Below are 72,089 nucleotides of genomic sequence, written 5' to 3'. Positions count from 1 at the left end.
GCGATACAACTCACTCGAACTTGCCGAACTATAAGCATCTCGGCCCCTTTCTGCCAGGACGTTTCTCATAAAGCTTTTCATATTCTCATAAAATTGGCATGCCAATGCTGGAGAGTATAAATTTTTATATATACTTTAAATATATTTTATGAGAGTTTCCACTTTTTCAACACTTGAAAAATCTTATGGGTTTAATCATATAGAACCGAATTCAGTATGTAGCTAAGTTTAATTTTCTCGACCGTTCCCTGAAATGAGATGTCAATCACGGTGCGCTCAACCGACAACCTTAATATTGAGAACACATTTTATCTCATAGAAATAATGTAGATAAAATTGAAAATTAAGTGTTGGAATGTGAAACGTACTCAAAGGATCCCATCTCGCCTGGTCTTTTGGCGGTAAACGTATGCATGAGGTCGACCGTTTAAGCCCTTAGGTATGCAAATCGTCTGTTGTCGTTACATTTCACCGGCCGGGGTACGACAGGGGGTGATACTTTCACCACCTTTTGATCTCGCCTCGTGTGGCCACGGCCTTAGTATTCGTTTTACGGCGTAATAAATTACGACTAATTTAATTTTTCGCCGCAGAATTCATTACAACTTTGAGAATTATTCAACAAAATTAATCGAAGGCGTTTCGTAATCGTAGGGCGCCGACTGAGGGCGGATTTTACGTTTGGATTCCGAGCTTTATTGTTGTAGCCATGTTATTATAACTTCGTAATAGGAGGTACAGAGAGCGATGGTCTGAAAAGGACGGAGGGGGAGGGGGTAATACAAATTGAATTTAATTTTCCTTTAATAATTGAAAAGGAAAGTCTCTGAAACGTACGTGTTTGTGACAGTGTAATATAATGAACAATATATTTTCTCTTGCGTTTATAAAAGTTTTATTATAATGTATTCAAAGATGATTATTATACGTTTACCAATATCCGAAATTGCTTCATTATATTCATGTTGAGTATCCAGACCTTGTGTAGCCTTCGCGACAGCACGTAGTCTATATCTGTACCATATTATATTAGATGAGGGTTATTTCTTAAATTAATATTTATCATGACTGTAATAATATAATATATAATAATAAGTCTTAGATTATTACTGTAGTAGTGTAGTAGTAGTATGACTTGAATGAAATACAAAAGACCAATAATATAAATATTCTTTTATTACAACAAGTTACAGTATGAGTACATCTAGAGTACGTAAAGTACAAAGCACCATGAACCGCTACTTCCATGCGAGTAAGCGGTATAATCAATTATCAAACTGCTATCATTGGCAAATGGTAGCAGTAAAGTAACTATGCGTCGTAGACGCTACGCCGCCCTTCGTAGCGCTACGTAGGCGCCGCGCGTAGCACACCGCTACGTCCTGCTTCGGCGCGTAGCACTCGTAGCGATGCGTAGCGAAGCGCTACGTATAGCTACGCGTCGTAGCACATAGCTACGTCACAGTATAGCAATATGACTAATATTGCTATACTGTGGCTACGTACAGCATTTTTCAAGCTAAACATACAAAATACTGCACTTTAAAGGCGACCACAGTAAATATAATATCAAAAAATAGTTTTTCATTCGCTTTTCAAAAATTATAGTGTTTAGGCTTGATGATTTTATCAAACCTAAATTACTTATGTAATAATAGAAAATTTCTGCTAAGGATTGCCCAAGATCTTAGTGCAATGTGGTCACCAGCAAAATCCTACAGGGAACCTTGAACGTAAATCATAAGCACAAAGTTTCCGTTCAATTTACCGAACCTTATATTGTGAAAACATTGTTCAATAAAAAAACTACGTCAGCAACATATCCATGACGTCACTACTGTTCTCTGGGCAGCAGCTCACCGCGCGCGACGGCCTCTATGCGGTCGCGCGGCAGGCGCATGGCGGTGCGCTCCTCCACCACGCAAAGGTCCTTGGCCCCGAGCCGCCGGTAGAAGCCCAGCGCCAGCGAGTTGTTCACCAGCACGTGCCAGTCCACGCGGTGCACGTTCTGCTTCACCGCCAGCTGCCAACATAGTCATGTTTATTGACGTAGGGCCCAAATTGCTTAGGTATTCAAGTGTAATGCCTAATATTAATGATCTAGATTCTAGATGGTCTTATATAGAACAAATTGGAAATAACGGCTTAGAAGCAACAAGACCTTAGTTTAGGTTTATGGTGTAGGCAGCTTAAGATATAGGTAGATTCCAGATAGTCTGAAGTTCATGACGCGGATCCAGCTGGCAACGGCAGGTCCAGCTGGAGTAGGGGCGGTTGTCCCCGCCGCCCGCGCCGCCCCCCGCGCTCGCCCGCACAGTACCTGGCACAGCCGCTGCAGTATGAGGCGCGCGACGCCCGCCCCGCGCGCCGCCGGCCGCACGTACAGGTCCTCAATGTACAGCGCGCGGCAGGTCCAGCTAGAGTAGGCGCGGTTACACAGCGCGTACCCCACCACTTCCCCGTTGAGCTCGCCGATTAGGCCGAAGTACCACGGAGGGGATGTCTCAAAACCGTCCCGGATGAGATCTGTCGGTGAGATGAGATAATATGCCTTAAGGCCCTTGGACACGGCGACTTCTGGTAGCGATGCGATCGTGATATATTTGCGCGTTTGCATAGATACAGTCGCGCGTCGAACGTTTGTACATTGCATCGCTACAAAAAGCTATTACATTTAAGATTAAAGCCAATTAAAGCCATAAGAAAAGTACATAAAGTGCGTAACATAATGGAGACTCAAAAGGACAACATTTGCATGTCGTCATAGTATGAGGTCTTTAATTAAATTTACAGCCGCGAGTCCACTCACGGATATTTATTGGAAAATCTGACAGGTTTTCAATATATATGCAAGAATCGTGTTTGAGTGCGATTTCAAACAGTACAATTTTTGCTTGGTAACAGGAAATTAAAAACAGACATGACAAACGCATGACAACAAACTCTTAATTGATAAGAGATAAATGATAAACTACCCGGGTTTTCCTCAGTCGTCGTCGCACTTCGCAGTATCTGTTACGTATTATCTATTTTAGGTGGGATAAAGTATATTGTTTTTGTTGTTTGTTGGCAATGAAAATGTTTCGAAAGTACTAAACAATGTATATGAGATCTGGCACACGACATACCTGTGGGATGGGTGCATTTGCATCCCGCCGGAAGTTCGCGAGAATTTAGGGTAAAATGAATAAAATGAAAAAATATTTATTGTTTTCACCACAAAACACACAATATTGTTACAAATAAATTAAAATAAAGTACAATTAACTGTTTTGTGGGAGACCGGTGCCTCAACTAGGCATAGCACAGGATACCAGACCTCCATCTTAATGGGATCCAATGGGAACATAAAACATAATATTACTGGTCTTAAATTTCAAGGTTGTGTGGAAGAAACTGCTGCAAGAAGTAAAATCGCGTATTTGGACAAATTTTCCTTGTGTTGTGTTTAAAATAATGTTTTTAGATTTAAGTCAAATCTATTTTCTATTCAACGGTACTTCTTTAAAAATATTATCAACTAGATGACACAAAAATATTCTTCCGGGATAAAAAAGTGTCCTATGTCCTTTCTCGGGACTCAAAGATTCTCTCTACCAAATTTCAGCAAAATTAGTTTAGCAGTTTGAGTGTGAAGAGGTAACCGACAGATAGACCGACAGACATACTTTCACATTTATAATATTAAAAAGATAATATGGATATAGCACGACGATTGATCCTTAATTTTATCTCAATACAACTTACCCTCTTGTGACAGTCTCGGTCCGTCTGGAACTCCCTCGTACGCCGCCAGCTCCTGCACACACACACACCCATACATACATTTGTAAGCTTTATATATTATGTTTAGTTTTTATAACAATTTACGTTAAACTTAATTTCAACTATAATATTATCTCGGTGTAAATAAATATTTCGTGATTACAAAATGTAAAATGTAATGGTAAATGTTTTGATTTCCGGGAGATTGATTCTAGTGATACAATTGAATAGAATACATCCGGCCGGGAAAAAGAAAGCAGATGCCGTTGACGTGCTGAAAAGATGGCAAGCTAAAATTATTATTCAAGAACACACAAAAGTCTTAAATATGCATGATTATGAAATAATAACAGCGTACACATTACGTAATATAAAATAATAAAGAGTTTGAAACATAAGTATTGAATTCATTGCTTATACATTGTATATTTATATATGGAAACAAAGCTCAGGATGGATGACATACTGCTACTAACTTAAATATATTATCATGTATTGGTCACGCAATAATTAAAATCTATATTAATATTATAAAGAGGATCTTATATAAAATTCTCGTGTCACAATGTTAGGCCGCGTACTCCTCCGAAACGGCTTTACTGATTTTAAACAAATTTTGTATGCATCTTCAGTGGGTTTTTGAATCGGCTACCTCTTTATAATATTAGTATAGATAAGTCTATACTAATATTATAAAGAGGTAAACTTCGTTTGTTTGTTGGTTTGTTTAATTGTAATGAATAGGCTCAAAAACTACTGGACCGATTTTAAAAATTCTTTCACCATTCGAAAGCTACATTATTTACGAGTAACATAGGCTATATTTTGGAAAATATAGGGTTCCGTGAGATATTTCAGTTTTTCGGTAACAACCAGAAAATTTACTTATTTTGCGTACGCTGCCTAAACTATAAAAGATAGAACCATACAATGTTCTAAGTAAATGTAGATCTTATAATTATCTATAAAAATATCCGCAACACACTATACCTATCTATGTCAAGTGAGGCAGAACAACCATTGTTTAAATCTTAATTTTTTTTTGGACTACATTTAAACGCATTTATTTTACTCATGCGAATTAATCCTTATCAAAATAAATTATTTCATCACTAAGAACATTTTATGAAGATAATATTTGGTCTTATACCCCCTTATTAATAAACATTGTATAAGCTTAGAATAGTTATGCAGTGTTTTGTCTTCTACAATCCAATTAAAAATGTCACTTGTGTGACAGGAACAAAACACTGCATAACTATTCTAAGCTTATACAATGTTTATTAATAAGGGGGTAAATGATTAAAATTGGACGTTTGGTTTAGAAGTTATGGCGAAATTAAAATATTACGATAGTTGACGTCACCAAGGCGAGGGTGCGCGTGCGGGAGGAAGACTATATTATTATGTGCAGTGTGCAGCCTCACCTGCGTATAATGACTGCGTCGTCACAGTATAGCAATATGACATCTAATATTGCTATACTGTGGCGTCGTCGATGTTTAGTGTCGGAGTCTGTGAATTGACCTGGCAATCATTTTGCTGACCGAGTCTTTCCTGGGTATGCTTTTTGCAGCGGGCGGAGCCGCGGGCGACCGCTATAATGAATATAAAACTGCTGTATCGATTTTAATAATTTTTTCAGTGACTATTTATATTTTATACCCGTGCGAAGCCGGGGCGGGTCAGTTATATTGATAAATGCATTTGTTGAATAAATAATAGTAAATTAACAACTCGAGACTGACAGCGACCAATGTTTGTGCGACGGGATTAATTAAGTAATTAAAGTGAAAAAAAATTTAACACTTTAATTACTTTTTTTCCTGGCTAAGAACATTCCGCGAGTACATCTTATCACCATAGCGATGCCAGAATTCCTATAAAATGTAGGGCTTCTACAGTGCTTTCAGATTAATTCACCTCCCAACGGGACCTTAGTGCCGAAGACATAAGGGTGATCCTCGTAGAATCTAACTTTGTTCGCATTTAGGGACGTAAACCTCATAATATACTGAGTCGTCGTGCATAATATATGACGTCATGATGTGGGTATAATAAGCCATTTCGAATGGCATCATACATATTTGTATGAGGTTATAGCATTGACAACGAATTAAATAATTGTGTTCCTGAGCCTTTGGGAAAACCCAAAGGCTCAGGAACACAATTATTTAATTCGTTAAAGTGTCGTGCTCGGGGGTTATACTGAAATAATCCATACAATTATATTTTTGATACCGTAGTCAATACGGCCATTTTCGAAAGACGGAAGAAATAAAATTATTATTTATTAGTTCGACCTAGGACATAATATTATTATTATCTCCATCCGTTGGGGTTTCCTAAAATGTATGGAATATTATATTTACTTGAGGGTTTTTTGAGAGTTTGAGAATCTTTGATATAGAATTTAGGTGCCGTTCAGTTGAAAACAACTGGCTGAATGCCGGCGCGTGTCATGGTCGTAGGAAACTATTTCATAATAATAATTATTAATACGTGTCTTTCTTATACAATATCATTACTCACATCAGCTGTTGCTGACGAGAATAAATAATAATTATTAATTTGTTTTATTTTATATATTTATTATAATAGCTATACAATATATTTCAAAGAGTGTAAGAGAGAAGCTTGTTCTGTGCAAGAACGTAAAGCTGCAAAGTTCTTTAAGCAGGGTTGGTAATATTCATGACATGACGGTCGTAAAGCTAGTTTATATTCCGCAATATCGCAATATTACGAAACAAAAACCAGAGTCTATTATTCTCGATATCGGCAAATAATTTATTGAATGAACATCATCCCTCGTATCGCCGAGATCTGCCTCATATAAATTATGTGGAGTTTCATTCGAATTTGATGTGTGCTGAGATGAGGCGGCCTACCGGTCTATTGCGTACGATAGAGATTGTCTTATATCTGGAAAATAATTTTAAAAGCACCGTGATTATAGAAAGACCAAGGAGATATGAACAAAGATAATATAAAATGTTATCCATTGAATACATTTATATATTTTATAATCATTCTACTTTGATACCAAAATAAAATTTAATGTTGAAAATGTGTTACTTGAAATATATTGTATATTATTTTTACTGCATTTTTCCCGCAACTTCACCAGGGTTAATAGAGTACAAAAAGTGAATCGTACATGTTCTGAACCGAATATAAACTATAAAGCATTCTACATATTTTCCCGTGTTTTAGTCTGGTGCCAAATTTTATCAAAACTAAATTTATAGCGAGTGTTGCATTTTAATAGGCCATCTTTCCAGCTCAGGACAAACTTCAAAGCTCTATTAACACGAAATAACTTTTTAGATATGTCATATGACATAACATTTCGCGTAAGGTTGAGAATAGGCATGATGACAATTTTTTTTTCTTATCGGTAATTGAAAGACACTTAAAAAATAGAAACATCGTTGAAAGAATGACTTTGATAGCTTAAAAATTTAACCAAGATATGACAATTCAAATATCTCATAAAAAGACCTGCCCGAAACGCTCCATACAAAGTGCCACGAAAGTATGACGTCACTCTTTCGTAGTTTGTACGCATCGGGAGACAACTTTGTTCGACAGATATATTAAATATTGCGTTTATGAAAGTGGTTTCATAACAAAAGTTGCTTTTAATTGCATAAGTTATCGAATTGTATACAAATATTAAGGTATTTAATTTAAAAAAAAAACCGGCCAAGTGCGAGTCGGACTCGCGCACCGAGGGTTCCGTACAAAGATCTAAGTATTTGATATGAATTTCAACTTGATAGCTCTACGCGTTCATGAGGAAAAAAGTAATAAGTTTATATTTATTAAAAAATATATATTTTGTAATGTAACTAAAAATTTAAGGTTTTCGGAATTTTTCCTTTATGTGTGCTATAAAACGTTGCTTCATGCCAAATTTCAAGAATCTAGGTCGACTGGAAGTACCCTTTAGGTTTTGATTCCCTTGCGAGTACTTGCGAGTTTCAAAATATGCAGCTTAAATTGCTGTTTCTTTTGATTGCGTTGACATAGAAGTTTGATTTTGTTACAGCTTAAAGGTATTATAGACCTGAGTATTTGGTATGAATTTCAATTTAATACCTCTACGCGTTTATGAGGAAATGGGTAGTAAGTTTAAAATTATTAAAAAAATATATATTATGTGATGTAACTAAAAATTTATGGTTTTCGTAATTTTTCCTTTATCTATGCTATAAGACGTTGCTTCGTACCAAATTTCAAGATTCTGAGTTCACGGGAAGCACCCTGTAGGTTTTGATTCCCTTGCAAGTGTCGAAAATTTGCGGCATAAACGGCTGTATCTTTTGATTGCGTTGGCTTAGAAGTTTGATTTTTTCACAGCTTCAAGGGACTGTAGACCTGAGTAATTGATATAAATTTCAGCTTCATACCTCCACGCGTTCCTGAGAAAAAGGGTCTTGACAGACGGACGGACGGACAGACGGACAACAAAGTGATCCTATAAGGGTTCCGTTTTTTCCTTTTGAGGTACGGAACCCTAAAAACGACTTGAATATCCAACTTTGAAGGCGAATAACAAAAAAAATACAAATGCTATCAAGCTGAAATTTTGGGAATACTTATTTTTTAACGGTGATTTCTTTATTTTATTTAAAAAAATCGCTAATCTTTGAGCTTGTCATCATCCTATTTAGATGATAGAGTCCAGTCTCTATACTTCCACATGTATCGTGTACAGCTTAGTATGTATAGTAGTATAGTACGAGTATGTAGTGTAGGGCGCGAGGTCGTTTGAGTGATATTAATATTGATGAAGCCAATTCGCGTGATGTGGCGAGCGCAGCCTCTGCAGCCTCTATTTGTGTTCCCCGCATAACCTACTTCATTATGTTGTTGAGTAATATAATATTATGATATAAAATGTGTGATTTTTGCAACTACCTGTTTCTAGGTAGGTATTGAGATGTTAATATGTTCCAACTTCAATTATCATAATGTATTAAATTATCTCGTTGCTGCGATAGGCTCCGATCATATAAATGGTTTGTTTTCCAGTTTACTCTTCCGATTAAAGTAATTTCCGATTCGACTTATCAAGTACGCCCAAAATCTCCAAAAGTCTGATAATATAGTTACTATTAGCGAAGGTAATGTAATCAGTTATCATATTATTATTTTTCAGACTAAATAATGTTATCTGCTTGCGTATCTGTTATATTTTCGCTCGAGTCTCTCTCGGGTCAAACGTATTGTATTGTTTCATCATATTTCAGTTGTTTAATAATGAAACGGAGACAAGCAACGTAAAAGTTATAATTGCCAATTTAATCTCATTATTCGAGACGGAGTAATAATAAAAAGCCTTCGGAGAGTAGGGTCACCAGGCTAGAGGTGCAAAACCGGACTAGCCGCCGGAAGCGATTTATTTTTTACTTTTAAGACGTGTCCGTGTAACGCCTCCGTGGTCCAGTGGTTCAGAGCTCGGCTCTTGACTCGAAGGTCGTGGGTTCGATTCCCGCGTTGGAAACATGTTATTTCCAAGTTTGGTTAGAATAATGCAGGCGGATCACCTGATTGTCTGACAAGTAAGATGATCCATGCGTCGGATGGGCATGTAAAAAGTCGGTCCTGCGCCTGATCTCTCGCCAGTCGTGTCGGTCTGCCGTCCCACTGGGTTATGAGAGTAAAGGAATAGAGAGTGCTCTTGTGTACTGCGCACACACCTGGGCACTATAAAATGACTCCTGCGTAGCTGGCCTGGTTTCAATGAAACCGGCCACCGTCACCGAAACCGGTGTGGGAGCTATATATATGACGTGTCATTTTAATAAGTAGCATTAAGCCAAAGGATTTGATAGCATGTAGACTGGAATACATTATTTTTAATTCGCAGTTGCGCATTTCAATGTCACAGCTCATCAAATTTTACATCTGAGGTAAGTGGTAATTTTATATGACACTAAAATCTTAATTAACGCAGAAGTCCAGCGCCGAAAGATCTGGTGTGTTGGTAGAATTGAGTTTAAAATCCAAAATTTCTGCTGCGTGGTCACTCTATCTAAGATAAAAGTTCTCCCGACCGGACAATGTAATTAGGTCGAAAAGGAAAACTAATTAAGTATTATCTTTCGTATTTAGTCGATATACGGGCGCGCTAATGTTCCGTATCTTAGCGGAGATGACATCAACCTGTATGTAATTTCCGACTTACCCGATATACCAGTGTCCAGTGTCTAGTGCTCGTGTTCCGAAATTGAACTCAGTATACCAGCCAGTGCTCATCATGAGTCTAGACTCGGCGCCATTCTGTTGATTCGTCCCGAAATAAACGCCAGTGCATTCATTCATGTATTATGAATCTTCACATATTTGTCTCATTTAAAGTTTTAAAAATGATTAAGCATAAATCTCAGTTCTAAGCTTTCTTTTAATTTAAATTGGCAGTAATTTTTGGTGTAGCGCCTCAGTTTATTGCTAGACAGACTTGACGGCGGATAAAATGTTTGTGAACCGATTTTCCAAATTTTATTTTTGTTGTATAGGCTATGGCCTAAACACCAAAAAATTTTATCATTCCAATTTGGTACTATCAGAAAAGTTGATTCCTATGCAGATGAGGGGCCTACGCCTATACGCCAAACCCAGCCGACAGATCACATTTGACATGATCCGACCCACATCCGACCAAATGACGTTGGTCTGTCAACTGCCTAGGAATCAATTTCCTCGAAGGTACCATGCTCACAAAAATGGTGACCTGATGAAGGGATCCTTGATTAATCGAGGGAACTCCTCAAAATTTATATGGAAACATGACGTGGTGACTTATTTAGAGGTAAACTTCTGACTCTACCATCGAGGAAATTGATTCATAAGCAGTTGACAGTCCAACGTCATTTGTTCGGATCCCAGCCAGCCAGATTAGAATGACATACATTCTGATCTGGCTGGCTGGGTTTGACATAACGCGACCAAACTATCCGCGGTCCTCCATCTGCCTAGGAATCATCTTCTCTCATAGTACATTACCTAATCCAACAAGTCACAATTAATTTTTACTAATACGATTTAATAGCTTAAATCATAATATTAATACACGAATGAAAAACTTTGTAACCCTTTTTACGAAAAATGGGGAAACCTAGGTGCATGAAATTTTGCACAGTTATAGTTTATATGGTAAAGGAGTGCATCGAACTGATATTATTTTGAAATTATGTTTTTATCATACATTTTTTAACAAATAAAACATTACACAAACTACAACACACACATATGAGAAATGACAGATTTTTGAGTAACAAGCCTATACATACGAATTATACTCTTTTATTTATGGTTGAAGTCTGTTGACAACAAGGTGACAAATTGAAAATGCATTATAGTTTTTTTTATTGAATCTGATACTATTAGACAATATTTACACGGCCAGTCTGAGATCAGTGGCTCTACCATGAGTTTAAGGCTACAGTATTTATCGATACTCGATACCCACTAAGTAAATATTTAGTATGGCGATTTTAGTTCCGCAAGTAACCGTTAGAGGCGCTGTAAAATTTGCCATACTAAAAATTTACGGTAGTCGGTATCGAGTATCGAAAAATACTATAGCTTTAAACTCATGGTAGAGCTACAGCTGAGTCCCAGAGACAAGAGTTGAAAAAAAAAGATAAAGTCAATATTTTTTACAAAACGTTCCTAATGTCGTTGAAACTAAGGTCGAATTTCGACCATTGGGCGAGCTCTAGTACAATTAAAAATGTCAAATTGTTTGCTTCTTCGTCAATTCAGTTAACTCGTGATGTTTATCTTACACTTCACATGTTTTTAGCTTATTAATAGATCCTATTACAAGAAAATAGCCGACAGTGTTTTATTTTGAATCACCGCTTTATATATTGTAGAATGTAGAGTACACTGGAGTGAGTCAAACACACTACAGGTTGTTACTACTAATATAATATATATTCTGTGCTAGTGACAGGAGTAATGGGATGTGTACAATGTCAAACTTACTTTGATCATCTGATGTACGACAGGAACGTCCGCCCTCGTCATATCACGAATTACAACATTTCCCGCACTCATTTTGTATTATTGAACAATACTACACGTTTGATAACGCGTATATCTTCTCTGTAGTATCGGATTCTATCAGTAATCAGTAACACGCGATTGTTTTTATCTGAGAGAGCACGCGGTTTTGACGCGGTCTTATTTCGCATACCAATCCCGAAGCCGGATGGAATCAGTGCCAATGTCAAGTTGATAATAATAATATTTGACAGCACTATTTCACCTGTCTTATACTAGATGGCGCTTTTAACGTAAACCTTTGCTTAACACAACGCCATCTGTGAAAACGACATGGAACTAAGATATTATGCAGTTCGCAGCGCGAGACAGGTAGCCCGACGTTATTCTAGTATGATTTTGTTTTTTAACTGTTTGATTAGATGGCGCTAGGAGTCCTTATCAACGTGACGGATACAAAATATTTAACCGACTGCCAAAAAGGAGAAGGTTATAAAATGTTCGTCTGTATATTTTTCAGTAGTATGTACTTATTTTAAGGCTTGGAGGATCACAAATTATTACAAACTACAATTTTCTTTGTTGTAAGTACGTATCGAGAACAAATAATGCACAATAATAATTATATTATATATATATATATATATATATATATATATATATATATATATATATATATATATATATATATATATATATATATATATATATATATATATATATATATATATATATATATATATATATATATATATATATATATATATAAATATATATATATATAAATATGTCACCATGGCAAAGTCCATCGCTATCCCGTCGCACAAACAATGGTCGCCGTCAGTCTCGAGTTGTAATAATTTACTATTATTTATTCAATAAATGCTCTTATCAATATAAAAAGTACCCCGTAGCCGATTCTCAGACCCACTGAATATGCATATAAAATTTGGTTAAAATCAGTAAAGCCGTTTCGGAGGAGTACGCTATCTAACATTGTGTCAACACGAGAATTTTTATATGTTTGATGTAGAGTTCCAAACATAAATAAATGATAATTATATTTTTTAAGTTTAGTTTTTTTTTTTATTGTATCCGGGTTTTAACATTGTCCGTCCAAATTCACTGATAAATTATACACGTTTCTGTGGACAGACTAAATTAATATGGTTTTTGGAGAGTACCAAAACAAATGAGGACTCTGGACTTTTATATAAGGCCTTGTACAAAGAGTATCACGTACGTGATAGAGGCAAATATCTAATCTAAGGAGCTCTACAATAATAATTTACGATTTGTTTATTTTCCAATCCCCTACCCTTTTCCCTCCCCTACCCTCTCCTATTTCCTTCCCTAGCCCTACCTTCTCCTATTTCCTTCCCTACCCTCCCCTATTCCCTTCCCTACCCTCCCCTATTACCCTATTCCCTCTATTTAAGAGGGCCATTTTATTTTAAAACTATTATTAAATATTAAAGTACACATATAAAAAAAATAATTTGTGAAAAATTTAAGTGCCTACCTCTTACCATTATTGACATAGAGCGAAAAAGGCCTAAAAAATCACGTTTGTTGTATGGGAGCCCCCCTTAAATATAAATTTTATTTTGTTTTCAGTATTTGTCGTTATAGCGGCAACAGATATACACAATCTGTGAAAATTTCAGAAGTCTAGCTATAGCGTTTCGTGAGATACAGCCTGGAGACAGACAGACGGACAGACAGCACAATATGAGTCAAAATTTAAAGATAAGTAACTTTAACGGACGGATGATGTAAAGTTCGGATAGGCTAAATACTAGAATAAAAGCTGGGCTACTTAATCATGTTTCATGTCGTAAATCACAATAACAAATAATTTTTTTATGAAATAAGGGGGCAAACGAGCAAACGGGTCACCTGATGGAAAGCAACTTCCGTCGCCCATGGACACTCACAGCATCAGAAGAGCTGCAGGTGCGTTGCCGGCCTTTTAAGAGGGAATACGCTCTTTTCTTGAAGGTTTGCAGGTCGTATAGGTCCGGAAATACTGCTGGTGACAGTTCGTTCCAGAGTTTTACAGTGCACGGCAGAAAGTTACGCGAAAAACGCACTGTGGAAGACTGCCACTCATCAAGGTGATGAGGATGGTATGTTTTTTGCGTGGGACGATGGCGTATACTAAACTTAGACAACATACCAAATTTCAACTTTCTAGCACTTCAGGAAGTAGCCAAACATTTTGATGATCATCAGTGTGTCAGTGACGAAATCAGCGTATTTTAGATATCAATAAAATCTTAAGTATTACAGCTATTCAATTTAGACTTTGTAAGTTTAATAACTCTATTATTGTCATAGTATCCTGAGAACATGAACTATCTTGTACATCGGAAACCAATTATATGAAGGTTCAAAAAACCGACGAAACACTTTGAGAATTGAGAAAAGGTGGGGTGTCCCCATGCACTTCGCTTGGCTCGTCTTGCCGGAGGCACTACCGTGCCCCCAGATAGCGTGTTATAATGAGGGACTTAAAGTTCATGAGATAATAATTATTATGGCAGCTGTTCATGAAATTGTCACGAGAAACTACATTAGCGGTAGCATAGCACCTGATCGGAGGTGCCAGGAGAATGTCGGAAAAAATTTATTGACAGTTTTTGGAAACATGAGTCCTGCAGCCGCTTTGCTTGAGTCGGGTTTGCCTCTAACGGCAAATAAAATAATCTAATACCCTCATTGTCTATAAAGTGTCAAAAACTCTAAACTACAATTAGGCTGTCAGATAGTCGGTAGTTTAATGCAAATATGGCACCGAGACAAACCCTTGTCGGGTCTAATGCTGCCATTCGGTTTAAATATCATTGTGTATCCTATGCTTAATAAATAAATAAAACAAAAGAAAGTTTATATACTAACTGTACGTGATAATGTAGATCCTATAAACGTATATAATATATATATAAAATTTAAATTTTTTGATTACGATTTTATTCGGTGGTGATATATATATATATATATATATATATATATATATATATATATATATATATATATATATATATATATATATATATATATATATCACCACCGAATAAAATCGTAATCAAAAAATTTAAATTTTACAGGAAGAAATAAAAACGGTTTTTGGCTCATAACTTTTTAACAGGTTCACACAGGAAAATTATTTTTATACCAAAAGAAAGCTAATTTTTTTTGCGATATCTTAATGTTTTTAAAAAATATAATGATGTTTCTTACTGATATTATAAGTCAAAAAGTATAATACCGAAATTTAAATAAAATTTTTGTCCGTAACACATCAATACGATATTATTCGGGTAAGTTGTCGACAACGAACTACACAGTAATAGTTGGATGCGATCCTATTGGCTGTCTTACAGATATGTTTACTGGCTCTGTAATCGACTGTTACCATTATATTCGACGCTAACAGTAAGTCACATGTATTAACTTTATTATTCCATGGCAAGCGAAACATACTTTATATATGTAAAAATATAATACAGAATTTAAAAAACATAAAATATATTGTAATAATTAACTGGATTCTTAAATAAAACCATTTTTTATTTTTATTTTAAAGGTATTTTAATAATATTATAACAAAAGGTAAGTATATAAAATTTTACAGTAAAATAACAATCAGTTATACTTTTTTTATACCTCCGAAGCCTCATATAGGTCTAATTCATCGAGATCGTTTGACTGTGTCTGTTCCGAATTTCCACAACAGACAAATGAGTTGTAAAAAGCGTGATAATGTTTAGGAATGTGTTGATTAGCACATAGACCAAGTAAATCATCATACAGAGGCTTAGGCAGGGGCAAAGGCGATAAAGATGTGTCAAGTCTGTATCTAAGTTTGTAGGTGCCAAATTTTTTGGGCGCCGCCCACGTTTTGATTTGTTGCCGTCAGAATCAGTATCTAAGTCAATGTATTCCTCATTAAAATTATATTTCAATTGCAACACATGAGGTCTTTCTTGAGACACCTTTATTTCCTTTACTTTCGACGATGAAATCTTTTACCCTGTGTATCTTTAAGCCAGTTTTTATTGACAATGAGGCGTTTTAAATCAAAAAAGTTATTTTGCTCCATTTCTTTTACAATATATTTCTCGCCTTTACCTTTGCATTTTGTATTATGCTGTAGACTTGGTCTGGGGTGTACAAAACTTTATTTTTCATTGCACGTTCAACACACGAGTGCATACTGTCACCCTCACTCTGACTATGGCTGGTCTCAAAAAAACGATGGGTTATACATTCCAGTCCGTAAGTTTTTAAAGCATAAAGATACATCGCAAAAATAAATCAATTTTTATTCTGCCACTGCACAGCCGTCAAAATAGAAAGATATATTTTTATGCCTTTTTGTGATTCCTCTTGTATGAATTGTAGTAAACAGCTACCGATTTCATTTGATCCTCTTTTGGCAACAGAAAGATGCCAGACATAGCAATAAATTATAAAAAATATTAAGTGAGTTAAAAATGGCGCAAAGTTATAAATGGGGTACTTTCGCTTATAATGAAAAATACCCACCTCAGATTGAGGAACGCTGAGTTCTTTTTCCAAATCGAAAACGGCAACGGTGGTTCTAGTGGGATCAACCGAAGCTTTTTCTTCCCTTTTAATTTCGCGAACTTCGTCTTTACGTTCCCGATGTTTCCTATAACTGTCTTCTAAAGATACCTTTTCTGTATCTGTAGCTTGATCGTACTGGGAGCAATTTGAACACAAATCCTTTTTTGGTTTAAAAAAGGAATAATTGTATTCCATATTAAAAATAGACTCATGCTGCCGCTTAGAAACAAAATGTTCCTGTGCATAATTTTGATTTGAGAACCAAGATTGATATAACCTATACATTTTTGAAATATTAAGGTTCTCTGATAAATACAGACGTGATGACTCCTTCCTAACATAGTGTGATTCTACTACAGGAAATAGATTAATATGTTTCATAATAATTTCCTTTGTAGTGCTATCAATTTAATGGGGCCTATTCAAATGTTTTCCTCTATTATATATCATGCTTTCATCCTTTTTATTTTTTAGACAGTATTTTTTTATTCATTTTTTTAGACAGTATTCTATATAACCATTATTACTTTTAGAACATAAAATCGCAATATATAATTACTAAAAATATGAAATGTACTTTTTACCCGAATAATATGGTAATGTCCTGACTGACATCTGTTTTTAGCCGCCTTTTGTGTTCGTCGTACAGTTTGTTGCTTATGCGTAGGCGAATAATACTTGTATGTTTATTACAAAATATGTATCTCAAAAACTATCAGCCCGACCGCTATGAAAAAAATTCACGAGGTGGAATTGGCCTTCAAAAGCAATAATCCGTTATAAAAGCACTTCTATAGTAATAGTCGATTACGATACTATTCGGTGGGGGCGGCGATATATATATATATATATATATCGCCGGCCCCACCAAATAGTATCGTAATCGATATATATATAGCTAGCCAGCCGACCCTGCTAGTAGTGGGGTTCGTTAGTATCCTGCAATGAATTCTGAAGTAAAAGTCTACTTTGGCGATGGCACGATCGCAATAATATGTATCAGATTAAGCTGCACGTTATTAAGATATTAATACCGGCTGTTTATATTTTTTTCATTGTAGGTATGATGTGCTGGTACCCGCTGGCCTGTGGCCCGGTGGCCCAGCGCGGGGCGGGCGCGGGGCGGAGCAGGCGCGGCGGGGGCGGCGCGGGCGGCGGGACTCGCGCGCAGTCCGCCGCCGCGCGCGCCCGCCATGCTCCGCGCCGCGCACGACCACGACGGGCGCCCGCCCGACCACCATCGAGACCACGACCACGACGATATGACCACGAAGACCGAGTACCCCTACGGTGAGTCTCACGTCAGAACTGCATCACACGAATTGCGCCCGAAGCAGCACGCAGACCGCAGATAAAAATAAAAAAAAATATCGCATGACATTGATTTTCATCTGGGGAAATAGCACTGTTGTATCGCGAACGCCAGAAGGCTGCAGTCGCGGGTGCAGCGCAGGTGCGCGGGCGGAGTGTGTTATCATCCGCCGATTAGATAAAGCGAAATCGCTCAACCTCCCGCCGCAGTAGACGAGTGCGGGCCGCGCCGCGAGCGCGCTTCCGCAGCGTAGCACCACGCAGCACAGTGCAGCATCCGGCAGCACGCAGCAGCGGCGCTGCGCCCGCGACTGTGATGTGCTCCCCGACCGCGACGTAGGTAGCCGCGACTTCCGCCCGGTAGCGGGGACTCGTGAACGATCGTAGTGTTGTAGTGTTCGGCACTTGCGAAACGGCGAACATCCACACATAATCATGCTGCATACACATTACACACAGTCACACATATGCAAGATACGGAAATCAATAGTTACAATGTTGGTTACAAATGTATGCCAATTTCAATAACTGGTGGATTATTATTGAATCATATCAGCTGATATCCTAGACGCTAGAGGCCCACTCAAAGAACTTGTAAGAGTAAGTAAGTATAAGAAGTATAGACAGTGTGATAAACGAAAACCGCCCAATTTTCCGCCCAAATCATTTTTGCGTGTCGTGTCGCCAGCTTTCACTTTCCTCATTCATCATTCCTCAATATATTTTTTATAAACAAAACCAGGAGCTGCTATTAATACTTGCGTTTTAAATCGATAAAAAATATTATCAATGAACCCATTCTTATATTATCTCATCATAACATCATTAAAGCTCGCTTCATTTACAAAAGTTCACGGGATTATAGTTTATTGCCAGCAGTGCCAGGCTTCGGCGCCGCGTCGGTATTGTGAGAACTACAAGATGTTCAGAGGTATTTTACCTTTGATAGAACTTTATGCAGACTACATAAGGATCGCTCTCTAACAATCTCCGGGAAAAATAACTCCGAACTAGTAAAAGCTCGCTACGCAGCGCGTTGGAAAACATACGCGTCGGTATAGGTAGTGCAGTAGGCATACGCTGGTATCATGTTAGGGAACATACCCACAATACGTAACTTATATAGAGGAGGAGGGGGGGGGGGACAAAACAACACTTGGTAGCCGAAGGGGGAGGGAGTATTGTTACAGTTTGTAATCAATGTCTTATGGAAAAATGTTAAAGATGCTTAATATTTTGCAAAGGAGTACTAGTATACGTAGTAAGAGGAGGGGTTAAAAATAGCATACAAGCTGTCAAGTAGTTTGGATACGTTCCCTTATAATGTAGTAGGTAGTGTACCGGCATACGGCACGGTAAGTAGGTCGCTGGGTACTTCCGCGAGGTTACAACGAACCCTTTATTGCGGCTAGCCTTACAAACACGGCAGTGCGTTCAAAGTTATATTGCCTGGGGCTGGGAGTAACGTCGTTGGCATACAGGTTCTATTGGAAGTGAAAAAAGTCTAAGCCAATCAATATTACGAAGTGTAGATACCAAATGATGCAGAATTTATTATTGTCACTACCAGAGTATTCCCGAGTATATTACGTCTATAAAATCTTTATAACCTCGACCATTTACATTATAAAAATAAAAAAAGTTACGAGACAAAGCTTTTAGTATCAATGAGACTATTAATTGTTATTTTTAATTGTTAATTGTTATGGTCGCTGTTAAGAGCTCACCTGACTCTAAAAATCCATCATCGTCCTTCTCTCTTCACACTCACGCCCGTCTTTCGTATGCCAGGTGAAAAAGGACGGCGCGGAATCATCGCCGAGTTAGTTTTACTTGAATAAAAGACGAACTATAATGATTATGAAAAAAGTGTTTTGAGCAAATTTAGGTTTTATCAATACCTTTTTAGATATTAAAAAATATTAAAGAAAAGACAGCAAACTTCGAAGATCCAAGCAAAAATGTGTCTAAAACAAGGTTTTTTGTAAAAAAGAAGCTATCGAGCATTTTTTGAGTAATCGTGTTTTCGTCTTGAGCATTTAATCTTTATGAACTGAAGTTACTTGTGTCAAAAAATCAGTTTTCTAGACCTTACAGATTTTGAGATCTAGGTTAATGTATGTAATCAAGTTAGGGTCATATGGGCTCTTAAGCATTAGTGTGCTAACCCAAAATTTTTCGGGTCATTAAATTTTGAATGCAGTCTTGTTATAAATTAATAATTATCTAAAGAACATAACTGCATTCATAACTCAATACACAATTTAATGAGGGTAAGTACACGAATGCTTAGCAGCGTCCTGGTAACACTAGGGCTAAAAAACATACGATTTAAGGATTCACAATTTGACATAATAAAGTGTTAGAAATGCTTTCGTCTGCTCTATGGGTAATACTCCCACCGTCGCGTCGGGGTCACTCCTGGCGCTGCACTTGACACCGGTTCGCTGACGGCGTCTTGTGACGCGGACGGTGTCGGGTGACGCTCATTCAGGACTGCGTGCCTCTTAAACTCTCTTCCATTCATGTACTCAAATATCAAACGTCCGAAGGTTAGATTTTTGGCTATGATGGAACAATGTTGAAGCTTAATGTTCGTTGTTTTTGAACAAGATATTGAATCCTTTCGTGCATTCAAGTCATTGCTTTATATATTATATTATATTGCTAAATGTAATGTGACACTAGCTGGCGACTCTCCCTGTCTGCACTATGGGAGTACGACCAAGGAGAGCCAGCGACCAGTGTAAGACTATTGCAGAGAATATATATTAGAAATGATACTGGGCTATGGGGGTGAAGTGCTAATGAACTGGGTAACTGGGACTATAGAAGGACTATGACGTCTGCCGATATAACATGGAAACATGTATCATAATGTTGGCAGACGGTGACTCGCCAACTATATGATAGAACTTCGAGACAACAAATCCGGAGGAATGGTACCTACATTTTGTCCCGATAGTAAATAGCGTGTGTATTTTCCCGTGACCTTCTTTATATTTGTGCCAATTGTCTTCATCAAAATGTGATTTTACAAGTATTTAATCTATGACAAACCTTGCCTCTTCATAATAAATTAAGTATAATAATATTATTATTTTGGTGAGAGAGCTTCAAATAAAATAAGTTGTGCCTATTGCAATTTTTTTATTTTTAAAGCATCTTCTTGTGATGCATTTTTTTATATTATTTGAATGGACAAACTTAACTTGACGTGAAGGAACATAGACTATATTTTGTGGAAAAATGCGGGGTGTCCGTGGAATTCCTAATTCACACGGGCGAAGTCACGCGGAACGTCTAGTTATGAATAATAAAATAATGGTGAATTCATTTTGTAACTTTTTGTATGGAATTACAATTTTATTATTTTCGAGTACAGACTCGAGAATAATGAAAAGAAAGAATGTAGAGACATTCAGCCTGGAGATATCTGTAGTTGCCTCTATATCAGTTGGTATAATTGTAGCGAAGCTTTTGGGTTTCAAAACTTTTTTTAATATTAAACTTTTGTTGCATATTCATATAATATAAAATAAAATTGCTCGCTTAAATAAAACTGTATGTAGAGATGGAGCTGTCGACCTGCGCGGGCGGCGGCGGAGGACGGCGCGGGGCGGCGGGGCGAGGGGGGGAGGGTGCTGATAACAGCTCGCAGCTGACCCCGCGCTCCGCCCGCCCCGCACCTCATCCCCGCGGTCGCCCAGCTACATGTCACCAACAGCCCGCTGTTAACGTTTGCTAAACATAACATCATATTTTATTACCTAGACTCTGTAGTCTTTGATTATATACTACGTATAATCATAGTCTGTAGTATTGAAAGTTGCGTCAACAATCAGCATACAGTGCAGTGCACACGGGGCGGCCTGATAATGATTAATAATATGTTGATCTACACCCTTTAATCTCTATAAAATTCTTTAGAAATTCGTAACATTATAAGAAGAAAAGTTCCGAAAATATTGGACCGTTTTTGATGAAAGGCCGAGACATAGAGCGGACCACAGGCAAGAACTTAGGCTAGTTTTTACTGCAGGAATATTTTTCGGTTTTTTAGGTCTCTACAATAAATAAATAAATAAGAAATAAATATTAGATCTGTTCAGGAGACTCGAAAAGGAACCTTAATACTATATATTTTAGAAAAAATAGATTTTGTACATTGCCTTGGTTTATTTAAATAATCCAATAATTGTTTTTAAAATGGTATATTTAAAATATGAGTAAGAAATAAACAACATATTGTAATAATTGAAACAAAACGTACTCAAAGTGTTGACAAACGTGCCTGGCGCATTATGTAGAGTCCGCGCGCGCGGCGTGTGATGTTGAATGGATGTAAATTTCACAATTAAATGGACACGTGGAACGTACTTAGTTTTCAAGGCTAAATATTACATTTTCCCAGTGAGTAGTTATAAAATATAATTTAAAAATTTGAAGAAAAAAAACGACGGAAAAAAAGTTGTATGATGAACAATTTTAGGTGTGTCTTAAATATGAAATTGTTTTCATGTTAAAAAGCAGCTGCCTCTATTTATATAAAAATAATTATTATCCTATGAAAACTGAAAATATCGCCGTATTATAATTATTTCATATCCTTTTCCTGGAGGCAAAGTAATGTAAACATTAAACGCCAAATTTATCTAAAACTAATCAGCGCGAAGTTATTTTCAGCTTCCAGCGTGACAAGCTTACAGACTGATATATTCTCTCACTTATTATAACAAATAGGAACGTGTAAACGGGGAAAAGTGTAGGAAAATAGCACACTCGTAGTGTATGCAACTACCTTATCAACGCGATCGACCATAAAACGTGAAACAATGGTGACCTAATAGTACCTCGCTAGCTCTATGTAGAGCAAATTACAGTGCTCCGTGCACGGCGTTTCTACGACTAACAGAGATTTCAGTTGTTGAAGTTTAAAACAATACAAATTCATATTGACATCACAATACACAAAACCAACGTTAGTTATGTCTATTGTGCTGATATGATTAATTTGGAAAAGAGGCATTACCTACCTTTTTTTTGCTACCTTTTCTCGTTTAAGCGCATCACAGACGGTGAAGATACTATAATATTTTATCTTAAGATGCCCAAATATAAAATATTATAGTATCTTAAACTATCAGACACGGCTAAGATACGATATTATTAAAAATCTGTTCATTTCCTTACGAGTCTGCGTTGGTGCCACACATATTCCTTGTTAGAGTTCTATATAAATACAGGGTGATGGACTATGAGTGATACTGCCTTACTTCTTGATTTGTTAGACAGCTCCTCAGATGATGATTCTGATATAGAATGTGAAATGCAGATTACAGTAGTACATTCCAAAAGGAGAAACATTTGGATAGAACTCTCCTCACATAAAAAAGAGAAAAACCTGCAGCGAATTTAACTTTTATCAAGATCTGTCAACAAAGAAGTTTCAGGAGTATTTTAGAAATTCAAGAGAAACATTCATTTCGATTCATGAGCTTTTTAAGCTAGCCATAAATTATAAGTCAATTTTATTTAAAACGAGCTTTTGCCCGCGGCTTCGCTCGCGCTACAAACTTTCATCCCCTATTTTAACCCCTTGGGGTTGGAATTTATCAAAATCCTTTCTTAGCGGATGCCTTCGTCATAACATCTACCTGCATGTCAAATTTCAGTCCAATCCGTTCAGTGGTTTGGGCTGTGCGTTGATAGATCACTATGTCAATAAGTCAGTCAGTCACCTTTGAGTTTTATATATATAGATATAAATTATCCGAAATGTTCCTTTTTCCCTCAAAATGTAACTTTTCGAATGATAGTATGTAACTTTCGAACATACAGCACTGGCAACACTGCATCCACTAATGCGTCCTATCACCGATGAGCCCGCTGCCCAATACAAAAACACCCTGTATTTATAAAGATAAATATATTTCGCATCTTAAGATAAAATATTAAGATACGAAATATATATTTCGTATCTTAAGATAAAATATTAAGATACGAAATATATATTTCCATATCGCTCGGTATCTTAAGATACAAAATATAAAATATAAATTAACTTCGTCGTGTGTGATGTTTTATAGGATTTCTATGGTGAGCGATATTCTAAAATATGCTCTAAGATAATATATATTTTATATTATCTTCACCGTCTGTGATGCGCTTTAAGCATGACAACTGATATTAATGAACCTACCCGGTAGAACATTATTATTAAAAGATAACTTAAGATTGCTCTGAAATGATCACGCGACAGCTATACATTTTCCAGATTATAAACCATCCAATGACCTTTCCCATCAGTATTAAAGTTTCACTATTTTAACCAAGTTAATATTTTATTCACACTACATACTACTGCCAGTGATAAATGAATAAATGACATTAATTTCATGTGAAGAGGTTTCAGATAGACAAACACCCTTTGCCTTTATAATATTTAACATTTAGTATGGATATAAGTACCTAATTAATCTTGTTAACTCGGTGCAGACTGCAGTGAGTAACAGCTCTGCTCGTGCAGTCACCACTCAGCCCGGGACCACATTGTGTATTGGTCTCGGTCACGCCGCGTTAGAGCCGCGATGTCGGAATGTGGTCACCATGCCACGGGGAAATTTATACGCATTTTCCAGCAATTTCCATCTGTATTTTTCCGTCACATCATACATTTTTATCTATATTAATATTATAATTGGGAAGAATTTGTTTGTTTGTTCGTTTGAACGCGCTAATCTCAGGAACTACTGGTCCGATTAAAAAAAAATCTTTCAGTGTTAGATTGATTTGTAGATTAGATCCTATTTATCGAGGAAAGCTATAGGCTATATTTTATCGCGCTAAGACTAATAGGAGCGAAGAAATAGAGGAATGTGTGGAAAAACGGGAGAAATTATTTGAAATGGCTTATTTGAACGCGCTAATCTCAGGAACTACTGGTCCGATTTGAAAAATTCTGTCAGTGTTAGATAGCCCATTTATCGAGAAAGGCTATAGGTTATATTTTATCACGCCAAGACTAATAGGAGCAAAGAAATAGAGGAAAATGTGGAAAAAAACGGGGAAAATTATTTGAAAGGGCTTATCTCACGAACTACTGGAGCAATTTTTCTGTTATTTGGCACAGATAAGAAATAGGCCACGTGAAGGAACATTGGCTATTTTTTGTGGACTAATTTGTCTGTGAAATATCTAATTTATGCGGACGAAGCTGGACCCATTTTGCTGAAATTTGGTATAAAGATACTTTGAGTCCCGAAAAAGAACATAGGATACATTTTGTCCCGGAGTCTCGAGAAAGGACAAGGAATACTAATTTTGTCCCGGAAAATGTACGGTTCCCGCACAATAAACTTATATAATTATCGCCTAAATCATTCAATCTATTTTGATGAAATTTGGTATGGCAATACTTTCAATCTTGGGGAAGGACGAGGGATACTTTTTATCCCGGAAAATATACGGTTCCCGCACAATAAACTTTTATGATTCTTGTCTAAACTATTTAATCTATTTTTATGAAATTTGGCAAGGAGATTGGAGATACTAATTTGAATCTGGGACAAGGAATGTTTTTTGTCCCGGAAAAATGTGCGGTTCCCACACAATATACTTTTCTGATTTGCGCGTAAACGACTCAATCGATGTACGGGAACAACAGCTATAAACTAAAGTCCACGCGGACGAAGTCGCGGGCAACAGCTAGTCATATAAAATCAGAAAATCTTATCAAGACATATTTTATATGACTAGAGACTAATAAATATAATTAATTACTAATTTCATCGTTCCTAGTGTCGCGCAGTTAATGACTTGTTGTTGACATTTATTTTAAAAGCTCAAGCTTAAATCTAACTCAACTTATTAATACTACTGAAACTGACTGAATAATATTCAGTTTAGTCAGTATATTGTAAAAACACGGAAATAAAGTACAGTTTCACAATTCCAATAACAAATTTCAACATAACGTGACTTTACCTAACAAAACTTTATTTTTTATGACAAAACATGTAACTTTAAGTTGTTTTTCGCATTTCGAAACGTTTGCTTATACTTTATGTGTAGTTTTGTTGTTAAAATACATAGCGGGAAAACAATTTCGTAAAGTAACTACGTGACTGCAGTCTGCAGGTGATGTCACAATAGTCCAACATCTAGCTACTGACTAGTTATTGGCTACGTCTGACCGGAATATTAAATTTAAGTCATGATGATGAATATTTAAAAATAGCCTAACGAATAGCATATTGAAAAGATGTGGCTAAGGTTTCCAAACCTACCCCAATTCAACGACCTCTGTGGCTCAGTTGGTGGGCTGTTGGTGGGGGTCGCGGGTCCGAAATTTCGAATCCCGCCGATGGAACAAAAAGTTTTCAAAGTTCCTGAGTCATGGATGTGTATTAAATATGTGTATCATAATATAATAAAAATCTTAAATATATGTATAGTATAAAATTATTAAATATATTTCCGTTGTCTGGTACCCGTAACACAAGTCCTTCAGGTATTTACCACGGGGGCAGACTGACGTAGTGTGAAGCGTCCATAGATATATTATTAATAATTTTTTTTGGTGGTCAAATGGGTTGAGGAAGGATGTTTGGGTGAGAAAAACCTGCCCGTGCCACTTCCACCCCAGGAAAACCCCCCCGTTTAGGAGAAATTCGCATTTGAAATGTTCGTAATCTTGAGATAAGCTCTTATGTTTTCTGGTGTTTACGTATTACTTATTACTAACTTAGTGTTTTCAAGGCATCGTAAGGCTGTGGTGAGTGGGCGACGATAATTTATCATTCCAAAATTTTAGTATTGTATAAGAACAGTATATTATAATTCTTAGGTAATTAATAGCAATGTTGACCAAATACGACTTGATTGGTTATTTTTTACCATCGTGGTTATTTTTTAGTGAACCACCCAAAAATAGGAGACCCGCGTAGCGTAACTAAATTATGTTATCATCATACCCCGTAACGTTCTATAAACTAGCGGCAAAAGTAAAATGTGTGTTTCTGTAGCATCGAGTGTAACTGTCATGGCGATAACGAGGTCGGGGGGCATCGCCGATAGCGGGAGCCGGGAGGAGTCGAGTTATACAACCAACTGAAAAATATATTGTGACCATGTAGGCATGTACAAAATAACGGCTTCAACATTCATCAACATCTCGTAACTCCAACATATCAATGTTAATACAATAACATAGAGAACTACAGAAACTTCAAACTAGAGATAAAAAGTAGTGTGTGATCTGTCGGTTGTCTATTCTTTAATTCTACCTACTCATTAAATCAAATAAAGTTCAGTATTTGCAGAGCTACTGACAAACAAATGAATATTCTATCTCTGATAAGTAATAAAGTTACTTTAAGTTATAATTTTACTATTAAAAAAAATCAAAAATAAAATAAAAGTAGTAGTCTTTTTTACTGAAAACGATATTTTATCGATTTAATAATGTATAGTGATCGATATGTAAATAGTTAATAACAAAGTAAATAACACTATTTTTAATTATTATTCTTACTGTACAATGTACCTAATGTACTTATTAATAATAACAAAGCTTACACATAAAACATTTAACAATATTAAGAAAATATGTTTCTTATATCGCAAGTCATTTGTTTTAATTGAGTACATTTTGTTGTTTTTAATAAATAAGCTTACTTCAAATATTATATTAATTTTAACTAGAGATCTAGAGATCGCCCAATGGTCGAAATTCGACTTCAAATAAAAAAATAAATTATAAGTATCCAACGCTTTTCTATTGATATTCTATTGTCAAAATATTGACTTTATTATTTTTTAGACATAATTCCTGCGACAGTCTCAGATTAATGAAGTCAAATGATGACAGACTGGCCGTGTAATAACTAATAATTGTCGAACAGTGTTTAAGATTCAATAAAAAAACTAAATCTTTTTTCAATTTGACAATTACAGACTTCAGCCATAAATAGAAGAGTACAATTCGTAGTTATAGGCTTGTCAATCAAAATCTCATAGTGTTTGTGTTGTAGTGTGTGTAATGTTTTATTTGTTAAAAAAATGTATAATAAAAGCATAATTTCAAAATAATATTAGCTCGATGCACTCCTTCACCATTTAAAATATAAATGTGCAAAATTTCAATCACCTGCGTTTCCACATTTTTCGCCAAAAGGGATCCAAAGTTTTTCGCTCGCATATTAATATGAGTATATTTTTGTATGAATCTTAGTTAAAATAAAAATAAACAAAACTACGTAGTTCTGTATTTATTCGTTACCACTTAACCACATTTTTGATACCAATCAATCTTGGAACTGAAATTCATAAACAGCTGTGTCAAATAATATGAAAGCAGTTAATTTTGGTGCTAAGACTCTCTCTCATATACTACATCAATATCCCCAATATCTAGATAACAAGCATCGACTGAACAAAGTTGTCACATTACTCAGCTGCACGGGTACATCACTACTGTGACATCCGCCTCGCTATAGCTGCGCGTGCGCCGGCACGGTCGCCGAACTATTCGGTGAGGTATATTCAACCTTATTGCTATAAAAATAGAGTCGAAACGTGGCAAAGCGAGGGTGTCGTTGGCCGTACATAATGGCGGCACGGGGTCGGGGCGCGGGGGAGGGGAAACACTGATAAGCGTGCCCTCCGGCCCCGCTTCAAAATATTAATATAATAATATTTACTTTAAATATAACTCGTCTCCCTCCCCCTGTCCATCGTTGCCTAGTAACCGAATCATGGCCGAACACGATATATTTTCATTTTTCACGTAACGGCCAAACTTTCCTTGTTATCGACGTCTAAGATAAAAAAACCTCACCAAGTGTTATATTAATATTATGCTGGTTTAGATGCAATTTAATCTTAACGTAAACGGAGAAAAACATTAACAGTACTCATATCAATATCACTTAACAATTAATTTGCAATTAATAAGGAATACAATAACACAACAGCTATCGGTCTGTCTTCTTTCTGTTTATAATAAGCTGACTGGGTCTGAATGTAGAACAGAGTAAACTAGTAGCATTGATATGGGGAGATAGGTGCTATCGTAGTGTTAATTGAGTTAGATAATTGGTTTATCTGCGGTGAGGTGATACGGCGTCGCGGGGAAGCTCTGAGTCTGAGTAATGCTGATACGACTGCAGACGGCCGCTGATTACAACAGCTGACTGATACACGTCTAGGTTACTGCTACGCCTGCCGGATAAAACCACCGGGTTTCATCGTTCCCGCAACTTGCCCTAAGCGGGGAATGATATGGGGTTATAGTGTGTAGATCCCACGAAATATAAGCCCAGCCGAATTCACCCAATCCGCCGGGGGTGGGGAAAAAACTGATTACTTAGCTACGTCCCTACGCTTAAACAGTAAAACCGATAATTAAATCTGATGTTAAAATACTTTGAGGCCTGGAAAGCATATTAAAGGACAAGATTTTATACTTGACGAGTATTTAATATCTCATCATTTATAGTCGAATCTCAATGTCATCAATCTCAAGTAAAAAACTTCAATATCACTAAAGAAATGAGGCTTTGGTCAATACTTCGCAGGCTATTAAGGCTACACATAACACCAGTAATGTAAGATAGAGGAAGCAGTTTTACCATAGATAACTATGGTAAAACTGCTTCCTCTGTATGAAATACGTGTAAATAATGTTTTCAGCGTCTTCTTCAGCTCCATTGGTGTTCAATGTTATTCTATTTTAATTTGAAATTTTCTTAAGACCGTGTCTTTGTCGCTACTTGCCCATTAACTAATTTGTTGTTATGTTCTGGAAATATAAAATCAACACGGCAAATTGTTTGTGTACTAATAATATAATATATAGGTAATCACTAATTCTAATTACTATTTAACGATAAGCTCGGCTGTATGCAGGTGAAATCTGGTTTAAACCATCTGATTAAATGGTAATTTTATCTTAAGTTCGTATTTGTTCGTATTTAGTAGGGTCTATACTCTATAGTTTTCCACACTCGTTATATTCCATGCCTTTCCCTAGGGTGTACAGTATTTCTGATTGAAAAAGATTCTGCGCCTTAGATATTATAAAGACTGATGCACTTTTGCATTAACGTAATATTAATATGAATTTTTGAAAGCACCTCCATCACTAAAAATAATGTGGTATTAAGGGAATTTTCAAGTTATTTTTAAGGGAATGGAAGTGAGTAATGAGCTAAATATTCGCAGTCCGCCCTCTACACTCTACAGTCTACAGTCGCATTAGTCACAGATAATACCTCACCCTTTGTTTCACTAAAATGGGTCGAATTTTTAAAAAACACTCAACCCCTATTGTTTATTACGCATATTCCGAGCTGCGGGTACAATAGGACGCGGATTACTATTGTTTACAACCTACAGGTAGCCTAGACCTCACAAGTCAATACATTGTCTTAATAAATGACTAATACGTGAAATTTTTGCGAAAAGTTTTGCGACGTAAAACTTTTGCATAAGCTCTAAAAGATTTAGCAAAAACAATTGAAATTATCAGTGGCGACAAGAAATCTTTTTGAAAAACGGTTTGCTTATGAAATTCCAGAACTTTTAGGAAATTGCAAACCTTTTTAAAATTATTTTTAATTATGATAAAATAAATAAATTATGTATAAAAATTCACTGATGAAAATTCTTTAGATGAATACCATCGGAAAAGCGTAGAAAAACAACATCTTGTATTTTTCGCTACAATTTTTTTATTTGCTTCCTAAAATATATAGAGTGTAACTACTTTCTACAGTAGCTAGTACAACAGGCACGGGCGTCAGGCACGGGCGTTGGACACGGGAGGGAAATGGAAAGTTGTGACGTCACACCCGATAACAGCTGAACCGTCGCCCGCTTCCGCAGGACGAACGGCTCTACCTATAGCAACGTTGGCATTAACTTCACAGTTGAGTGATTTAGATTTACACAGCCAAATATTAGAGGGCTAATGAACAAACGTATCACCTGATGAGAAGCCGCTATCACAATATGTAAGTGCAACATCATCACAAAATCTCTCTATTCGTCAATAAAATTAAAATATTAGACGTATACATTTCTATGAATATTTAACGAGTATCCATGTTGAGTTAATAGTTTACAAACAAGTTAATCCTAATACTTAATTTTTTCCAACAACAAGCTAGAAAAAGTGAACTTTTTGTCCGCGCAGCCGTAAATATTGTAGCCTGTAGGCCGCAGTCGAAAAGTTGGGAAACAAAAAGTTTATCTTGTCACAACATCGGAAATTATTACCCATCATTATCTAATCAGTAATAGTTCAGTTAGAGGCTGTGCTCGGGATTATATTTGTTAACTATTCATTACTATTATTTCAAGTTTGTTGTTCATATTGTTGTGATTAGTTAAAAGGTTATTGTTATTATTGTACTCGCAGTAATGCCTTATATTTGTGTTTGTTGTGAAATAAGTAAATAAGTTTTTCTGGCTATTATAGCGCGGATATAACGCTACCAATTTATATGTCGCTCATATAATTGACATATCAACCGCGCAAAAAAGAAGTAGAGGGGCACATACTGTAGTCGACTTTCATTTTCTCAATATGAGTTAAAACGGACCAAGTTAAATATAATAAGCGATATAAATGTACAAACACTACTACTTATAAGTATAGCTTTGTAACTAACTAGTAATGCGAAATACATAAACCTCTTATATACCTCGTAGTCACAAGCCCTAGTTGACCGTTGCACCGTAGCGTTTAGGAAAATGTAGAGAACGTTAAATATCGAAAACTGTATACATTTCTTGTTCGTAACGAACACACAAGTCACAGTTGATAGGTTTTTAATTACAAACGACATTTTGCGGTGAGTGGTGTGATGCTCGTTTGTGGTTACAAATTTAGGGTACATAATGGGTTGAGAGTTGAGACGAGAGGTACTACCGACATACTTATTGTACGTCCAGGTCTCTAGTTAATACTTTGAGCTGCAGTGGCAACAGCCTGAGAAAATGTCTGAGAAATAAAGGAATAGCTATAATCCTATGTCACAGTATCATACCTTCTTCGGTATATTACAAGAACGAGCGAGTTATCATGATACCGTCAGTCAAGTTGATTGCACAGTAGCAGCACAACAAAGATTTTACAGCTTAGGTCGTAGCAAGGCGTTTATATCACAGGTTACGCCGTCAACATCAAAGTTATATCAACGTGAAAATGGAAAAACACAAAGCGGAAGTGGGGTCATTTCTTTGACCTCGTCTTATATACTTCGCACAATTATTACGTACTTACTGTAACCATAATTAATATAATACCATATCTCTGGTTTCGGTAGTCGACGGCAGTAGACATTTTACGACGATGAATCTATTACTTTGTGCCCCGACCCCGGCCGCCATTACACAGATAACTCGCTACTGACATAACTCACTGGCTCACTACTCACTACTGTCACTATACTTACACTCACGAGGTATGTTAACAGCTAATGTTGGTTTAATGCGGTTTAAAACGCCATACAATTACTATGTAATGTGAGTGTGACATTTTAGTTTTATCTTTATTTATTAGATCATTCGGTTGAAAACTTAACAGAGCTACAAAATATATTCCTAAAAAAATATAGACAGATCTCAGAGTCCAAGTACTCCTACTTATACTACCAGTAAAAGTGAGTTACATTAATTAATTATGGATATTGAATTCGATGTCTTTATAACTTGCTTCTTAACGTCATATAACATTTTGTATGAGATTATGGGAGAATATTTTTACCCCATAGGAATAAGTAAACAGGCAGTAAATTACAAAACATTCACAGGGTTAAGTTGAAACAATAAACAAAGTCATACACAAATGTTGCAAAAAATGTATTTGTTGTTCCGCGGGATAAAAGTTCTATTGTTCTCCTAATTAGGTAGAGTGACCACAACAACCGAATTCCACTGTCCGCTTGTTTGTTATCGACCATGATTTGTGGTCCCGTAGTTCCCAGATGATGTCCCGCTCCTAAATAATAAATTCATCGAATAACTGTAGATTTTTTCGTCGCGGGATCGTCTGCCAGTAACAAAATCATCGAACGCGTAAATTAGGACGTATTATGGTTTCTGGTGATCGTAACACCATCAACAGCTAGTTGGTAACTAAGTTTTTTGCGGGCCATAAATTTAAGTCGCGTGGCCGTTCTGACCCCATAAACCTGTCTCTGTAATATTAACCCGTAGCGCTTCCGAGTAGCGCGCGCAAAAACCGCTGGGTAGGAGCGTCCCGCCATGTCCCGCGGCACGCCATTGTCGTGTCCCGCTGTCCCGCCGGGATCCGTCATACAGATGTAAACAAACAATTAGCACATGCTCGCGCTTGTGAATGAGCGATAAACTAATCGCGTCGCTTATCGCCAAACCGCACTCACTGTGTACACAGTGTAGTGTAGCCGCACTGAGGGAAAACGACGGGAAATTCTCATTGCAGTCTTATAATTAAGTATCATTTTCTTTGAAAAGTAAATATTTTTATTGGTAGTCCTATCGCCCGCACTTCGCGAAATGTTGAAAATGTATGTACCTACTGTTCTTTCCCGGTAGTTACGTCTTTCCATAGCTATTCAAATCGATTAACAGAATAGTGCGAAGTATCATATATACTGTGAATATACTATCATAGTAGGTAGTAGTAAATAATAATAGTAAGTGGGAGTAGAAAAATTATAAAAAGCTTAAAGTTCAAAGTATACACATAATATTAATAATTTATAATAATTTACATCGGTGAACCATATTTCCACGAATAGCTAGTCAAAGTTCAGTTGATGGCTCATAATAAAAGCTCTATGCTGGTTCCTGGTAGAGTTATGGGATGTGGATTAATGACATGTAAAATGTTTTAAACACTGTATGAGCGAAACGGCTTCTCAAAGTGAAACTTTTGTAGTATTAAGCAAAGTGTTGTTTTTATTGAGAAAACAACATAATTATAATATTATGGAATGAAAAGATAAAATCCTGTAATTTCTAAATATCTAAATTTTATAATTTGTGGCTATAAGGGTTTTAAATAAGTAATAACATTTATTATGAACGTTAATTCTTGTTTTTAACTTATGTTAAAAATGAAAACTCGATTTTTTACATTGAAAACAAAAAAAAAATTCAATGCTATGACAAACTTCAAATTCCAAAATTAATATCGCCTATTATATCGAAAATATATCGATGGTCTACGATCTAAATCAATTACGAGAAGTTCAGGACACTGTTTGCTGTTCACAGATCAACAGTGTTGCAACTCATGCAAGCACTGCACTGGTGGGCGACTGGTATGCCTCAATAATAACAAGCATTATAATATTTTATTTACAATAGTGGACCATTATGTAGAACAATGCACTCTAATGGCTTCCAGGAAAATCACTGTTAGGTATTAGGTATCGAGCTTAGCTTAGCTTTAGGGTAATAAATATTGTAATTCATATTATGTAATCTGTAAAGTTCTAAGTTGCTCAGATCTGTAGGCATTATATTATACGTAGGTTTAATGTAACAAACATGTTTGTGGTGGTCTGTTGGAATATAGATTTACTTTTTAGCAGACCAGGGTATGATAAGAACTTCAATGCACATCCTAAATAGTTCCAATGTCTCATCAGGCATGATTCATGAATCTCTTCAAAGGAATCAGAGCATAAAAGTCTTATCAATAATATAACTCCAAATGCCCCTGTCTGTACTTATCAATTTTTTTTTAGGTTCTAAATGAAATGAAAAAGTTTATTTAATCAAGTAACCTAGACTCACATGTTAGTAAAGGCTTATAAATTACTAAAGTCCAAATGAAAAAGGTTTTCTACACTCTCTTATGGGCTTATGGGCTTAATGGTCCGTAACTTAGGTAATTTGGTATATCGGAATTCAGAAACTAACAGCTGCCTACACTAATGGAACGTAGGTACTAAAGTTGCAGTGGGCTTACCTTGCAAATAATTGAAAATACTATTACTTACCTCTTCACACTATCTGTTTAACCGATTCGGATGAAAATGTTATGTAGAGTTTACACTTCCAGTCTCGGGTAAGGACATAGCATAATATAATTTATATGTTCCCGGAAAATATACGGACCCACAAGATAAGGAAAGTTGCGGACGATATCTATTAATTCATAATCTTAACCAGTTCAGCAGATTCAGACTGATTGTTCGGTTGCATTCAGTTCAGTAGCTGCATTAGGGGGTGTGGCGTAGGTCAGGAGATACGGCGATAAGCGGCCACGTGCGATACCCGCTATCAGTCAGCTGACGCGATATGCGGCACTGCCTCACCTGACACTGACTGTGTTATAAGTTATACTAGTAGTTAGTACTTTAGTTCCACAAAAATTCGTAGGTTCTGTCACTTTTATTAGTAAGGTTTAGTCTAGGGCCTGGGCTCATTGCGCAAGTTGGTTTCTTTATTTAAACTGAAGTGTTAGTGCATGTATATTGTATATTACGGTTATGAATAAAACGTTTGTGAGTATTTAGTTGGAGACAATATCGTGCCGTAGAGTAGTAGTGACATTGAGCTCGGCGGTACGTGATCAATCGCGGCGTACACGACCCTCGCCGCGGCCTCCACCTACACATGATATTACATACAGCAACAGTGAGTGTACACTGTACAGTGCCCTGCCTCCTCAACATCACCACGACAAACACGACAGCTCAGCCCCTACCGCCATCATTGTCATATTATGTAGGTATCAGTGGTATCAGTATTAGTTGGGGCCCTCACCCCTGGGGCTGGGACGGCCACCCCCGCCCGCACCCCGGCCGGGCTACCCCCGGGGTTGCGAGGCGGGGCGGGGGGCGGCGCGCGACCGGGGTGCGTGCTGCGCGCGCGCAGCCAGTTCCCGGCCGACCGCCGCGCAGTGAGCACGCGTGCAGACATGTTACACGAGACTTGGCCCAGCGCCTACCATCGCGGCGCACCCGCCTCCACCACCGAGATAGAAGCGTTCCTCGCCGAGGTCAACAACAACTCGGTCAAAGAAGGTAAGTCGGGAACACGCACGGGTCTGACACCACGCGAGTGTGCTAACGCTACATTTTAAGTTATAACAAATTACGATCGTTCACGACTCTATCGGGAGTGACAGACGGGCGCGCCGCCATTGGAGGTGCGCGCGGCGCGGGCCCCGGCGCGGGCTCGGGGTCGCGCGCGCGGCCAATGGCGGCGCGCTGAGTTGTGTGTGTGTGCGCAGACGCGGACGGCAGCCCGCCCCCCGCGGGCTACGCCCCGTCGCCGTCGCGCCGCTACGAGGAGCTGCGGCCGGCGCACGGCTCACACGCGCGCGACATGCAGGCGTACGTGCACCTCGAGGAGGCGCTGTTCAAGGGCTCGACGGACGGCGCCTACCTGCGCCGCGACCTGACGCCCTCGCCCGACCGCGCCGACGACTACCGCCTGCAGTACCAGTACCCCGCCGCGCCCCCCGCGCACCCCGCACACTCCGCACCGCCACCGTACGACCACGACCATCATCATCAGATTGACAGGTTAGTGAAACACTATCTACTGTGACTCTCATTTATCCGAATTGAGATAGTTATACTTTTCTGATAAACAGCAGGTTACAAAATTTTCATGCTTTGGTAATGTAATGCTAGTGATTTACAGCTTATTTTACCTTTCTTATTTTTGTTGTCACAATCACATAATTGTTGTTGTAGACAAAACAATGCAACGTAATGATAAGTTGCTTAAATACAGCCACACATTAGGGAGTACAAACAATTAATTTATAATTGTTGGTAAACAAATGTTCCAAAGCCATCAAATAAGAAATTACACTTCCAAATATAGTTTCTTCAAACAATTTTAATCATAAAACAAAATTAAAAATAAGTTAAAAATAAATAGAAGTGAATCTTGTTGGAAAATCATTTCATACAATGCTAATCGTGCTTACAATAACAATCTACCCAGCTTTGGTAAATAGTTATTTAGTGAATAGTGTAATAGATGCCAGAAAAACTCAGTGGGAAGTATTTCAAAATCGCAATAATTATCTCTGTTGAGCTACTGCTACTTTCTCAGCACATTTATTATTATAAATGACATGTATGATTTATGATGGTGATGACTGATGATAAACAGATAGTAGATAATGATGATACTTAACAGAATAAAGACATTACTGCAGTTAAAGCTGTCCAGATAATAGCTGATCACGAACAGTCGCGCATCACGTGTGTTTACTTGGAGGCTATTAGTAATGACGTAAATATTAGTTCGGCCACTAATGTCCCGATAACGACGGCGCCTGAGATGTACTCGATACAAGATGTAGATGCTAATGATTACTATAGATTCCATTCAAAGGCTTATTCTCGTCATTAAAAACCTTCGATTCGCAGTATTCTTTTGGACTCAGTAATCAGTATAATATTTTGTTACGCTCCTAAATTTCAAATCATCATATTTTGGTACTTTAAACCTTCTCGGTATCTACTTACTCGTAGCTCCGAAGTTGGAATTTTATTGGATTTGAAATAAGGCATCGTTACTGCCATCACTCAAGACGTGTTATGTATTTGACATAACGCGTCGTGAGGCATAATATAATATTTTTCATTTCTTTCTTTGCTATTGAAACTATCGTACGCAAGATGCTACCTATATTTAGAACCAAAGACACTGTATATTCTGTGGCCACTGTATAATATTGTGTCGAAGTAAAATGATTTTATTTTACAATAACAGGAAAATATCTTGACCCGAAAGCTCTTGTAATACGATGGAAATGTACGCAGCTACATATAATATACTTAAATACATATTAATTATAACTATTATGATGTCATAATATAAACACCATTACGAGTATTCCATGTAATTTTCCTAATTCCAGTCGAACAACTGCTACTGCTGAATTTAGGAAAATTACATGGAATGGATACTTTTAGGTATTTATTCATTCATTCATTCATACTGAGATTATTTTGCTTTTGGAAGTCCCCTGGTTAGGTGGTTAAGAAGAATATATTGTTCTCTGATCGTGACTTGCTCGTGGTGTTACGCAGATAAGATAAGTATTACACAATCGGTTGTAACTGTTATCGCTCCTCTGTCTTTATTAATTGGATTGTCGCGCGAGCAGTAGAAGTCTCCGACTAAGAATTTTGAATTTTCATTAAGATGAATTATATGTGTACAAAGTAAAAGGGGATTAAGCTGATAAAATAAGTTTATCAGCTTCATTGTCTTCTACTTTGTACGTGTAATGTGTATTGAATTTTTACAAATTGGTAAACAAGGATCTAGTAAAGTTTTCCAATTTTTAACTTGCTCAGTCAACTGCTTACTAGAATTTTGTTCCATTTATTCATCAAAGTCTAAGTGACTTTATAATCGAGCTATGTTTCCAATTATCTATGCATTCCATAGAGAATTGTTTGTGAACTGTGATGTATTTCCTTTTCGATTATACTTAATTCTATATTTTTTTTCTAATGGATGAATTTTAAAGATTTCCTGATCCTCTTAAATCACAACAGCATTAAGAGGATAATAATTGTTATTTATTCTCAAATATTTTATAATATACAAGGGAAGGTAGAAATGCTAAAATATTCAGTCACTAAAGTTGCAAAAGAGGGCGTGTAGCATCCGAAAATACCTTGCCAGTAATTCGCTGTAGTGTGTGGAAGCATTGAACCCGCGAACATAAATTACTGTCGCTATCAGGCGCGTGTGTCGTTCGAATTACAATTTGCCAAATTGCTGCCTTATCAGTTATCACTCACCTTAACACATTTAAATATTTAAGGTTAATTGGCGCTAGGTGAAATTATAATTTGTATTTCCAAAATGTTTTGTAGATTAATACTAAATTTAATACCAAGCTAGATACTTTACGAGAAAAACTCCTAATATTTTCGTTACGTTATAACAAAATAATATAGAAAGTTATCTATACCTACATCTATACATAATATATAATAATATAATAAAACTGTAGAAATGAAAATTCTGTACATTAAAGATATTCAAGAAATAATAAGCTGGGAGTGTCACTACATTGCTATAGAAGCCAAAAATGTGGTTAGTATTTTGTCTGTCTGTCTGTCTATCCGTCTGCCTGTATGTTTCATCATACGAAAATTACTGATCCGATTTGTATGTGGTTTTCGCAGATATATTTATTTTCATCCAACTTACATCTGGTGTATAAATTTTTTCCCCCCACCCCTCTAAGGGAACAAAAGAGGTGGTCAGATTTTGTATCAAACTTTTTTCTTTAGCACGAAAACTACAGATCCGATTTGCACACGGTTTTCGCAGATATATTTGTCTTCTTCCAACTTAAAATCTGGTGTTTAAATTTTTTCTCCCCATCCCTCTAAGGTGACAAATCCTAATTGTAAATCCTATTTCCATACTATATCCATACTTCCATACTAATATTATAAATGGGAAAGTTTGTTTATTTGTTTGTTTGTCCTTCCTTCATGCCCAAACAAAGCAACCAATTGACTTGATTTTTGGCATAGACTTAGTTGAAACTTAGAAGGATGGAGAGTAACATAGGCTACTTTTGGCACAGAATATATATTAGTAGTTCCAACTTTTGGTTTTAGGAAAACATCATAATCCCAAAGGAAGCTAATGCGATTTTTGAATTTCATGCGAGCAAAGCCGCGGGCAAAAGCTAGGGTTTTATAAAATCAAAGGTGCCATTTAGTTTGGCAAACAATCAGGCATCTGAGATCTGGTTTAACTAGCAATTTTTTTTTGGTTTCATTAATTGATATTTAAGTAGTTGTTATCGCTAATTAAGACGATAAAAAAATCGAACATCAACAATCATCGCAAGTGGCATCTCATTTTTAATGAAGATCAATATAAAGTCAAACACTTGTATCATTTCGAGTCGTTTTCTCGACATTTCCTTTACTCGTCTCCTTAGTCCTCTAAGAACATGTACTTTTTTTTTTTAAAATGACATATTTTCCAAACTGCCTTATTTGAAAAGTAGAATCGTCTTACGTTATACTGCTAAAGACTGGTGTGCCGTCTTCAAGATGCCTGATAGTTTCCCTGTGACTTTGTGAGCTGGACATGTGTTGTTACTGAATGTTTGGGATCTTTATGTAGATAGGGTGTTGCTAGATAGTTGGATTTCTCATGCAACTGAGGGGTTGCTTCATGGTTGTAGGATGGTGATGCAGATCCGGGGTTGCGTTAGCGATAAGGCCGGACGTGCCTGCAGCCACCTCCACATTCCATCGTGTCACGCGCGCCGTGCCTGCGACGTACTTTTCCACAATTTCGCAACTACACTCTCCGACAATCTCACGTCCTCGTATTCGTATAATTGTACTTTCTCGATGAGATCTGTGAATGTTATCCGATATCTTATTCTTGAAAGTAGAATTGATTTTCCGTTGCTGATTATTTTTGTTTGGCGCAACTTTTTGATAATTTTTTTATTTTTATTTCGCCTAGACGCTTAATATTATAGCACAAAATTTATAAAAGCTCTCAATCCTAATTCTGGCGTTCTAGGATAATCCCCAGCCCGACATGTGCTAAATACTCCGTAGTTTTAAATAATTATTCCTTATTTCATAAAAAAAAATAGACTGAAAGAACCAGATTGTAAGCGAAACTATAGCTAAACTTCCAAAGTCATTAAAATATTGTGGATCTTCATAAAGGTCACAAAATTTACAATTTTATTTCAAACGATATGTGTTTCAATTATTAGTAGAGGGATATTTATTAAAAAAATAAATTATAACTCCCGTTACCTTACAGTTTCCTGTTACTAATATTATGATCTCAATAACAAGCTCATTTGTGGCATTAATTTTATTAACGACACCAACAAACCATTGAATAATTGTTAAAATTAAGACTAATTGTTGTCAATTGTCATATATTTTTTAATAAATTATTAGCTTTTACATATCTCATTTTATTGTTTACTATAAGTTCACCATGCAGTACGTAGTAGCACTCAGTGTGTGTCATATTTTCATGTCTGCACGGTTCGATCATTAATTATTTTGGTGTTTACGGTAATGATGGGTAGTGATCGTTTTTGGTGTTTACTGTAATGTGCGTTTAGAATTTATTTTTCCTTATGTCGTTGAAATAAGAGTGTTGTCTGCATTAAAATAAAATAACTGTACACGCTATAGCTGTTGGTTCATGGTTGTCCTCGCGTTATCACCAATATATTGATGGCGCCCACGTGTACGTACGATTGTGTTTATGTATGTGTGAGTGTCTGTGTGCTCGCGTAGCTCGACATGCTGTTTCCGTGCATTTTAATTTAAAATATTTTTCAACTGTTCACTATTTTATATGTGTATATATTACTTATATCATAAATCATAATATTATCTTGTGCAAGTTAAATAAATGGATCACAGCAATTTTCCGGAATCTCAAGAAATTTCATTTTTTACCCACCTCTTCGCAGTCCAGACGCAAATACGTAACAGGGAATTCGATACCTTCGAACTCTAAATATTTCGCTGGCCGACTCTTTCGCGATGAATGGAGGCTGTCACCTGAGAGGTGCGGACGTTACGTCACACCCCCCTTTTCCCTCCCCCATCTCGTTCCCCTCATCAACGTCACGTTTCCCATGAATGAAACAGTACCCAGACGCGAGATGCCCGACCCTAACATCTTACTCGGCAAGTTAGTGTCATATTAGCCGCTACAGCTTCAGCTTACTTCGTAGAAGTCACTATTTTAAAACTAAACCTTGTTTGTTTTGACTGTCGCCTGTAGGTAAATTCTGGAAACCCCTAGCTGTCAAATAAGTAATCCTTTCCATCGCAAAACACCTTATAATATTATATATAAAATGTATGTCTCTGTATTAGTTGATCGAAAGAAAGTGAGAAGCTCATGCTCAGCTTCTGACCAGATAACGCAATAAAAATTCTCACCAGAGATAATGAGATCGATGTATTAGTGTTCTATAGTCTGTTCCTTACTGAATTCACATTATTTAGGTCTACCAGAATCTGATGGCAAATTTTGACGGCAGATTTTCAAAAAATATCCTTGATCATTGGATAAATTTTTATAGTTGCATGTTTCACACACAGAATAAGCCGCTAAAAGTAAAAAAAAGGATCAAATGTTATATTCCAATTCCTATTTTCTATATTCCTAGAGTCAATTTAATTTCTCACTTTTGCCATCAGATTCTGGTAGACCATTATTAATATTTAATACTGAATGAAATATTTTTAACGGTGCTCGGTTGAGAACACGAGGTTGCTATTTCACAGCTCAGCCAGGTAACTACGAGCCGCGATCGTTACAGTTTCCTAACGTCAACAAAGAGGTTGAGGCCCTGCGGTGTGTCCGTGTGGGTATTTGTTTATATGTGTGCATGTTTGTTCCGCGAATGTATAACGACATCCTCCGGCTCCGCGCCTGACCCAGTGCCTATGAACTTGGCTTCACCTGGTAATGATTTTAAACCAGTTGTAAGATCGTGCCTACACGCAGTTGGCAGTCCCGATAAACGCAAGTAGTTACTCGCTTGCCAGGGAGAGCAGGCGGGACATAACACCATAATCTAAAGAAAATAAACATATTATAATATAACATGATAAAATGAATAGAAAACTGTTAGCTAGTTAGTATGCACATGAGACAAGTTTGATATTGTGGGTGGTCGATGGGCAAGCGGTTGCTTCGTATCGAGGAACTTGGTCGTTTGCTCCAATTTATGATTTCAGTTTTGTGATGGTCGCTAACGACTTCCTGAAATTTTGATGGGAATATTAAAGTCTAATACGTCCTGAGAAAACAATATTTGATCATCTACAGGGCCATTAATTGCCGGAGCCCCGCTAAGTAGTTGGGCACACGGGCTCGCGCAAATAACCATTTTTTCCGACTCCGAGGGCTCGACAAAAACGCGAAGGTCGTGGGGAATATATTTGTCGCGTCTGTTTGCTCTTCATATTATCCCTATTGTTTGTTTCCTCTCAATTATTGTTCGAGACATTGTTGTGCGTCCTTGTTTGTAAATTGAACAATATTTCTTTGTTCTTGATCAACTTATTAAAATCTTTTAGAATAATTAAATGCCTCTTTGTTTTCATTGGAGCTTTCTCCTTTATGTTAGTTAGTTCCCGATACCGGTGGTAGGCATCTGTGTAGCCCCGACGTTCAGAGAATATTTGAAAAAATTTATTCTGAATAAAAAAAATTTAATTTGAGTTTTGAGTTTTTATGGTTTATTTTGTCATCGTTTTCCTTGTACATAGTATTTTGTGGTAATTATTGACTATATTGTTCAATTAGGGTTTAGGTAGGTTTAAATTTATTGTGCCACCGATAAACAACTATGACAAAATTAAATTAAATAACTATGCTATGTAGTTAATACACGTAGGTATTGTGTTAAACGTATTTTGTTATGTTGAAGTGGAATTTTCCTCGTTTTAATTGGTTTGTTTAAACTACATCCTACATAATATCTGTCATCTGTGTACCTACGAGCTGCTAACAAATATTATAACTTAGACTTTATTAAAATATAAAAATATATTAAGTGCCTTTCTGGTACTTGAAAATAGTTAGTTGCTATGATAAAAATAGGAGCTGAGAGAAGTCTACGACTGTCGTAATATCTTAACTTTGTAAGATTTTCTTTAGGTAAGTATTGCGCATTGTGGTTTGTGTTACAGGATTTACATTTATTAAAATCTCTATAATTTAATATTATTAATATCATATTTCTAGCCAATGATACTCACAAGCTAGCTAGCTTTCTGTTAGTAAAAGAATTTTCGAAATAGATTCAGCAGACACATTACAATATACTATTTTACAACCCTACAAAGTCGAACATTTCTCCTTGTATAGACTAGTCGACGTTCGTAGATTTTTGTTGGTTTGTAAATTATCTTTTGTCTTAACTGTGAACTCACATACCTACATTAAGCACTGTCCATTCTTCTTATGGGATAGCCCATAATGTTTTATTATGTCTAACTTACTGTAACAATTTTAGTAATCCTTTTCACAGAGATGACTTAAATAGTCTAAGGGCCTGTTTCACCACTTTCTGATAAAGTGCCGAATAGGCTATTCACAACTTATTTGACAGATTCTCCATACTCTATCTTTCAAGTTAGGTGGTGGTTATCAGGAAGTGGTGAAACAGACCCTAAATGTGATGGATTGCTCGTCATTTTAACTTTAGTAGTATTTGTTCTAGCTGTTGTGAGATTTGTTTTCGTCCGTTATCAGCGTCGAGTACAAAGACATTGTGTTTATGTTCTTATTCAATGTCTTTGATTGTTGCGACCTTTTGATTGCATCATGTGACATTCAAAAAACTAATTTAAGTACACTTTTTAACCGACTTCCAAAAAGGAGGAGGTTATATGTTCGGCTGTGGATATATATTTTTTTGTATTACATTCAACAATAGATTGTCAATACCTATTAAAGGCTATTTAAGTGCCATAACTTTGTTACAACTTTGGTACATTAGAATTTTTCTACTAGCCAGTTTTCTCCAAAGTATGCGAACCAATAGAAAATTTTTAAAGAAAAAGAAGCACAACACACGTGAAATCAAAAAGAAAAGCTATAATAGTATAGTGTTATGCTTTTTAAAATTATCATTTAATGGCATGTAAAAGAATAATCGGATTCCAATATTCAAGGAATTCAACGAACAAATAAAAATAAAGATCATTAAACGAGAAGATGAAGTAAGGCCTATAATACGCCGCAGTGTGGATGGGTGCGCTTGCGCAGGTGTGGCGCTAGGCTGTTTGCGCCCGTTTTTGTGGCCGCTCTAACGCGCTATTTTACACGTTTTGAGGGCCCTCAGAGATTTGTTTTTTGTGAGCGTCGAGTGACAAGTTAAGTGTCTCAAATGAGTTATTTGTATAGGCCTGCGCTCGTGCAAATAACGCTGGTCTGCTCGGTCCCACTTCCGGCGGCCACGGGCCGTGGGCCGAGAGCGGGGCGAGCACGTGCGCGCGGCCGGCGGCCAGCGCGTGCCCGCTGCCCGTATGACATCGTCATTAGCGGCTCATTATGTTGACATGTCGGGAACACCCAGTGTCCCGGAACCGTGACCATCCAGTGTCGTATTGCAAGTCCCATATTGTACGGTATTTGTTTATTTGATAAGTCGTCCGTAACCGTCACCTGATGATTACAATTTACAATGCTTATCCTGGCGACATTCATATTTTGGAACATTCATAATTTGGTGTACATTTTAGACGTACATAGTTAAAATTTAATATGGATATCATTTGCATTGTAGGCTACAAGCATCCTATAATTAAAAAATTAGACATTCTTAAATATAAATTTGCTAGAGCCAAGTAAATACATATACAATACAGGCCCAGACAACTTAATGAACTAGCTACTTAATATTCTAAAATAAAAGAAATTAAAGAATTGCTTAATGCACCTAACAAAACCGCATGAGTTAGACAGGGTGGCGGGCGGCCGTGGCAGGTCGCCGGTAGCCGCTAATCTGCAAGTTATCTCAGCTCGCAGTTTCAGTGATACATGTAAATATTAGCGATAAGATAAACTTGTAATTATTCCGAGTGGGCTTTAATCTTATCATCTCGTAGTACTACGGCCGATAGCGCCGCCGCCGTCTCATGGATGTAGGTCAGGGAACTCTACGGGAGCTTTTGATACTTTGGTTCCCAATAAAAATAAAAACCATGTATCAATGAATTTTAAGCTGAATGTCGATGGAAAACATCTAAATTCTAAGCAATTAAACATACTGCAAAAGTTTACAATATTATTAATTTATGAAAAGAGTCATACTGCTTATCCATCCTTATGAAAATGCATTATATTGCCGTTGAAGGCAGTTGCCTCGGCGACGGCAAGCGGGTTGAGGGCGCGAGCGGGCGGCGGCGCAGTGCGGGGGGCGGGGGTGCAGCGATAAGGCAGCACTTCCGAGACGTTACGAACCATTAGCCGAGCCGTTCCACTTGCCACCGCAATGCATTGAGGTCACAGCTACCAGTACGGCACGCCATGAAATTGACGAATTAGCTAGCGAAGACAGAATTCTGAACAATGCCACGAGGAACTACCAGCAAGGGCTTAAAAATATGAGGTCCATATTAGAATATTTTGACATTATATTTTTTAACTTAATTTTGACTTGTAACAAGAAATTAGAAATTACAACTTTTACTAATAATTATTATGATTTATGACTAATGAATGATATAATTACTTATAATTTGCCAGCCAAAAAAATGTGTCAATAACTTTACTACTTAGTTATTATAATTGTGATTATAATATTATTTGGACGTCGTCAACTACGACAAAATATGCGATCTACCGAAATGTAACATCTCTAGCAACCATATTTTATCCAAATAAATATCATTTCATTTCATTCATTCAAAGAGACCCATTCTTAAGCTAGAGACCTAGCTCCTAAAATTTCATTTTCATAAATTATTATTCTAAGTATGTTCACTTCAACGACGCTCATAAACTTTGCTGCAATTAGTTCGTCAGCATTAGTCATTATTCAAAGTAGGCTATGTTTTCCGCAGGAGTGTCTAAGTCCGTAATTGTCGAAGCGTACACCTTTAGACTGTCCACATAAGGGAGGAGGAAGTAACATACTGACGCATCAAAAGCTTTGGCACGTTCTGTCCAAAGTTGGGAGAGATTGTACGTTGGCTATAGTTATGGTTTTATATCTTGCTTCATTTATTATTGTCTTGTTTTTTTTTATTTTCATGACTGATAAAGAAGATTTGCAAGTCGATTCATTAAAATAATTATTATTTATTTTAGCCTCAATCTCGAAAAAAATACTGCCCTATGTACTTGAAAATATTCACTTTCTTTATATTTCTTCACGTTTCTAAGTGCTGCTTCTTATTTTCTTGCAAAATTATCTATTACATAAATAAATATTATCTTCATGCAAATGTGTTAAATCTGTGGTTAATATAGAGTTATCTTGCACCGGCTTCTAAATTCATATAATGTGTAATTCGTGTCCGATAGGCGATAGCTTATCTCTTGTTATTTTCGAGCGTCTGCTGTAATGTCAGTAATTAACGTTATCAGTTTAACTTTCTCGTTTAATTGGTTTACTATTCGTTGTCAAGCGAACGAGTTCATTGTTGTTTGTGAGTCGTTCTGTGGCTGTCACAGTTAAATCGTAAATAGGTTTCTCAGAATAATTTATGAGTTATACGTCTGTGCTCAGTGCTAATATTCTCTTAACTATAGCTTGTATAAAAACATTCGTGTTACATCTATGCTCGCTTTATTAGATCTTTTAATTTATTTCAAATATGGACGATTGTATCATTAACATAATAGCTGTATTGAGTTCGTCGCATAATTTTCCCTAAACGTGTTCCTGGCTAATTATACATCGGCGGTCGCGGTTCCTGTGGTTGTCACCGATAAGCGCCCACACACTCTCACACATACGCAAACACACGTGCACACATGCATACATAACACACAATCACAGAATCATACGCAGCCGCGAGACGATGAAATGAAATCATTGCTGAACTTTATACTGTTGAATTAGTGACTAATTTTAAATGTAGTCTACATGTACAACAGAGACACGCTACAACACAGTAATAGTTAATTTTACTGACGTACGACGGAATATTAACTGCGAGTCCGTTTAATCATGTTTAATGTACCTAATGTACTCTATAATAATCATGGAAGTCTCACAAAACAAAGAGCAAACTTTTCAACTATTCAGTTCATACAGACGTAAATTTTTTCAAGTAACTTCTATACAGTCTTACCATTGTTAGTAAATAAACTGTTGGACTAGCTAGAGTCTAGACTGTAATATTTTCCCCTTTTCTACCCAATATTATGTCCTTATGTGATAACAAAATTTTGTGGTTTGTAATACGAAGATTGTTGATGGCGGTAATACTGAAGTAGGAAACAATGTGAATGATGATGTCGATGTGTCCACAGTGCCGGCGGCGCGATATACTCCCGGGCGTACTCCGGCGCCGGCTCGCCCTACTTCCCCGCCCCGGAGCTGCAGCAGACGCAGTTATGGACCTCCAGTGCAGGTACCTTGCATAAGGCTGCGTTTCCACCAGAGCTGAGCTAAGCTGTATTGCGAGGAATGCGTTGTTAAGAACCAATAGAAATACTTCATTTGCGTGACCACACTCAACGCAACGATTCTATTGGTGTTTGAAAAACACATTCCTCGCAACGCAGCTTAGCTCTTCTCCAGTAAAAACGCGGCCTAAACCTTGTTTTTTCATAATATTTCAATATGTGATACCACTTTTAACATTACTTTAAAAATTACATTAACTTGTTTCTTATGGATCTAAAAAGAGACTCTGTACGGTTTAATTGTTCAGTACTTTTAAGTTTTAGCAGTATCATTAGTTTCAGCATCTGATGTATCAAATTATGACTTAGTTATTTAGCTTACGAGCTCTATTTATGGCAACTAGTAAATGCTCGGCAGTTGTGTTAAAAATGATACTGTTCTCTGCAGGCACCTCACCGAGCTACGCCACAGTGGAGGAGTACGCGGAGGGCGAGGCGGGGGGTGCGGGGGGTGAGGCGGGCGCGGGGGGTGCGCTGCCCCCCTTCGGCCGCTTCACCGGCGCCTTCGCCTCCACCAGCCGCCCCGGCACGGTGTACGGATCCCCCGCCATCACCACTAATGCTTATGAGCAACAGGTAAAGGAGCTTTTAGTCTTAGTCGAAGGTGTACCTACTAAAAAATCGTTTTCTATGTCTTTCCTTGGAAAATGATGGTAAAGATTTATTTAAAAGTGAACTCACAACACTTTTAACATTTTCTTGATGACCAGGTGTAATTAGTGAACAAGAGTTTCCATTCATATTGTACATGTCGGGAAGCCAGCTGGCAGCTGGGGGTACGGTGCGGGTACTGATAGCGGCTGTACCGAAGCGTGGCGGGACTGACACCCGTGGAAAGAGTTCCCTAGAGTCTAGACATTTGACACCATTATTTATACAGAAAATTTACCTGATAAGTGATATTTATTCTCGAAGAAGCAAGAGAGCAAATATAGTTTTACATTAAAACTATTCCAATGAGTCATCTAAAATGAGTCAAAACAACAAAATATGTGCAACATGCTCACGATGACACGACTGCCCGGATAGCCAACAATGAGAAAAATGTTAACCCTTAAACGTTCGCGTTATCGGCACATTTAGATAGCGGTGATGAGTGGCGATGGTGATTAGTACCCACCGCGGGCCAAAACCGAAACGTCAGCAATACCTTGAGGATGTTTTCTGACTTTTCTTTAAATATATTACTTATGTAATCTTTTGACTTTAATTTAGCCGTAGGCTATATTTTGTATTTGTCTGACCTGTGGGGCGTGTGTTTCAGAGTATGTGGAGCGGAGTGGGCGCGGTGCTGGACAACCGCCGGACGCAGTATTCCGCGGCCGCCAGCCTCTCAGCTTGTGAGTACTTTCATTACCAACACGTCTCTAATACTTACATATCTTACAAAGAAAAATACTTAGAGCCTGTTTCACCACCGGTGGTAGGCCCCAGTAGCATCAACGTTCAGAAAGTGTTTGAAAAAATTTTTGACTTTGACTTTGACGACTTTCTGATAAAGTGCAGAATAAGGCTATTCACAACTTTTTTGACAGATTCTCTATACTTGATCTGTCAAGTTAATTGGTGGATAGCTTATTCGTCACTTATCAGGAGGTGGTGAAACAGACCCTTACTCTTTCCTGCATTGCAGTCTAGCTTGAACAGTCTGCTCTTTACCAGATAAAGATTATTTAGATCTTGAGCTCTTAGTCTTAGCAAATTGTACACAGTAACCCTTAGATAAAGATTCCTAGCCATATAAAGTAAGCGATTGCCCCTGTCTATATTCAGTTTAACTAGGTATTTATAGTTTATAACTTACAACCTTGATTAGCTCTTCTGTGTTTCTACTGTGGGCAAAGTATAATAATATATTTGTTCTTATATTATTTACCATGACATACATATTTGAAAAATTATTGTTCTAATTTTTTTAGTACGTACAAATTTTACAGGTGATAAAATTCCCTCGTCTTATTATACTATGTATTATATTGACACCTTAAGTTTAAGAGTAAAATTCGAGCACATTACGCGTACGTCACGTCTCGTTTAACAAAATTGAATGCCTTCTCTATATTATACGTATATTACAGCTAAATCCACCCGTTTTCTGGGGATTTTGCATGTTGGGATAACAAAATTCGTTCAACGGTTTGTTTAGCTTTGGGTTATCGGAGTACTGCAAGGAGATACACTTGATCACCAACATTTAAAAATTACGTTTCGGTTATTATCTAATCTCACACGTTATTACTATTATTAATACAAACCCAATATATATGAATTACTCATAAGTGCATTTGGGTGGTAATGCGAGCCAGTTAATGATAACTGTTCATCGTAACTGCGACAATTATTTATAACAGTTATATTTTAACTATTAATAGACTGTTAATAGCGTTGGTTCCAAGTGTCATTATTGATCATTTCATCATAACTATTATACTATTTGGCGGTTGTTTTATTTCTCATCTCGGATTGTTGGGCCAATCTCTAATTTGGAAATTAATTTATTTTGAAGTAAGGAGTATTCACTTCGTTATGATATTTTAAGCATTTTCGGCACGTTAAGAAATTTAGCGGTCAACTACAAGACTTAAATATAATTAAACTGCAGCTAATAATCTAATTAAATGAATAATAATTGCTCTCCGTTTTGGTCGTACAAACGCGAGTATCGTGTAACACGGAAGCGACGTGACCACGTGGCGCGGACGTGACTTTCCCCCGGGGTCGCCGTGACTCATCTCTTTGTTCTAGAATGTTCACTGTCCAACTCCAAGATGGTACGCCGTGCTGCTCCATAGCAGCAGCTAAGGGCTACTTCCTCTGACGATATTTCTTAGTCTATTTTCCGACGGTTTCCTGTTGTCGAGACTCACAGACTGAGCATTGCATTTGGTTTAATAACAACCAAAGAACTTATTACTTTGTGAACACTTTTGCGCCGCCTGTTTGTAAGGCTCCAGTCTCTGCTAGAATCAGCCTCACATCGCTTGATAACGTTAATAGCGATGATAGCGTGCAGATTTCAATGCAAGGGCCGTCACGCCACAAAATACTCAAAATCATTGATCACTTTTCTATAATTGATATGGTAATGACTCTTTATCAGAGAAAATAAATATCAATATCAGTTGAGTGTGACGACTGACAGTGCGGTGCAGACTCGGCGGTGTACGGTTACCGCGGGCCATGTGCGGCCACACTAATGGTCCGATGACACCAGACCCCACATGACGACACTGACCAGTGTCCCATAATGATTTAAATGTTTCTCTCCTCTCGTGTAATATTATAGTCTAATATTATAGTCTGTCAGGAAAAAAAATACCTCGCAATCTAATGCTATCAATAAGCTATCCCTAAATGCTTATGTTTCGGGTTATGGATATCGTGATCAAAAAAGGCATAGCTATTAAGTCAACTAGGTCTCTTTATCTTTTAGAATCTTTAACCTTTTCGAAGCGCCTGCGCCGGACGTGTTGTTTGCGGGCACGTGCCTGACCGCCGTATACGGTCCGTCGGGCCTCGGGCGGCGGGCCCGGCGCGACCTTCGCAAACAGACGTACCCGCTGCGCTGTTGACCGACCCTGTTTGTAAACACCATAGAGCCTTTCGAGATTGACTATCGCCCTGTCCCATTCGGGCTTAAATTAAACAAAATAAAAAATATTGAAGGTTTCTTAAATAAAACAAAACATTACAAAATAAACTAGAACAATGGAATGGGCATTAAATTAGGTCATTAACTCAGGCAGTAAAATGTTAAGTTGTTAACGAGTATTTTAATGTGCCATATCCGCACCAAATTCTGCAGGAACAAAAACAGATGTCAGGACTCAGGACCGAGTTCCCTACTCGAGATTCACACAAATCTCTCAACGGGGACCTGCGTGGTGTAAACCTTTACTTGAAACCACACAAAAGTACCACCCGCAGAAAAAACATGAGTGTCGAGCCGCAGAATGACGACGGTTTAAGTGGCACTCGAGAGCGAGAAACCGCGAGAAGACAATGATGATGCTTATCGGCGTTTATCGGCGTGTTTTGATTACACTATCTCGCATGGAGTTATGTCAGGGCTATCGCGGGTGACCCCTACAAAAAATAGTGTGTCCGTGTGCGTGTGCTCGTGTACGTATACGGCGTACGTGTGGGTGTTATCGCAGCATCCTTTACTTAATACTGTCCTATAACTAGCACCAGCGATAAGCGATTTTTTGTTCGGCGATAGTTTTTAGTGTCGAATCGGACCGACTCACTGCACTATGACCCGCAGTGACTAACGGCGCGCTAAATATAGTCGAGCTGACACGGCAGTATGATTTGTAATGCGTGCTTTTGTACTTAAATGGAAAAATGGTTATTTAAAATTTGATTTATAATAATCGTTAATCATTGTTATTATACTGTACTCGGGGAAACATGGCGGTAGCGGTCATTGTCCTTTTTAGTCTTAAGAAAAACGCTCGCACTGAATTTAGAATATTTGAGAAAAAAAAGACCTCTTATAAAGACACAGATTATTACAGATTCATCGGATAACCTCTTGGTAACTCTTAGATTTTAGAATGATAATCTCCAAGTTTGTATGAGCTCGAATATATGCTTCATATTCAGTTCACATCGAGTATGTAAAATACGATATCGCCCTTAGACTAGGAACATCTGACACTTTATTGTATTACATAGAAAATAACAACTTTTTGGACAGGGAGTCAATGACCGCTACCGTCTCGATTCCCCGAGTGCCTTAATTACAAATTATAATACAAATCCTTTGGAGTCACGAGACACGTTCCATGTTTAGATGTCACATTCAGACCGCAACGCGACGCGTACGCGCGACGCGCGCTTTTCTAGATTTGTACTGAATTGACAGATTGGCATGTCGTCAAATCTATACAAATTCATGCCGCGCCGCGCCTGGCCTCGCCTCGTCGCGTTGCGGTCTGAATTGACCCGACTTTCGATTTAGTCGTCGTTGTAGGTAATAGTAAAACAAGACATTTAAGGTAAACGTGAGAAACTGCCGCACTCCGAGACGCATAGTAATTTTTTAACTGTAATTAAATGAAAATTTTGACAAAATCCCCATACGTTAACTTTAAAATTTTCATTTAATTACAGCTAAGTAAAATTTAATATTCGGCTTCGAGGGCGGCAGTAAATACGAAATTAACAGAAAATTGTCTATCGATTAAAGAGTGTATTGTGAGTATTTTAATGTAGTACGTTAAGCTTTGAAATCCATTATGCTGACGCGGCACTGGCGTGTGCGCACGCGCGACCTTGTTTTTCGTGCACTCTGCAAATCCGCTAATAGCTGACAACGCACGGTCACTGTCAAGGCCACGAGTGTGACGGGTGACGGACGATGACGTAGGCGTGATGTGCTCGCGGCACGGACGGCGCGGACGGCGCGGACGCTCCGGGCCGGGTCGGATCGGGCAGGGCAGACGAGCTAACGGTGTGTTGCGCAGTCGAGGACTTTGTGGAGGTGCGCGAGTGCGTCAACTGCGGCGCCATAACGACCCCGCTGTGGCGGCGCGACGGCACCGGCCACTACCTGTGCAACGCCTGCGGCCTCTACAACAAGATGAACGGCATGAACCGGCCGCTCAAGCAGCAGCGGCGGCTGGTACGTCAGCGGCACGCGCTCCCCCCGGCCGCGCCCGACGTACGCACTCAGCTCGCCCCTCACCCCCACCCCCCGCGCGCTCTACCCCCTGCCCCCGCCCAGCGATCCGCGCCCGCTAGCGTCCGCCTCGGGCCGTCCTATACCCGTCTCGTGACGAGCGTCGTGTTGTTGCAGTGGCCGAGGGGGCGCCGCCGGGCGCGGATATCTACAAGGGCTTCCTGTATGGCGGCGTCGGCTCCGCGCTCCCCGCCACGCCCGCGCTCGCCGCCAACACCCCTCCCGACTACAACAAACAGAAGAAAGGGGTACGTCAGCCCCGCACCCCGCACCCCGGGCCCCGCGTCCCGCTCCTCGACCCGCCATGTTACTCCCGCTCACGGCTCGCTAACCATCCGCTAACAGACATCCATCCGTATTACCACTAACCCCCGCTTTACTCCCGAGAACGTAACCTAAGTTTATATTTGAATACGTCGAACGGTACAAATGTTATATTGCGCTTTGACCTACTCCTTTATAAGAAACTATCGAGAAGCCACGTAAAAATCGAAACCATAAACAAAACTCAATTTACGGATCTAAAACTCTATATAACATTGGTACCATGATACAAATACATACTCATGATAATTGACAACATGAAATATTTTAAACTCCTAGTTCTCGGGAGCCCGTTGCTTGTCCCCCCTCTTCACGCGAGCTCGCGCTAACCAGGTGTGTGCGCAGGCGGGCGGGCCGAAGCGGCCGGGCGTGATGTGCAGCAACTGCCAGACCTCGACGACGTCGCTGTGGCGCCGCAACGCGCACGGCGAGACCGTCTGCAACGCCTGCGGCCTGTACTACAAGCTGCACAGCATCAACAGACCGCTCGCCATGAAGAAGGACTCTATACAGGTACACGCCTATGACCTATGTATATTTGGTAAAAACTTTTGAAGCTCGAAGAAAAGGTAAATTTTTTAACGGAAATTCAGACTATTATTGAAGTCCTCCTTTGAAATAAGAAAGATACAATGAACTCCCTGCTATCCTTAATCGTTTTCTAATAGAACCATTTACTGGCATTTCAGACGAGGAAACGGAAACCAAAGAACGGCATGAAGTCCGACCGCGGCGTCAGCAAGACCAGCCACGCCATCGCCAAGAGTCCGCTGCCGCACATGGGCCGCAACGTCAAGCTCGAGAACCTACGTGAGTATAACATCACTATTATGGCACATGACACGTAGTAACCAGTATTATAATATTTGAATTCATCATGATTAATAAACTCATCGCCCTATTATATTTTCCAGTGGAGGCGTCGGGCGTCCGGTCGCCGATCGGCTACTACGTGCAGTCGCACGCGGCCGCGCCCCAGCCCCACACCGTCAAGCTGGAGAAGGGCTCACCGGCGCCGGCGCACTCGCAGAGCCTCGCGCAGGCGCACGCGCACGCGCACACGCAGGACATGTCGCACGCGCACGCGCAGGCGCTCGCCTTCTACGGCGACGGCGAGTACCGGCGCGCCGCGGAGCAGGCGGCGCGCCTCGACCGCCCCACCGTCGTGTCGCTGGGCAGCTGAGCGCCCCCGCCCGCCCCGCCGCGGGACTCCTCCATGATAAACAGAATCTCAGTCCCTTAGTTAAGTAGAGGTGCGTTCGCCGGGGTCCGTGGCGGCCCACGCGAGTTATAACTATCAGAACGTTGAGACTCTGCCGCGCGAACCGCAACGGGGCTCCTATATTTCGTAGAGCTAGAAGATGTAGATGCATATACATAATATTATGTTAATTATTATATATTATATTAATTTTATGTAGAGACTATATTATATTTTGGATGTATATTGTACCTATTAAACTCCATGACTTCTGCGTACATTCCGCGCGAGCGAGCGAGCTTTTGCGACGTCTCGCCCTAGAAGATTTTTAGTATATGTTTCTATTAATTTAAGTACCAAAGTACGACGAAAACGTGTAGGTACAGATGATGTCGAATATAATCGGAGTGAGTACGAGACTCGCTCTGTTTTACATCGCTAACGTATTGATCAAAAGATGTAACGTTTTGTAAAGATAAAAATATGGCACTCGACCAAAGTATGAACCAACTACTAATGTGTAATTACTGCTAGTTTATTTAATTACTAATGAGCATAATATAGTGTGTGTGGTGGGGCGGGGGGGGGGGGGGGGGTGGGGCTGAGGTCGGGAGTCGGCGAGAAGCCGCGAACACCCGAGAAAATGACGCCGTAACACCTGGGAAATCGTTATGTTTTTATGTGTGAATAACTCCTTGTGAATAATTTAAATAATAATATTTTTTATCATATCTCGTTTTACAAAAATAATATTTTGAAGTAATATTTGATATCATTAGATTATGTTATCAATACTATTGTTGCATATTTGTTCTTTTTAACTATAAATTATTTTAAATATTGAAGATCTGAATACAGTTAGTTGAACAAATATATTCTTTTCCGTGGTGTTGCAAAATATTATTTTAGAGTTATGTTAGTGTACCTTTTAAGTATATCCAATTCGCTCAATGCCCGCCGCGCGCCGCGCCGCCTACGTTCAACTTGTTTGGTATCGTTATAATGTAACAGCCCAAAATATTATTATTGTATTGTATCCACTTACTTTAATTGAATTGAATTGAACTAAAGTACCAAAAGGTAAATATTTTCTTATTTTGTCTGTCACTTGAATTTTCAACGTGCCAGGCAAAGACGGGCTGGCCTCGCATAGATTTACGCTGTAACTTTTATTACTATTCAAGTGCTTTGTTTTATCCAATATTTTGAAATATAAATTGACCGTGCACCGCAATCAGTGGCGTGGTCGGGGTGCTCGGCACGGCTGGGTCGGCTCGCCCCCGCCTGCCGGCGCGCTGCGGGCGAACCTCTCTGTGTAGACGAATTATTATATAAGTTAGAGTACATAATATTTAGTTGTAAATGTATATTGTGAGTCCCCCTCCCTCGGTCCCGCCCGCGCCGCCTCACGTCTGTAAATATAATGTAAGACAAAGTACAATTTAATAAAGTGATTTATTAGTAAATATATATTCGAGTCGTTTTCTTTTAATACTTACCTCTATGTAGTAATCATACTCGTAAACAAACTTTTTTGGTTCTCGTAACATAAATATAGAATAGAACTTTTGTTAATAATAATAGACTAGACGACGCCCGCAATTCCGTTACGTCAAAATTAGTTTATCGCGCAGGAACGTATCCTGTGTCCTTTCCCGGGACTCCGAGTATCTCCATAACAAATTTCAGCAAAATCGGTTAAACAGTTTGGGCGTGAAGAGGTGACAGACAGACACACTTACGCAATTATATTAGTATAATATGGCTACGAATAATAAATAGTTTATATTATTCGTAGGCATATGGATATGGATGGATGTTTCTCCTAATACATCCCGATACTCGAAATGTCTCTGTGCCGAATTTAATTCAAATCAATTAAATATTGAGGAGATAATAAGTACAGTGAATACAATTTTGCATCAATAACATTAGAGTAAGATATGGAATATTAAACATCACACAAAATGGCTTCATTAAATATTGTGTATATTGTAACGCCATCTCTTGTCAAGTAGATAAATAATTTATTTTTACACTATCTTAGATTTTTTCACACTATCTTAGATTTTTTTTTACTATTTTAGATGCCACAGTTACTATCTTATAGTAACTGTGGCATCTAAAAGTACGGGCCAAATCAAACATTTTCGGTATAAACTTTTTTATGGTATATAAATAATGGTATTTAGATATATATTACATTCACTGTCGTAATATAACATAATTATTATACTTATACGTAATAATATTAAGAAATTTAAAAAACGTCCGCCAAATAAATTTAAAAAGCAAGTAATGAGATAATATTTACTGACTTTAAGTAATAAATAATATTCCATAGTGTAAAGTAATATTTTAGTCCATAATTATTGTCGTGTGTGTGTCGAGGGACCGCCAAGTAAACTACGACAACAGAGACTTTTGCATTTTGTATCGCCATAATAGTCACTGATTATTTCGATTCAGTTCTCTGTGAACTCACCTTTAAACTATAATGTTATGTGAAATCAAACATATACATTAGCGGTCGCCCGACACACCTTGACAACAATTAATAATTATGGACTAAAATATTACACTTAGGAACTATTTAAACTTAAAGTCAGTAAGTAAGTAAATGTTATTTCATTACTTTTTAAAGTTATTTGGCGGGGTTTTTTTTTAAATTTCTTAATTTAATTTTATGCTTTTTAAACATGACGTGTTGGTTAAAGTGCAGAATTATTCCTATCAATAGGATCATATCCGAATGGATACGATCTATAATAATTATTATCCAAAAAAGTCCAAAAAATCATATTGTTTTTTTTTTATGAAATAAGGGGGCAAGCGAGCAAACGGGTCACCTGATGGAAAACAACTTCCATCGCCCATGGACATTCGCAGCATCAGAAGAGCCGCAGGTGCGCTGCCGTCCTTTTAAGAGGGAATAGGGTAATAGGGGAGGGTAGGGATGGGAAGGGTAGGGAATAGGAGAGGGAAGGGAAGGGAATAGGGTAGGGGATTGGGATTGTTGTACCTATGGGATATTAATTATATTTTGGTTTTAGTATTTGTTGTTAAAGCGGCCACAGAAATACACCATCTGTGAAAACTGAAAATTTCAGAAGTCTGGCTATAGTGGTTCTTATGATACAGCCTGGAGACAGACAGGTAGACGTCGAAGTCTTATGAATAGGGTTCCGTTTATACCCTTTGCGTACTGAACCCTAAAAAGGCGTGAAGAGGTTAAAAGCAGTCAGACATTTGCATTTATACAACTAGTATAGATCTGCACCATGACAATATTGCACAACAAAGAAATTCTAAAGTGAGCTGTGTTCAAGTGTTTGCTGCTTATAAAATCTACTTATGTGACTTGGCTACGACAATTTTCCTTTAAATAATACCTATGTATGTATTTGGAGTGTGATTAATCATAATTGTAATATTACAATCGAGTTTTATTGTAATGTGCTAAGTCGACAAGGTAAGGGTGGTATATAATAATAATAATAATATAATAATATCTTTGGACGCTTCACACCACGTCAATCTGGCCCCGCGCTAAGTACCCGAAGGACTTGTGTAACAGGTACCAGACAACGGAAATATATTTCATACTTTTATACTATACAATATGTATTTAGGATTTTTATTATATCATACACATATTTAATACACATCCAGACCCGGGAACATTGAAAACTTTTTGTTCCGTCGGCGGGATTCAAACCCGCGACCCCCGGCTTGAGTTGCCACACACTCAACCAATTGAGCCACAGAGGTCGTCAAATATGTGCAAACGTGTACGATAACGTTTTAAAAAACGCTTGGTTTTTTTTCACAGGACGCTTTCCTTCACGTTTTCGACTTTAAGGTCGAGAGGAATAAAAGTGTTCATCGAAAAAATTATAAGTGCTTTAAATAATACGAATAATATTAGCGAAGGTAAACCAATTAAGTAATTCAATAAAAATTCCTTCCTCCACTCATCAAAAATTTCCCTGTCGTCATTTATAATATTTACGAAAAACTCTAGTGTAGGTAAATATGATAATGGTTTGTCTTGGTGGAAATTACATTTAATTTCATTTAAGTAGATATGACATGAAGTTTCAGACTTGTTTAAACTGTTAAATATTAGGTTGGGGAAAAAGTTTATTCGCGTTTTATATAAAAATTCAAAAGGTTTTTTATAAAGTTTATTTATAATTGACTAAAATATATAGTAGCCATTTTGCTCGATAACTTTTTGTCACCTTGTTGATAGGGACATGATCCCATTGCTGCAAATTTTGGGGCTTCTGATGAAAAAACTGCGACAAATGGTTTTGGCAGTCCTCTTGTGATGTGAACCTGACACTGCCTACGGAATTCTGCAGCGACCGAAACAGTTGGAAATCTAAAGGTAAAGGGTCAGGACTATACGGAGGATGCATTAACACCTCCCAGCCGTAATTTTTGCTGAGTGGCTAAAGATGTGTGAGGTCTAGCGTTATCATGAAAAACTACACCCTTTTCTGTTGATTAATTCCGACCGCAACTCATCAGTTGTTCGCAGTACAGTTCAGAATCGATGCTCCTGCCTGGCGGTAACAGCTCATAATGAATAATACACTTCCAATCCCACCACACACACAATATCATCACCTTGTTGCGAGTTAACCCGGGTTTCGCAACAGTCAGTAAAGCCTGACCTTTGACCACGATCTCTATCTTTCTAGTGAAGCCTGACCTTTGACCACGATCTCTCTCTTTCTAGCCATATCGCTGGATTGTAAGTTACAATGGGGTCCACATATTGCGAAACTGGCAGATATGCTTAGTTCTGCAGCATATGCTGTTTAAAAAAATTCGTGAAATCACTGATGTAGAGACCGCGCGATTAGTTTACTTTAGCTACTTTCATAGCATAATGTCTTACGGCATCCTCTTGTGGGGAAACGCGGCGGACATTAATACAATATTTGTTCTGCAGAAGCGAGCTATTCGTTCTATTTATAAGATGTTGTCTTTGGAATCTCTAGGAGAAAAATTTAAAGAAATAAGAATTCTGACCGTCACATCTCAATATATTTTGGAAAATCACTTATATGTTAGAAAGAACATAAATATTTTCAAAAAGAAAAGTGATAATCCTAATGTAAATACTAGAAATAAGAACAAGTCAGCAATACCAATGTTCAGACTAGCCAAAATAAGCAAATCCTTTAAGGGCCTAAATAATAAAATCCCAGAAAATGTTCAAAATCTACCTTTAAACAAATTTAAAAAAGCAGTTAAAGAACGTTTGTGTGCTAAAGCGTATTATAAAGTCAATGATTTCTTCGAGGACAGCACACCTTGGGAATAGGGTGGCTCCATGCAGGTTACTTTTCTTTTATTTTTGTTACATATATATATATAAATAAATAACTCTGAACCAAGTAATTAATGATATCCTATAATGAAAATTGCAGGACCCCTACAAGTTATATTATATATATAATTATATATATAATTAAATTGTAGATTTTTCACGTTTAATTTTTATCTGGTACTTTAAAACAGAAAAACAGGTTATGATTTTTTTTAAAGTACGTGCCTATGATCCCTCAATTATTTATTACAAATATGTACAACGACACATCATCCGTCGGCCTGTCGACTTGCGGCAAGCCGACGGAAATAATATCAGTTTTGTAATAGGTTGGGGAAAAAATCTTTTCGCATTATAGTAGGTAGGTATGTATGAACTTGTCATAAAATCTCTTGGGCTATACCAATTGTATCAGGCTGATTTTGGTTTAAAAAGTTTTAATTTTACAGAAGACAATTCCAAATCAAATTAGGTAAATGTGAGATTTTAATTTGTTTTTCTTGTTGTTAAAATGAGTGATTCTTATGAAGAAATTCGATACATTTTAAAATTTTATTACAAAAAAGGTAAAAATGCAACACAAGCCGCGAAAAATTATTTATGTTTATGAACCTAATGCAGTATCTGTGAGAGTAGCGCAAATTTGTTTTAAGCGTTTTCAATCCGGAAATTTTTTCGTATTCGCTTCGTTATAGAATCGCCGATCAAAATGTATGGAATTGACATAAGATGAGTCGAACGTCAACGTCATATTGACGAACGCTTATGTCAATTCCATACATTTTCATCGGCGATTCTATAACGAAGCGAAAACGAAAAGATTTTGGCTCACACCCCTGATGCCATTTTTGAAAAAGTGGAGCAAGATATTAGTAGTAACGACCAACGATGTAGCTGAAGAACTAGGGATTGACCACAAAACGGTTTTGGCGCATTTGAAAAAAGCTGGATACACAAAAAAGCTCGACATTTGGGTGCCTCATGAGCTCACTGAAAGAAACCTAATGAACCATGTACTCATTTGTAATTCTTTATTACGACGTAATGAGACCGAACCAACCAACCGAAAAGTGGATCACGTACGACAAGAGCGTGCGAAAGAATAATAATAATAATAAATAAAATATCTTTTTATTCAAAATGGGTATCATGATACACTTTTTGAAAGTCGAACGAAGAAACTACGTTGCCTACCACCGGTTCGGGAATTACCCCGCCGAGAAGAACCGGCTTAAGAAACTCGCACGGGGCTATCTTTTACTAAAAAAATAGAAAATTACAATGTTATGGCTTACAGCTATGTAACAAAAATAAAAGAAAAGTAACCTGCATGGAGCCACCCTATTCCCAAGGTGTGCTGTCCTCGAAGAAATCATTGACTTTATAATACGCTTTAGCACACAAACGTTCTTAAACTGCTTTTTCAAATTTGTTTAAAGGTAGATTTTGAACATTTTCTGGGATTTTATTATTTAGGCCCTTAAAGGATTTGCTTATTTTGGCTAGTCTGAACATTGGTATTGCTTTTTCTAAAAGGGATACTTTATATAAACTTTCAAAACTGCTAGGTCGTGCGTAATAAGTTTAGCGTTAGCTCGATGTGCGTCATATCCTGGTGACACGGATCGTACCTGCTCCTCCACGGCTGCGTGATTCAGCCGCGCTGAAGGGGGCGGCGGGGCGCGGGGGCGGAGGGATACTGAAACAATATGGCGGCGCTGGCGCGCGTCACGTGCCTCGCCCGCGCCGCACCCGCCGCGCCGCCCGCCGCATTAGCTTTTCACGGAAAACGTTCGACGAAAAAAACAACTGATAACATCGCGATCACCTCGATCGGTGCCCGGCGACGTCCCACCGCGCCCGAACACTCCCGCCATCTCCGGCGGGCCGACAGTCGACACTAATGAGCCGCCGACTCTCGTAATCGAATCTCCGGGCTTCTATCTGATAATTACTATCGGGGATGGTATCGCGATATCTCGCCAGCCGTAGATACCGGCGGGGGGAGGCTCTCCGGCGCGGGGGGAGGGGACCGACGCCGCCGACAAATATTAGCATAGAGTTGTTTGCTTCCCTTATCGCGGCGCTAGTGAGCACTCCTAGCGCGCCGCACGGGGCCGCAGGGGGCCGCGCGAGCACCACAGCGGCCGGAGTCACCGGTTCCCGGGTCCCTCGGGTTCGGACTGCAGCGGCGGCGCGCCCGCTAGATACTATATCTGATACACTATCTAGCGTAAGATAGCGAATCTCACATTAACAGCTAGTTAAGATAAAGGAGATAACGCTTTGCATATCTTACGTTGATAGTTCGGGGTCGTTGCACCGCCGCGCCGTCCCGGAGCCCGGGGGGGAACATCCTTTGAGGTGATGCAAGGATGAGTCGCAAACGTTACATCTTCGTGTTGTACTGTAAAACTTCTATCTCTTATCGGCGGTGTTTACTAATTAATTAATCTAAGCCTAACTATAACTGTCACTTTAATGATATTTCGTAGCAAAACGGGGACTATGTTTCTAGGACACCACGCTTAGTTCCTATTTCACATTCCCAGTTTTTGCTGAAAACTCTAAGCATAGACATCTGACATAAATTATGTAGTCTGATACATTTCACTAGCTGTTTTACTTACGTAAGAATTCAGTAAAATATCCTAGGCCATAAAACTTTAGCCCTAGCCATATAACCATGAGCCATAGTACGACAACGATGAATAATACTTTGAGTCAGTGTCAGCAGCGATAAAATCAGCATCGATTAGGCATAATCTTTTATGCGTGTAAAGGCGGTCTACATAAATGTGTAGGCAAACTGCGTTCTTATCGGGACCTAACGAGTTGCCAAATATTGTTATCAGTTTATTACGAAAATATATTACTAGTCCTCGTTGCCGTTCCTATGTTTTCTAGCCGGCATTACGGGTTATCGTCAAATATCGTATTGGCTTAAAGTAGAATGGTAGATTTATGAATCTATAAAAGTATTAATTTTCATCGGACAAACGAAGCCTTTATGCTGAGGGAAAACAACGAGTAGTGCTTGTGTAGATTGCTTTCTAAAAATATATGTAGAGAATAAAAAAATATATGAAATGTAGAGAAGACAAAGTTGTCTAATAGGCGTTCACAATTCACATAGACTTCTAATAGGCATTCCATAGTGGATTTATTATGAAAGTTAATACATTGATTTATTAATTATCATAAGAGCCTTTGCAGGAATGTACTTAGTACATACCTATACATACATAATATGTAGCAATACCTGTTGACTGTAAATAGGAAAATGTAGCACGTCAACATGAAGTGTTGTCTATTGAGGTGACAGTCCGATTTAGCAACGGACCTTATCAGTATTGACGGGTGACAGCGAGATATCGTCGTCACCTGTTAGTTGTTACAGCGCTCTTATATACCGACAATATCTCCATATCTAAATAAATAATAAATTATTTTTTGAAGATGAATCGGAATAAACTATGGGCTCTCTCTTTTTGGCGATCAGGGTAGAATCGCTACAATACCCCACCGCTACGCTTAGCGAAGCCGCGTTTCCACTAGGCAACTAACTCTAGCAGTATCCAAAGACAAGCCTGTACTACGGTTTAGGAGCCTGTAGATAGAGCTACTAGCTTCACTTTTAAGACGCCATTTTGTCTAAGACAAAGTAAAGTAAATTGAGTTATCTCTAGGACCAAAGGCCGAGAAAAGAGTCACTCGTGATAGTTAACAAAGGGATAATAAATAATAAATAAAACTTTATTGTCTCTAATCCTATCTAAATTTGTATTTAAAATTTAGATAGGAACACAAATATTATAATAGCACTAAGGTTTACAAATTAAAGTGCGCAACCCCTACACTAAGAACACTTGTGTTGTAGGGGTTGACTAAAATTCTTAAGGGTACATACAAAATAATATTATCATAGAGAAAAGACAAATATAATTCAATAATCATACGTTTATAAATTGTTAACTAAGACGTGTCTTTGTGTGTGTGTCTGTGTGTGTGTGTGTGTGTGTGTGTGTGTGTGTGTGTGTGTGTGTGTTTTCGTGCATGGTTTATTTTATTATTTCTAGCAGTTTTTCAGTTTCCTGATAACTTAGACTACTAAGCCAGCAGGTGATTGCTAACTTGGTGTCTCTCTTATTTAAGGTGGTAAGATTAACAATTTTCTTATAAGCGCGGTTGTACAATAGTGGGCCAAGAAATGGTTGATGGCGTTGTGCAGTTGTGGTTTGGATTTTAGGTATTGTAAATATTTTACATTTTTTTCTTCTACTACTGTTATTTGTAGAATCTAGTTTACTAGTAAGGCGATGTTGTGCTAATATGAGGTTTTTAATATAGAGTTGCCGAACTGATAATAATTAATACGTTGGCGTCTTTATAAAGTGCATCGGTTGGAAAGCGATAGGGTTTGGATGTGGCTACTTTGATAACTGCTCTTTGTTCTCTTTCAATCAACTTGATGTGAGTTTTGCAGGCTCCTCCCCATACAGTATTGCAGTAGGTAAGGATATACTCACATAGAGCTCGGTAGACCTTTATTATAAGCTTTTTATCGGCAATATTACGTAATTGTTTGAAAATAAATATGAGTTTACGTACTCTACTGCTAATCGTCATAATATGCTCTTTCCAGGAAAGATGACGATCAATAATAACGCCAAGATACTTGATGTTTGAAACTTGGTGGTATACGTCTCCGAGTGAAAGTGAATTTTACATATTTAGTTTTGTCCACATTCAGTGTCAACAGATTGATAACCAACCAATTAGCAACGATGCTTAAATCCACTTGTGCGTGTGCCCGAGCCTCTTCCACCAGTAAAAACTAAGGCAGTATCGTCTGCATAAGAAAATACTCTTCCATTGAACAGATGTGTATTACAAAGGTCATTAACGTAAACTAGGAAAAGACTCGGGCCCAAAACACTTCCTTGGGGAACGCCATAAGTAATGGTTTCTTCATCACTTATTGCAGCGCCTACTTTAGTTTTCTGAGTTCTATCACTTAGATAACTTTCAAATAATCGCAGTGCAGAACCACGAATACCCAGATTTTCGAGTTTTTTAATTAGTGCTTTTTTAATAAGTTTTTTCCTTTATTTTATCCGAAGACCGAAACATACTTTAGTTTTGGTTTAGCCATGTCAGCAACAGGACCTTCAGCGTCTGAAACTTTATTTTCTATTTTTTCAATAATATTAAATATTGAAGAAATAGAAAATATAAAAATATAGATAAAACGCGAGAGGAACGAAATAAGCAGTCGCATGGTGGCGGGAACGTATTTTTTTTCTTTTTTGTGAATATAATATAAATATTTGTGACATTTTCTTGCAAAATATGGACTTATCTTTGTAAAACCCTAAAATATGGAAAATAAAACTTGGCTTTTCAGTCTTAACATAATAATTCATGTTTAAAAACACATTCTAGGCAAAAAATCGCGTAAAATAAAAATATGTATTTACATATAAATCCGGGTCCTAGTTGTCACTAATAATAATTAAAGGTTTTCGCCTTATTTCGGTCATAATCGATAGCCTCAATGTATGTATGTTGCCTTCATCTTCTACATTCTACGATAATTCTCGTTTATATATTATTTATGTTTCAAAAATATCAGATCTATATAGGTAGTGTTATTCTTCCACGTTTCAGTGTCCCAATTCACTGGCAGGTTGTTATCACTCGAGTGCTGATAACGGCTCTCTCGGGAACTGCGCGCACCATCGGGTGACTCACAGCTCGTTGGAAATGTACAAGGTGAGGGGAAAAAGGTTCGGCATTGAGTAAAACAACCGCAGGTATCATGGTGGAAGAAATTAGAAGCGAAAAATGGGATAAAACTTAAATATCTATTAATAATATATATGTTTATGTCTTGAGTATGTTATGTCTGACTTTATTAATCCTACTTAATATTATAAAGGCGAAAGTTTGGATGTTTGTATGGATGTATGGATATTTGGTACCCTTTCACGCAAAAATTACTGAACGGATTTTAATGAAAGCTTACAATAATATAGCTTATACATCAGAATAACAAATACTAATAATAGGCTACAAAAAACGAAACTCAGATATTAGAGAAATAACAAAACGTTATTGATGCTTTAGAACATTGTCAAAAACTAAAGTGGAAATGGGCAGGACATATAGCGCGGATGAATAAACAGAAATGGACATACAAAGTAACTAACTGGACGGGACCACAATACAAACGAAAAAAAAGGAAGACCAAGAACAAGATGGATGGACGATATAATAAAAATAGCCGGAAAAGACTGGATGATTAAGGCAAATGATAGAGATGCATGGCAAAGTATGGAAGAGGCCTATACTCGTAGAGAGGTCCTTAACAACTAATAATCTAATAATTTAATAATTAATGAATGATAATATTAATCCATAATATTAATAATGTTACTAAATTTTTTTTGCTAATAATATTTGAATTGTTCATAAATACTTAATTAATAATTAGAAAATGTATTAAAACAAATAAATCACTGTAATTTTATTATATTATCATTTATGCATATTGTAATAATTAAGGAATAAACGAGGCTTATAATAATAATAATTATTATCACTACCATAAACCATTTTGACCTTTTATTGGTACTTTTCATAGCCTTTTATTATAATATTATGTCACTTAAACCGCGGGTAACACCGCGGGGCACAGCTAGTTTTTAATAAATCTGCTATAACGAGTGAGTGCTATCAAGTATTACATGATACATAATTGCAAGATTATAACCATCATACTAAAGGAATTCCAGGAATAAGAATATATTACTAATGTTAAAATATATTACTAATAAGTACATTTCATTTTAAAAAACTAGGCCTTTACATCCGTTATGGATGATTTATACAGTATTTTTCAGAGCGAAGTAACCACTCCTCAAATACTGTAGTGCCTGGGACAAGATTTTTAAATGTCCGTGTGGTTGCCCAAGCGCATACGTCATTCTCGCACCATAGTCGGCCTAGACCAGAGGAAAGAACTAGTCAATACGTCTGGGACCAACTATGTGTGGGTTTCCTCATGATGTTTTCCTTCACCGTCTATGAGCGTCCGTATTATGTACTTGACATCAGAAAATGTCTCATAGGTGCACGCCTCCACCCGGGTTCGAACCTGCACCCTCTAAGAGAGCGAACCAAAGGTCTACCCATTAGGCCACGGACGCTCTATTTCAAAGTCAAAGTGAATTTTTTTTAATTCAGAATAGTTTTTTTTTAAAACGCTTTCCGAACGTAGATGCTACTGGGGCCTACCACCGGTTCGGGAACTAACCCGGCGAGAAGAACCGGCGTAAGAAACTCGCACGGGGCCATCTTTTACCAAAAAGATGGAAAATTACAATGTCATTATGATTAAATAAAAAAAACTAAATACAACAAGTGTACAATCTATATATATATATATATAAAAATGGATTTTCAAATGTGTTAGTCGCACTATAACTCGGAAACGGCTGGATGGATTGGGCCGATTTTAGTCTTAAAATATTCTTAGAAGTCCAGGGAAGGTTTTAAAGTGACACGAAGTTCACCGGGACAGCTAGTATTACAATAAAATAATATACAGAAACAGCTCTGCAGGGGGCGACCTTATTCCCTCATTTTAAACAATTATTATTATTGTAAGTAATAAAACAGGGCATTATTAAGTATGTATTGTTGCTGTTGAGAGCTGTTCAGTTAACTGTAACGAGCGTCTTAATACCTGCTCTATAAATAAACCACACTTCACGATCTAGATGCTAGCTAGCTAAGTACTATATAGTATACCTAGTTATAGTCTCTAAAGAAGTAATAGAATGGACTAGCACAAAAAGTTGTCTACCACTCTAATAACACAGTGCTGTAGAGGCGGGTTTAAAAAATATGATTTTCTTGTAATGGTTTTAACTAAACAACCCTGTTGTATTGGCAAATTTTTTGCTATAAAATGCAACACTGTGTTAGTATTTTCTATTCGTTTCACATATTTGATAAATGTCATAAAAGTCCAATAAAATTAGTCGTATTTTCTTTTCAAATGATGACTCTATCGTCCTCAACGTAATTACTGCGCTTATTATTAATTAATTATGTGTCAGGTATCGCGGCGATCTGCAGCTTATCACTTAAGTCAGCGCCGATAACACAGAATTAACGAAATATTACTGAAGACTGATGTTTATCGCCACATTACGCTCCGAATAGAAAATAATATACTCAATACAAAATTTACTCAGCGGTTTGCATTCGGTTTTTCCGAGTATTTTAATAGAAATTCCGTATTTCTATTTTCTGTTAACTAGAGATAACCTAATGGTCGAAATTCAACCTCAAATAAAACATTTAATTATAAGTTTCAAATTTCAACGCTTTTCTATTAATATTCTATTGTCAAAATATTGACTTTATTATTTTTTAAACGTAAATAATTAATGATGACATACTGCCATACTGGCCGGGTAATAATCAGTATTTAAGATTAAATACAAAACAACTAAATCTATTTTCAATTTGACAACAGACTTCAACCATAAATAAAAGGGTACAATTCGTGTATTATAGCCTATAGGCTAGTCAATCAAAATCTTCTAGTGCGTTGTAGTGTGTGTAATGTTTTATTTGTTAAAAAATGTATTATAAAAGCATAATTTCAAAATACTATTAGCTCGATTCACTCCTCCATCATATAAACTATCACTCCTCCACCAAATAAACTATAACTGTGCAAAATTTCAATCACCTACGTTTCCGCATTTTTCGTCAAAAGGGATCCAAAGTTTTCGCTCGCGTATTAATAATATACTTATAGATAAAAAAAACTTTTGAAAAAAAAAAGGGTTGGATATTGAATTTAAACAACTAAATAATTGATTTCAGCCCTGTTAATGTGAAATTTGTATTTTCTGTGGTAGTAAAATACAGTACTAGACTATATTAGGAACCTAGGGCTTAAGCAGTGAGTCACTGAATATCTTCATGCTAGGAATGACAAAGTAGATCCTTTCCTTATGATGCACATTAAGCCGCACAACAAGGTACATTCGCTAGCGCAGTCGAAGTGTAAGCTGTAAGGGTGCTTACACACGCGCCAGCGGCAGCGGCACCGCCACCGCGGCGGTGCCGCTGCATTACTCATCCTTGTATTTCTATGGGCCCTTGGGCGGCAGTGCCGCTGCTGCTGCGGCGCGTGTGTATACAGCCTAAAGTTTTATTTTTCCCAGAAGTGGTGCCCGCGGATACCGATGTCTTGGATTAGCAGCAAGATGTGGAGGTGGTTGTGATCGATCGCCGGTAAGCCGATAACGCCGGCCTTATCGCGTTTATTGTGCCGATAACGCCCTCCCCGCACCCCTCACCCCCCGCGCGCCCGCCCGCGCCGTGCTACACCCGAGGTGGAGTAATCTCCTCATAAATGGCTCTAAATCGTAAATAATAAAATGTCAACAATAAACCATACGAGAAAGCATAAAATTACAAATTTTTTGGTTCCTATGCGGCAACAAAATAGTACTAGTAAGAGTAGTTATTTACTAATGTTTGTTAATATACATATAAATGCGTTGAGTAGCGTGCTTCGTGTTACAAATCTCGTAGTCGTTACTCAATCCTAATTAACTTTTGTGATATTTTATTTTCTATACTTGTTAATGAGCTGCCCCACTAAAAAGTATGGAAAATGAAAAATCACATCAATCACAAGTTTTCAGCATTGACTTTTTTTAAGAAAACACACATTAAACGCTATGTTTAGAATTTGGAGCTGAGCTGTGCAACGCAATAATAGTTTTTGTGATGAGATAAAAGTGACATAGTAAACAAAGTTCTCTTTTCAAAGGTTTACCTTATTGCGGCCTCTTTTCCCTTCGTTCGAACTCACGTCTTAATGTCAAGTCGTTTCAAGTAAGTCTTAAATGAGCCTTAATAAGTATTGTTAAGTTTTTATCAGTAACCCTTTGTAAAATCTTACCACCACTTGTTTGGCACAAAAACTGGATTATTATCGACGGGAAACTGTAATTTTTCCGCAATAAAAACTGTCCACCTCTACAGTCCACCAACTCAGAACAAATCCAAATTACTTCAGTGATTCGAGCAAGAGGAATACACACTCGTAGATATTTTATAATATTAGTTAGGATTTAACATGACGCAGAGTTCCAAATTGAAAAAAGTTGTAGAACATTTTTAACCCTCGACAAAAAAAGAGGGGTGTTATAAGTTTGATCTATGTTGCGCATGCTATATACTGCTGCAGCATCGCATAATTCTATGATGAAACATGCACCAACAAACTGTATTAAGTACGTTATTTACAGAACACAATTGTTACATTGTGTGCTCGCGGTTTAGCGCGGCTTTGTCTGTCTGTGTGTGTCAAGAGTACAAACTACAAACACACAGACAGGCACTAGCGTCGAGCTGTATAATAGGCAAACAGCCCAAAATAATGTAACTGGCATGATATTGCGCATAGTCGGCTGCCTCTTTTATATTTCGGATTCACTCTCTATGATAATATTATACAGTCATGATCATACTTACATAATATACAAGTAACACCCCCCCGGACTATTTAGGACTTAGGACTAGTATCTTAATATTATCTTTCTTGCAGCTGTTTTAAAAGTTAAACAAAGATAAAGCACAGATGAGACCGGTCGTCGTGCCCACTGCCTACAGTCTACACGGAGTGCGTCACATAAGCGAGGAGCGAAGGTCGATATCGTGTGCAATTATGTATCGCAACAGTATGTACCCGACGATACCTACTTCATAGATTTATACACTACTCAGAATTAAAAAATGTAATTTAAAAAACAATAAATATATATTTATTTATTATTTGTATAATATATTATAATCTATTCTACTAAGTATATTAAATGATCAAACGAACTTACCAAGTGAAGTTCGATCATTATTATATAAGTCGCTTCATTCGAACATATATAATTATATAGTGATGGACCACAATTAATTAAAATTCATAATATTATTTCAATTATGCTTGGTGCGAAAAATCTAAATAATAAAATAACAAAAAAAGGATATGGACGAACAGTCCATAGACGGCCACAATTTTATAATTAAAAAAAAATATATATATAAGAATTTAAAGTGTTAGTAAAATACAAGCAATCGATCTCGATTTGGCATCTGCCTTAGAGAAAGGAATTCAGTTAGGAGAAAGGAATTGAGCTGGAATAATAAAAATCCATAGAGGCCGTCTACCGTGTAGGAACTACGTTTCGTAACAAGAATTCTTTCGTCTATGGTCTAATAACGTGTCGAGTGTAAGAGCACCACGATAAGGTCTATTCGTGTCAGGCGTGTTTGCGTTTCGGTCGGAATTTCTGGACGTGAGGCATGTGGCAACCGGGGAGCGCTTGCGAAACCTGAAGCTGAAAAGAGAACGCGCTACGGCGGCGGCCATTGGTGCGCCCCGCCCCCTCCCCGCCCGCCACCACCCCGCCCCCCGCTCGCCCCCGCGCCGGCGCTGATAACAGTCGATGTGGAGATACCGCGCGTGATAGTGGGCCCGGAGCTATGCCCGCGCCAGGCACGTAGACAGCAGCACAGGTGAGCATAGATCAGCATTATCGCTAGATTGTGCTATCACTCGTATCGTGTGTTTACAAAGTAGTTCCTCCAGATTTTGC

The 72,089-nt window shown here is 37.7% G+C and overlaps 3 protein-coding genes across 7 annotated transcripts in view; 2 read left to right on the top strand and 1 right to left on the bottom strand.

Moving 5' to 3' along the window:
• Nucleotides 1–1,201: 1,201 nt before the first annotated feature.
• Nucleotides 1,202–11,979, bottom strand: LOC121729997 (thialysine N-epsilon-acetyltransferase-like). Its single transcript, XM_042118790.1, has 4 exons — nt 11,767–11,979; nt 3,748–3,799; nt 2,321–2,526; nt 1,202–2,023 (listed from the first exon to the last, which is right to left on the bottom strand). Exons 1-4 carry the CDS (start codon nt 11,836–11,838, stop codon nt 1,835–1,837), a joined length of 519 nt encoding a protein of 172 aa, XP_041974724.1. The 5' UTR covers nt 11,839–11,979; the 3' UTR covers nt 1,202–1,834.
• Nucleotides 11,980–17,559: 5,580 nt separating this feature from the next.
• Nucleotides 17,560–55,642, top strand: LOC121729995 (transcription factor GATA-5-like). Of its 5 annotated transcripts, none has more exons than XM_042118786.1 (9): nt 17,560–17,667; nt 35,927–36,221; nt 47,692–47,792; nt 48,236–48,423; nt 49,112–49,187; nt 53,319–53,515; nt 54,203–54,370; nt 54,547–54,667; nt 54,772–55,123. In XM_042118786.1, exons 1-9 carry the CDS (start codon nt 17,571–17,573, stop codon nt 55,038–55,040), a joined length of 1,512 nt encoding a protein of 503 aa, XP_041974720.1. In that variant the 5' UTR covers nt 17,560–17,570; the 3' UTR covers nt 55,041–55,123. The 5 variants fall into 5 exon arrangements, with proteins under 5 accessions (XP_041974720.1, XP_041974721.1, XP_041974719.1 ...); XM_042118787.1 differs by lacking the exon at nt 17,560–17,667 and adding an exon at nt 35,551–35,717 and having other exon boundaries at nt 53,319–53,476; XM_042118785.1 differs by lacking the exon at nt 17,560–17,667 and adding an exon at nt 35,551–35,717.
• A 16,306-nt stretch (nt 55,643–71,948) lies between these two features.
• The window catches only part of LOC121729994 (transcription factor GATA-6-like), a 7,873-nt gene continuing 7,732 nt past the window's right edge, over nt 71,949–72,089 (top strand). The window contains exon 1 of the mRNA XM_042118784.1: nt 71,949–72,009. The gene's annotated coding sequence lies outside the window, so the exon portion shown is untranslated. The remainder of the gene's footprint in view (nt 72,010–72,089) is intronic.

Source organism: Aricia agestis, chromosome 8 (genome assembly GCF_905147365.1).
Source record: "Aricia agestis chromosome 8, ilAriAges1.1, whole genome shotgun sequence".
In the NCBI taxonomy this organism is placed as follows: Eukaryota; Metazoa; Arthropoda; class Insecta; order Lepidoptera; family Lycaenidae; genus Aricia; species Aricia agestis.
Note: the sequence above shows the minus strand (reverse complement) of the source record. Positions and strands in the feature narration are given on the sequence as shown.

Coding starts and splice junctions, on each gene's coding strand:
- LOC121729997 (XM_042118790.1), bottom strand. CDS start 11,838: ATGAGTGCGGGAAATGTTGTAATTCGTGATATGACGAGGGCGGACGTT. Junction 2,527..3,747: donor ACCGAGACTGTCACAAGAGG/GTAAGTTGTATT, acceptor TCTCACCGACAG/ATCTCATCCGGGACGGTTTT. Junction 2,024..2,320: donor TACTGCAGCGGCTGTGCCAG/GTACTGTGCGGG, acceptor CTATGTTGGCAG/CTGGCGGTGAAGCAGAACGT.
- LOC121729995 (XM_042118785.1), top strand. CDS start 35,612: ATGTTACACGAGACTTGGCCCAGCGCCTACCATCGCGGCGCACCCGCC. Junction 53,516..54,202: donor TCCCCCCGGCCGCGCCCGAC/GTACGCACTCAG, acceptor GTGTGTGCGCAG/GCGGGCGGGCCGAAGCGGCC. Junction 54,371..54,546: donor TGAAGAAGGACTCTATACAG/GTACACGCCTAT, acceptor CTGGCATTTCAG/ACGAGGAAACGGAAACCAAA.